Raw genomic sequence first — 72,089 nt, forward strand, 5'->3', positions numbered from 1 at the left:
AGAGCCGTAGTGCTGTCCGAGCATCGTCTTATCAAGTGAGTGCATGCTCCCTTTCATATACACGATTTTAATACAAGTATTGATGAACGTATTAGATATATGATATGAGTAAGTGTGTAGTTGCTTTCTATAATACACATATATGAATTATACTCTATGAAATACGTGCTATGTGATTATATACTATTTGTTATGTGGTATGAGTATTGAATGAATATGTTATACAGGTTTTAAGCTGTATATAAACAAGTATATTTTATCTATAAATACGTTGGGTAAAACATGGGTAGATAGTGATGTGTGATGAAATAAAAATGATGAGAGGCCTCGATGTTGTTGTGGATTTAGGGCAGAGTCACTCAGTCGACTGTCATTTCAATCTTAATTATATATGACTTGTAGACACCAAGCGATTATAGAGAGACTGGATAGGGATCCTAATATCAAGTATCATTCACTAGAAAAATCTTTCAGTTAATACACACGTAAGGCAATACAAAACTATTGTAGTAGTAATATCAGGATCAAAACAGAAAGCACCGAGAATATACACCCAGATGCACCGATGTTCTAACAAAGCACTCTTTCCGAACTAACTTAACACGCAATTCGATGATGTCATTCCGCTTAGTTTGACTGATTCTACGTTATACCAAACCCACGTGTCAACGAGGAGATCCTTTGCCTTAAACCGACCGAATAACAAAACTCTCGTCACTCATAACGACAAACTAGATGCGAACCTCGAAATTTCATCTCGCTTCAAACCCCCGAAAATACTCATGCGAGGAGTATGGTATCCACCGGTAACCTTTCTTAAGCACCCTCAGCAGATCATTTTGGAAACATCACTCGCGCAACAAGTCAAGTTCAAGCACAGAGGCTAGGGACAGATACGGTTAGCCTATCGATGTTAAATGTACACGCAAGGGTGGTATATGATTAAGATTCTACGGACTTAGGATGTGTGTTTCCACCCTATCTCCTGTTCCTTGTCTGGTTGTGGACCTGGGGGCAGAGTCACCCATCCGACCGTCTTATCAATCTTAATTATATACGACTTGTGTACATGAGAAAATGGTAGATGGACCAAGTATGAGTCCTACTATGAACTTCAGGACAAAGGCTGCTCAGAATTACGAAAGGACATTCTACCAGTTGGATGAACGTGGTCAGGCAAGTCAAACCTACGCACCATTCACAGACCAGAACAGCAGATACAACAGTGATGATCCGCTAAAACACCCAGCGAGGATCTGAATTCACTGGAAGACGCGAGGGTTTTATGAAACCCAAGTACCCCACCGATCCTAAAAGAAGTGTCTGTCCGATGAGACACTTGTGATACCCCTCGATGAGATTGAACTAGACGAGAGCTTACACTTCGTAAAAGAACCAGTTGAAATCATGGATCGGGAAGTCAAGAGGACAAAACAAAGTCGCATATCGATAGTGAAGGTCCGCTGAAATGCCAAGCGAAGACCTGAAGTCACTTGGGAGCACGAAGATCACGTGAAGCAGAAATGTCCTCATTTTTTCTGAGCCCATGATTTGTATTCTCTGCTTGAATTTTGGGACGAAATTCCCTCTAACGGGGGGATGATGTGACAACCCGGAAATCTCTGTCTCTAAGTTACCTTGATCATAGAAATTCAGACTCGTTTCTGCTATCTTTTAGCATTGTTTAGGGTCTGTTTGAGTGTTCTAAGCCTAGTACATTCAAGGTTTGGGTCTGGGGATGAGTTCTTTTAAGTTCATCGAGTCGCATTCAAGCCAAACACACCATCAAGAGGTGTGTACGGCCGCACACATGGGTGTACGGCCGTACACTCAAGGTGGCCGTGAACTCACCCCATATGCATCATATTCCTTCCTTTTTTATTCAAGAGCTTTTAACCTTAGTGTTTAACTAAGGTTGGAGAGATTGAATCGGCCCGGAAAATCATTCCCAAGGTGTGTACGACCGTACACAGGGTCTACGGCCGTACACCACCACCCTCTCTCTCTCTCTCTCTCTCTCTCTATATATATATATATATATATATATATATATATATATATATATATATATAGAGCTCATTTCTTCACATTTTCTCCTCCTCCCAACCGTGAACACTCCCATTCTCTCTCAACTATCATCGGTTGTGAACACCCCAAGACTCCAAAAACGTAAGTGTTTCATCCTTAAAACTTGTTATACTTGAAAGACCTCTTGATCCAAGCCCTGATTCTTCATGTTTCAACACGAACTTCATAACCTTGAAGGGTGTACGGCCGTAAACCCTTCATAGGTTGGCCGTACACACCTTAAAAGACCTCTAAAGTGAGAGTTCTTCCCCTAATCAGCTATTTAGACATGTTAAAGCCTTGATTCTAACCTTGAAACACCATAAAACTCATGATCATCAAGAGTGTACGGCCGTACACCCTTGTTAAGGTGATAACTTTGAACCTAGAACACTTCCTAGACACTTGTTACCCATTAGAACTCTAGAACCTTTGAATCCCGAAGAATCAAGACCCAAATGTCACCATTCTTGGAGTGTGTACGGCCGTACACTCTCTGGCCGTACACTCTCTTGAGTGGCCGTAAACCCCTTTTAGTCAATCACATGTGATTGTAACGCTTAGTTTCAAGTGTTTCCTAGTCCCTAAGGGTGTTTCCTTGCATGTTAGTTGTCCAAAACACTAATTACATGCCTATATATATACCATTATATGTCATTTAGCACTCGTTTGTGTCTCGGGAATTCATTCGTGGAACTTCTCATCCTTACGCGAACCTTCAATCGAATCAAACACATAAGGTGAGTTCATAACCCTACGCTTTTACGATTTTTAATGTTTCCAGGGGGAATACAAGCCAAACACAAGTGATTTTAACAAGTTTTAAACTTAACAATACAGTCAAACGATTTCCACTTTTTATAAAATATTTAGATATTTTATCCCTTTTGTACTATGTTGAGCATAAGGGACACTTTTATTTTTGGAAACACAATTTCATAGTTTTCAGAATAATTTACAAACCAAGTACTTATCATTTCAAGTAAACTATAATAGGTATAGTTTGGGGTTTTCAATACACAGCTTTTACGAATTCAGAGTTATACACTGCTAAACATATAAACTATGACAAATTTAGTTTATAATATGCATTACTACAAGAGTATAATATTTAATAATTATTTAAGTATAATTATTACCTTATACAGTATTCAATGGATTTAAATATAAGAGAATAATACAGAATTACACGTAAAGTAGATTATACAAAATTGTGAGACTCTACTTCAAAATTGTACCCTTAGGTGTACTGAATTAAATCCTATCATAGTATAACCAGAGTCTCCTGGAGGGAGAGCGTGAGATTTGTGGATAGATCTATTCGGGACTGACAATACCACACCTTAACTGCTAGCTACAGTTAGGCAGGCATGCCTGAGGTGACAAATGTCATGTAACCGACGCCTGAAGAACATTGTAAAGGTCACTAGGTCATATCAAGCATGGTTATACGACTCACAATAAGTATAAACTAACCTTTGTTTACGAGATTTCATTCTTCATTAGTTTTATTTAAATAATAGAATTAATATACATTACTGGTGGTAGCCATAGATAATTCAATAACTTACTTTTAGGGAAAATATAGGATTTTCCAGGGTAAACATAAGCATTCTATAAATAATCGGTTTATCATTTTATTTATGAATATTCATTGTTAATTCTGTAATTTCTTAGTTTATGCATCCAGGCTATGTATGAAGAATATCCGATAGACCATGGAATGTGTGGTTTCCGCCTCATTTCATGTTCCTTGTTTGGTTGTGGACTTAGGGCAGATCCACACAATCAATCGTCTGTTCGATATTGGTTTATACATAGCTAGTATGAGCTAAGTAGTTATAAAAAGGAATTGGTTAATCATGCATTCAATAAGAAAATAATGGATTTTCTTGAGAAACACTTTCATCAGATGTCAAAGGATCAATACAGTTAACTTTGTAAGTATCTAGTGAATACTTCAGGATTATGTACATGCGGATCCGACAACCAGTGGAATGTGTGGCCTCCGCCCCATTTCCTGTTCCTTGTTTGGTTGTGGGCTTGGGGCAGAACCACACAATCGATTATTTGTTCGATCTGGATTGTATATGATTTGTATACACTAAGTACTCACAGGAGGAACTTGTAAGAATCATTTTTACTTAAGGTTTATACATTTATTAAATTAGAAAATATAAGGTTTTCTGGAGAAACATAACCCACTTTTCGAAAGATCAAACAACTATTTTCCAAAACAAAACGCTTATGAACTCACCAGCTTTATGCTGATACTCTTTCAAAACCTACTTGTATTCTTAGGACTTTAGTAGACAGGTACACACCCGGATTCAAGAAGATGGAGCATAGTAGTTCGAGTCTTTACTTGTTATTTACTTTTGGATTCAATCGTGTATGATTCAAATGTAATGTAATGTAATCATTATACTATTAATACAATGGTTGTTGTTGCTTTGATTACTATTATTCAACTGTTGTGATACTGTACATGACGTCCTCCCCCGAATGTTTCCGCCGTTTCGGTTTGGGGGTGTGACACATACTTGGTTCCAACATAACTCTCAAAGGTCAATAAGTTTGCCCTCGGATTACCAGCGGACTTTGGTCCAATGGTTAAGCAAGCAACCACATTGAAAGCCGCCATCTGGGCTGCTAAGAATGTTGAGACTCAGATCTGGGAGAAGGGTCTGGAGAGGTCAGAGGTTGGGGAGAAGAGGAAGTTCGATGGACCTTCAGGGTCCAGCAAGAAAAATAAATTCTCGAAATCCGGTTCGAGAGGAGGTGGAGGAGGCGAAGCGAAATGGTGCGACAAATGCAAGAAAAAGCATCAGGGGAAATGTGGCGGGGAAGCCACATGCTTCAAATGTGGAAAGCCATGACACTATGCCAACGAATGCACCCTTACCAAGAAAGTCTGCTATGGGTGTGGTGAGGAGGGGCACATCTTAAGGGGTTGTCCGAAAAAGAAGGAGGCAACAAAACCCAACATTCCACCAAAGCCGAAGGCGAGAGCCTTTCAGATGACACTGGAAGCTGCTAAAGAAGAAGCTGATGTCGCTTCAGGTACCTTTCTCGTAAACGAATTTCCTGCCCAAATTTTATTTGATTCTAGAACCAACTACTCCTTTATTTCGCATGAATTTGGTAGAAAACTAGCTTTGCCTGTCGATAGACTAGATAATGCTTTATTAGTCGAAGTTGCTAGTGGCAAGTTTATACCTGTTAGTCATCGTATGAAAAACATTTTAATTGATTTGAATGGGAATAAGTTCCACGAGGAATTATTGCCTATTGAGTTAAATGGTTTCGACATCGTGTTGGGAATGGATTGGCTTAGCGCCAATGATGCTGAAATACTGTGCAAGAAGAATATTGTAAAAGTAAACCCACCAGGGAAGGAGTCATTTATGGTGTATGGGGACAAACGCAGAGTAAATTCTGGAATCATTTCTCTAATGAAAGCCAGAAAGTGTTTGGTCAAAGGATGTACATCCTATTTGGAATTCGTGATTGATGCAAAGAAGGAGAAAAAGGAGATGCAGAGAATTCCTATGGTGTGTGATTATCCGGAAGTATTTCCCGAAGATCTTCCTGGATTACCGCCTGATCGACAAGTAGAATTCCGTATTGACTTGTTACCAGGAACGACGCCAATAGCAAAAGCACCTTACCGATTAGCACCAACGGAGATGAAGGAGCTGATGATGCAACTTCAGGAGTTATTGGACAAAGGTTTCATTAGACCTAGTTCATCACCCTGGGGAGCTCCGGTGTTATTCGTAAAGAAAAAGGACGAGAGTATGAGAATGTGCATTGATTATAGAGAGCTGAATAAGGCAACGATAAAGAATATATATCCATTGTCAAGGATTGATGACCTGTTCGATCAACTACAAGGTTCAAGTTATTTTTCAAAGATCGACCTAAGGTCAGGATATCATCAGCTGAAGGTGAGAGAGCAGGATATCGAGAAGACTGCATTCAGAACACGATATGGACACTACGAGTTTTTGGTTATGTCGTTTGGACTAACCAATGCTCCCGCAGCATTCATGGATTTAATGATCAGGGTTTGTAATCCTTTCCTTGATAAATCTGTGATAGTGTTCATAGATGACATTCTGATTTACTCAAAAAGCCAAGAAGAGCATGGCAGACACTTGCGAGAAGTGTTAGAAGTCTTGAAGAAGGAGAAGTTGTATGCTAAGTTCTCCAAATGTGATTTTTGGATTCGAGAAGTCCAATTCTTGGGTCACGTGGTCAACCAAGAAGGGATAATGGTTGATCCAGCAAAGATTGAAGCTGTGATGAAGTGGGAACAACCGAAAAGAACCACGGAGGTCCGAAGCTTTTTGGGATTAGCCAGATATTACCGAAGGTTTATCCAAGGCTTTTCTTCGATCGCTACTCCATTAACAGCTTTGACTCACAAAGGAGCTACTTATGCTTGGTGTGATAAGCACAAAGAAGCATTCGAGTTGCTAAAGAAGAAGCTATGTGAAGCACCAGTTCTTTCTCTACCCGATGGAGTTGAGGACTTCGCTGTCTATAGCGATGCGTCTGGGGTTGGTTTGGGTTGTGTTTTGAGCCAAAGAGAAAAGGTGATAGCATATGCGTCTCGACAGCTGAAAGAGCATGAAAAGAACTACCCCACTCATGATCTGGAGTTGGCAGTGGTAGTATTTGCTCTAAAGATATGGAGGCATTACCTCTATGGCACGAAGTGCAAACTTTTCACTGATCATAAGAGTCTCCAATATCTCTTTAATCAGAAGGAATTAAATATGAGGCAACGACTCTGGCTAGAGTTACTTAAGGACTATGACTGTGAGATACTTTACCACCCCGGTAAAGCCAATGTTGTTGCTGATACTCTCAGTCGGAAAGTCAATCTTGAAAGAAAAAGGCCAAGAGCGTTGAGAATAGAAGTTGTCTCGACAATTGTGGAGAGTATAAAGAAAGCTCAATGAGAAGCTTCTAAGAAGAATGACCGAAAGGAAGAACGTTTGGGCAAAACGTTAGTGTTCGGTATAAATAATCACAGACTGAAGGTATTCCAAGATCGGATTTGGATACCTAAGTCAGGAGGAATAAGAGATCTTCTGATGGAAGAATCTCACAAAACCATGTACTCGATTCATCCCGGTAGCACTAAAATGTATAGGGACCTAAAACCCTACTACTGGTGGCCGACGATGAAGCTTGATGTAGCAAAGTATGTGGCCGAGTGTGTGACATGTGCGAGAGTTAAGGCATAACATCAGAAACCATATGGGAGTTTAGAACCTTTACCTGTACCTATGGGTAAGTGGGAAGACATTGCCATGGATTTTGTCACTAAACTGTCAAGAACAAAAGAACGGTCACGACATGATTTGGGTGGTCGTGGATCGCTTCACTAAGAGTGCGCACTTCATAGCTACCAATGAGAAATGGTCTATGGATAAGCTTGCGAATTCTTACATGAAGGAAATTGTAAGGCTTCACGGTGTTCCGTTAACGATTGTATCAGATCGTGACAGCCGTTTCACCTCACGATTTTGGAAGAGTCTACAATAGGAATTGGGTACCAAGTTGTGTTTGAGTACAACTTACCATCCACAGACTGATGGGTAGAGCGAATGAACGATACAAACGCTTAAAGATATGCTGAGAGCATGTACCCTGGAATTCCAAGGTAACTGGGATGAACATTTACCTTTGGTAGAATTTTCCTACAATAATGGTTTCCACTCGAGCATAAAGATGACACCTTATCAAGCTTTGTACGAACATAAGTGTCGTACACCGTCTTGTTGGCTTAAGGCTGGGGAAAAGTAGTTTATGGGGCCTGAGATAGTCCATCAAACTGCTGAAAAGTTGAAAATAATTAGGGAGAGAATGTTAGCAGCTCAGGATCGTCAAAAGAGCTATGCTGACAACAAGCGAAGACCGATGACTTTTGAAGTTGGAGATTCGGTTTTGCTTAAAGTCTCACCGTGGAAGGGACTTATAAGGTTTGGAAAAAGAGGAAAGTTAAGTCCAAGGTTTATTGGACCGTTTAAAGTTCTTCAGAGGATTGGGAACCAAGCTTATAAGCTCGAATTAACCGAAGAACTGAATGAAATTCATAACAGTTTCCATGTGTGTTATTTGAGGAAGTTCACGGGAGAAATTCCCGATATAATTCCAATTTATGAATTAAGATTGGATGAAAACAATGATGGGTTTTAGGTGAAACAAATAAACTAGAAAACAATTCCTAAGTTCACATGCAACCTACATTGGATCTATGTTTTAACTATTGAACATATAACTTTGAATTGCAAAACAAGAATCCTAGAGGAGAGAGGCTATTTTCGAAATTAACAAACTAGGGTTTTAGAATTACATACCTTTCAATTGTTATAGCAAACAATTGTTAATCCTCTTGAACTTGATCTTCTTGGAAGCCTAGCACCACAAATGTAATGCCTCTAATGGAGTCACACCCAAAAGCCAGCAAGAAGGAAACTTGAAGGAGAGAGAGTAGGGTATGCAAAAATCGGCCCTAGGGTTTCACAAGGGAAGGAGTGGCCGAATTTAGGAGCTGGGATGCTCCTTATATAGCTGAGGGATCTAGGGTTTAGGGAAAACCCTAATACTCCTTTGCTTGGGGCCTAAGCTAATCCAAAGGCCTTATCCAAGCCCTTTGGACGAAATCCTTAGGGTTTCCCCTATATATTTCGTCCACCTCCTTCCAAGGAGGTTCTGGAGCCTTCCACTCAACTATTTGATAATTGCAAACTAGTCCCTGCACTTTATAATTAATACAATTAACCCCAAAATTAATTCTAATTAATTTCTGGCTAACTATTAATTAAACCTTATGATTTCTAATTAATATATTAATCTTTTAACATATTAATAAATCATTTATATTAATTTATTAATCTTATAATAAATCAATATCTTTCCTTTCATAATTTCCTTGTCCAGTTGCTAGGTTTGAGGGCAACCCAAAAGGACTATGCTCCTATCAATTCAAGTACATACCAATTATATTTATGGGCTTAGACACCTAATCCAACAGTCTCCCACTTGGATAAGTCTGTAACTATAATTGCTAGTATGACTTCTAAATTTGACCAGCAAATTGTAGCTTCCAAAAGCTGCTGCTGAACTCTGACCCAGTCAGTTACGTGTCCTTAGATAAGTGATCATATAATCCTTCGTTCTGCAAGATATCCGCAGACATCAGACATGGAATGTAATCAATCTCTTTGTCCAGAATCTATGTTTCCTGATTTCTGATTTGTGATGATGTAGGACTTCTAATTGAACACATCAATTTAGTCCTGGCTGGGCCCAGCACATAAGTCAACACCAAATCATCGAGGGGCCCACAGATATCGCTTTTCCGGTTAGGGCAAAAGGAACAAATAAACGTTGACTCATATGCTTGTATCTTTTACTCATCAAATTATACATGACAATACGTTTTATAACACCAAGTTACTGATGCGTTTTCGTGTCACCAATGTATAACCGACTTTGTAAATTACAACTCATATATCTTCGTTTCAAGATTATAAGATATTATCGTCTCAGTATTACTCGTGATGAATTCCATGAAGTGATACTCTGAGCGAGGGTTTATCCAATACTCAAATCTCAATTTCTGAGTACTCATGAACATTGCAGGAATTCTATTGCCATGTCTATCCTTAGACAATCTGCAATCCAATTCACGACAGTCTTAATTCACTACTTACTTCCAAAAGTACGAGCGACTGTGGAGTTTGAATAATCATATTATTCGGGAAGTAAAAAAACATGCAAAAATGAAACACAATAATAAACAATTGACAAAAGGCAGTAAGCAAACTCATAAATAATACTTTATTATTTAATCACCAAAAGTCAATTACATTTACTTTGTAACAAGTTTCTGAACTAGACTAATCTAACTACTAAAACTAATATCATCTTTCAGTCCTATGCTCCGAGCATGCTGAATATGCTTATCCCTACTCAGACCCTTTGTGAGGGGGTCTGCTGGGTTATCTTCAGATGATACCCTCTTTACTACAAGATGGCCTTCTTCTACTCTATGCCTGATGAAATGGTACTTTCTGTCGATATGCCTGGTTTTACCATGATCTCTGGGTTCCTTAGTTAAGGCAACCGCTCCCTCATTATCGCAGAACAGTTCCATAGGCTCCTGGATGGTTGGAACAACTCCGAGATCTCCGATGAAGTTCCTCAACCAAGCTGCTTCTTTCGACGCTTCACTCGCTGCTATGTACTCTGATTCACAAGTAGAATCAGCCACCGTATCTTGCTTGGAACTTTTCCAAGTAACAGCTCCTCCATTCAGTAAAAATACCCAGCCAGATTGAGAACAGAAGTTATCTCTATCCGTTTGAAAACTGGCATCACTGTAACCATCTACTCTCAAAGTATCATTGCCACCAAGCACAAGGACCCAGTCCTTTGTCCTTCGCAAATACTTGAGTATATTCTTAACCGCTATCCAATGAGCTCTACCTGGGTTTCCCTGATAGCGACTGACCATGGTCAAAGCAAATGTCACATCAGGGCGAGTACATGTCATAGCGTATATGATCGATCCGACAGCGGAAGCATAAGGTACACGACTCATGTCAGCTATTTCCTCATCTGTACTCGGGCATTGAGTCTTACTCAATTTGGTATTGCTCTGGATAGGTAGCTCTCCCTTCTTGGAATTTTCCATACTGAACCTCTTTAGTACCTTATCCAATTATGTGCTCTGACTAAGTCCAATTAGTCTCTTCTTTCTATCTCTCAATATTCTAATCCCAAGAATATAAGCAGCTTCTCCAAGGTCTTTCATGGCAAAATACTTTCCAAGCCAAGACTTAACATCTTTCAAGGTTGGAACGTCGTTACCAATGAGTAATATGTCATCGACATATAATACCAGAAAAGTTACTATACTCCCACTAGCCTTGATATACACACAAAACTCATCTTCACTTCTAGAGAAACCAAACTCTTTGACTTTCTCATGGAAGCAAAGATTCCAGCTGCGAGATGCTTGTTTCAATCCATAAATGGATTTCTCAAGCTTGCACACTCTATTGGGAAACTTTGCATCAACAAAACCCTCTGGATGATTCATGTAAACATCCTCAGCCAACTTCCCGTTAAGGAAAGCAGTCTTGACATCCATCTGCCAGATTTCATAGTCATGAAAGGCAGCTATGGCGAGCAATATCCTAATAGATTTAATCTTAGCTACTGGCGAGCAGGTCTCATCATAGTCAACCCCTGGGGTTTGAGTGAAACCTTTTGCAACCAGTCGAGCCTTGAATGTGTGCACATTTCCATCCATGTCTGTCTTCTTCTTGAAGATCCATTTGCACCCAACTGTCTTATGACCTGGTGCACTATCAACCAAATTCCAAACTGTTGGATAAGGTGTCTAAGTCCATAACTTATTTGGTATATACTTGACCCGACCCGGCATGGTCCATTTGGGTTGCACTTCACCCGAACTAGCTATGGATAATTTTATGAGAGTTGTATACTTACGATTTATTAATATATTATAAGTTATAATATATTAATATAAAGTCATGTTACTTAATTAGTTTTAATCTTGAATTAATTATGAATTAATTTAGTGATTAAAAGGAAGACTAATTAAATCATGGGCTATTATATTTATATGGTGTGGGCTAACACTCATTTGGAATGGGCTAAGCTTATATGGAAGTCCATGGATGATCCATGGAGCTTTTACCCATGGATCCTTGGAAGAGGAAAAGACATGGGTTATTAGGGTTTCACCCTAACCATGTACACTATATAAACAAGCTTATGTTGCATGAAAAAGACACTAATGTGTGTGTAAGTGTGGTGGCCAAAATCAAGAGTTAGTATACTCTCTCATACATTTTCCAAGTTTGTGGTGATTTGTGATTTCCATTTGAGGCATTCACATTATTGGTGCTTGGCTCTCCAACTCCAAGGAATCAACAATCAACAAAAGGTATGTAATTCATCTAGTTCTTTTATGGTTAAGAGTACCCCATGCCATGCTAGATAGGTTATAAACCTTGGAAAATAATATTTTGCATGTATCTTAGACAAACATAGATCCAAGGTTTAATAGGGTTGCATGTACACTTAGGAAGTGTTAGAATGCTCAAAACCCAACAGTGGTATCAGAGCCTAGGCTTGTTTATTTGATACTTGATGCAAAATAGTGTAAAAAGTCGATTTTTTTTGCTGTCTGACTGATGAAATCGCCGAGTCCATGGGGGGACTCGCCGAGTTCATGTGTAAACTCATCCTACTCGGCGAGTAGGTTCGTGCACTCGGCGAGTAGGAGCCTCAGAATGCAGATTTTCGACTTTTGCTGCTGGAAATGGACTAGAAACATTACCCTAAACTGTTTTGGTGTTTTAAAACTTGTTTTACTTGGTGTAATGGTTGTTCTAATCCATTTACAATAGCTTATATCAAAATTTCATGCTTTGTATGTGTTCATATAATTCTTGAAACTTTGATGATCATGTTCATGTTCTTATGAATTTAGAAGATGATAGGAATTATTTGCTGAATTGTTTAGGATTAATTCTTGATCATTTATGTGTTTTAATGGAGTCCATAATTTGTCCTCAAGTTATGGGTATCCAAAGGTCACTTCTTTTAAACACACACTTTAATAGACTTTAAAGTTATGAAATGAAAAGTTTTGAATAGTTTCAAAACTTGTCCTCAAGTTTTGGAATTTGTAAAGTTACACACACTTTAATAGACTTTAATTCCAAACCCTTAGAGTTTTAAAAGTTAAAATTCAACCCTTATACTATTTATAACATTAATGGTTAATTATTATATATATGTATAAGATTAAAGTCGTCTTACCGCTAGTACGCCTCATTCACGAAGCCAGTCTATAAGGTGGGTATAAGGTTGTTGCCTATAAAATGGCAACTTAATGGGTGTCCACTCTCACCCACCGCTTGCTTGACTGGTGGAGGGTCGTTAGTCGAACGGGTAAGACAAGGACTTATAAATTCTCATTAAAAGTATGATGAATATTATAAAGTAACTAAACCTTTTATAAATTCCCAATCTTAGTTACTTTAGGAAAATGTGAATATGGTGCTAACCCATGAAATTCACACTTTGTACCTTACCAAGTCGTTGGTGGAGCGTGTGTGGTTAACCGGCACACTAACTTGGACTAGTAAGGATCACGAAGGGTGACTTAATGTTTATCATAGATCGGTGGAGCGTGTGTGGTTAACCGGCACATTGATTAGGTGATAATATTAAGGGTACCAAGTGAATTTGCATGGTTATTCACACCTTGTTTTGTGATCCTCGGCATCCCAGTCACAAAACTTGAAGGGCACAATCGAGATTGAAACATGCCATTGAAAAGTTCAATGAATCTCAAAAGAATCTAGGAATTTCAAAAACCAATAAAACCTAATAATTCATTTCGTTTTCATGGTGGAAATTGGTGAATCGCCATTCACCTACCTTCAAATATATTATAGCTTAGATTACGACATCCCTCTTCTAAGTTATAATATATTGTGTTGGATCCTAGCCTTAATATTACATTTGGGTGTATTATTAAGGATTCGATATATCTAATCTAAACTTGTTTTCTTCTTTTCAGATGTCTTCCAACAACAAAGCTTCGGGCTCTAACCCTACTGGCTCCTTTTCCCTCATGAACCTTTGTGGGAGGGTCATCTTTGATGGTTCCAACTTCATGGATTGGATCCGGAACATCAGGATGGTTACTCGTTACGAGGACAAGGAATATGTCCTCGATAAGGAGCTAAAGGAGCTTGATGAGTCCACTGCTACTCCTGAGGAGGTCGCTGAGTATCAGGCACATGAAAGAGATGCCACCAAGGTGGCATGCATCATGATGGCCACCATGACAGCTGAACTCCAAAAGTCCTATGAGGACTATTACCCTTTTGAGATGCATCAGGATCTGATGGAAAGGTACCATCAGAGTGCTCGTCAAGAGCGGTATGAAATAATCTCCTCCATGATCACTACCCGTATGAAGGATAGCGAACCAATCACGAGCCACATGCAGAAAATGCAAAGGTATGTGGACCGTCTAATGAAACTGAATGTGAACTTCCCTGAGGAGTTGGCAATTGATATCATTTTGCACTCCTTGCCCTCGTGTTATGATCAATTTCGTATGACATACCACATGAACAAGGAGGAAGTTACACTCAGTAAGCTTCAAGGACTTCTGAAGACTGCCGAAAGTGGTCTTAAAAGTAAGTCGGTTGCTACTCCTACTCCTACTACTACCCCTGTTTTGGCTATCGGGCAAGGCAAAGGGAAGAAGAGGAAGCACCCTTCGAAGGGTACCAAGGGAAAGTCCCTTGAAGGCTCCTCATCTGGAACCAAAGGTGGTTCTATCACTCCTTCTGCCATCCCTAAGGATGCTGAATGCTTCTATTGTCAAAATAAGGGGCACTGGAAGCGAAACTGCCCAAAGTACTTGCAGGATGTCAAGGATGGGAAAGTGAAACCATCCCATGCAGGTATTTACACTATATTGTCTAATAACTCACCATATTCTAATTCTTGGGTTCTTGATACAGGTTGTGGTATTCACATCTGTTGTGACTAGCAGGGCCTAAGAAGAAGTGAGGATGTGGAGCACGGAAAGATAAACTTAATCATGGGGAACAAGAAGGTTGCACCTGTTAGAAGATTGGAGTTTATACTTTGTTGCTAGATAGTGGGTTAAAGTTAGATTTGAATAAATGTGTGTACTCGTCTGAAATGGCGAGGAATATTATTTCCTTTCATGCTTTGTACAAACAAGGTTTTACCTTTTCTTTTGATAATGAAGTTGGTAGTATTAATGCTTTCTTTAATAATATTCTTTATTTTAAAGCATTACCTTGTGATGGTGTGTATGAAGCTGTATCGGTTGTAGATAATTTAGGGAATAATGTATTGTGTATTGATTCTTCTACTAGCTTGGATAAAGCATCTTTGTGGCATTGTCGTCTTGGACATGTAAGCAAGAAACGCATAGGCCAGCTCCAAAAGGATGGAGTCTTGGAGTCGTTCGACCTCAAGTCGGATGATAGTTGTGAGTCTTGTCTACTTGGAAAAATGACAAATCACCCTTCACTGGTACTTGTGCAAGGGGTGAGGGTTTGTTGGACCTTATACATACTGATGTATGTGGACCATTCAAAACCGCCACAAGGGATGCTAATCGCTATTATGTGACTTTTATTGATGATTTTAGTAGATATGGTTATGTCTACTTAATCAAACATAAGTCAGAAACCTTTGAAAGGTTTAAAGAATTTAAACAGGAAGTAGAAAATCAATTGGGCAGGAACATTAAGATGCTTCGATCCGATCGAGGTGGGGAGTATCTTAGTATTGAGTTCCTCGACTATCTTAAGGAGTGTGGGATTGTCTCACAATTGACACTTCCCAGGACACCACAGCTGAATGGTGTGGCTGAGAGGCGTAATCGAACCTTGTTGGACATGGTTCGCTCTATGATGAGTCGAGCTTCGCTACCAATCTCTTTTGGGGGGTATGCCTTAGAGACTGCCGCCCACATCCTTAATCTAGTCCCTACAAAGAAGGTTGCCAAAACACCTCATGAGATGTGGACTGGGAAAGTTCCCAATTTGGACCACATCAAGATTTGGGGTTGCGAGGCTTTCGTGAGGCGCGAAACTCATGACAAGCTCGAACCTCGCAGTGAAAGGTGTATTTTCATCGGCTACCCACAAAAATACTTTGGTTACCTCTTCTACAGACCCAGTGAGAATGTGGTCTTTGTGGCTAGGAGAGGGGTCTTTCGAGAGAGAGAATTTATAAGCCAATGAGACAGTGGGAGGCAAATTGACCTTGAAGAAATTCAAGACTCAATTGGTGAAGGAACCTCAGACACTAGCAATCAACTTGAGGAGGAAATTCCTGTTGATCCAGCTGACGAATCTATACTTCCGAGGCGTTCCACAAGGGTTAGGAACACACCTGAGTTTTATTATGGATTTCATATTACTACGGAAGGTGATACATTTATCAGTGACAGTACACTGGTAAATCTGGATGAACCTAACAGTGTTAAGGAAGCCATGGCAGGCACAGAGTCTGCTAAATGGAAGGAGGCTATGGACAGCGAGATACAGTCCATGTATGACAATCAAGTTTGGAACTTGGTTGACAATGTACCAGGCCGTAAGACAGTCGGGTGCAAATGGATCTTCAAGAAGAAGACCGACATGGATGGGAAGGTGCACACTTATAAGGCTCGACTGGTTGCGAAGGAGTTTACTCAGACTCAGGGAATTGATTATGATGAAACCTTTTCACCAGTATCAAAGATTAAGTCTATTAGGGTTATGCTAGCCATTGCTGCATTTCATGATTATGAAATATGGCAAATGGATGTCAAAACCGCTTTCCTTAACGGAAAGTTGGCTGAGGATGTTTACATGAATCAGCCAGAAGGTTTTGTCAGTGCAGAGTACCCCAATAGAGTGTACAAGCTTGAGAAATCCATTTATGGATTGAAACAAGCATCTCGAAGTTGGAATCTTTGTTTCGATGAGAAGGTCAAAGAGTTTGGTTTCTCACGAAGTGAAGATGAGTCCTGCGTGTATGTCAGAGCTAGTGGGAGTATAGTTAGTTTTTTGGTACTGTATGTGGATGACATACTACTCATAGGAAATGACATCCCAACCTTGCAGGAGGTTAAGTCCTGGCTTGGGAAGTGCTTTGCTATGAAGGACCTTGGAGAAGCTACCTATATCCTAGGGATAAGGATATTAAGAGAAAGGAGTAAAAGACTAATTGGACTTAGTCAGAGTATCTACTTGGATAAGGTGTTGAAAAGGTTCAACATGTAGAATTCCAAGAAAGGAGAATTACCGATCCAAAGCAATGCCAAACTGAGCAAGGCTCAGAGCCCGAGTACAGAAGATGAGATAGCTAAGATGAGTCGATTACCTTATGCTTCCGTTGTTGGTTCGATCATGTATGCTATGACTTGTACTCGTCCTGATGTGGCCTTCGCTTTGAGCATGGTCAGCAGATATCAGGGGAACCCTGGCAAGGCTCATTGGACTGCGGTAAAGAATATTCTCAAGTACCTGCGGAGGACTAAGGATTGGATCCTTACCCTTGGTGGGAGTGATGACTTGAGAGTAGTAGGGTATAGTGACGCTAGCTTTCAGACTGATAGGGATAACTTCCGCTCTCAGTCGGGCTGGGTCTTTACCTTAAATGGAGGGGCAATCACTTGGAAGAGTTCCAAACAGGAGACTGTAGCTGATTCGACTTGTGAATCAGAGTACATAGCAGCGAGTGAAGCGGCAAAGGAGGCGATATGGCTGAGGAACTTCATCGGAGACCTTGGAGTTGTACCAACTATTAAGGAGCCTATGGAGATTTTCTGTGACAGCAATAGTGCGGTTGCCTTAGCCAAGGAACCAAGAGATCATGGCAGATCCCGACACATTGACAGAAAATATCACTTCATAAGACACAAAATAGAAGAGGGACTCCTCGTGGCAAAGAGGGTATCGTCAGATGAGAACCCTGCGGATCCCCTTACGAAGGGACTGCCGAGGGTGAAGCATTTGCAGCATGCGAGGCGCATCGGGCTGAGGGACGATATTAGTTTTACAGATTAGATAGCCTTTTCTGAAACTTGTAAAATGTAATCGACGTTTGATGATGAATAAAATTTGTGATTTATTTATGAGCAAAGTGTTGCTATCATTGTCAATTATTTACTATTGTTTCAGTTTTGCATGTTTTGACTTCCAGAATAATTAATTTATTCAAACCTCCACAATCGGTCATACGTCGGAAGTAGGTATGAATCAAGATTGTCATGAATTGGGATTGTAGATGACTAAAGGTGTTTAGCCATAACAATGGTTGCTACAACATTCATGAGTACTCATAAGTTATGAGTATTGGAATAAACCCACGCTCACTTGTATCACTTCATGGAATTTATCTCGAGTGATCGTGAGACGGTAATATCATATAAGTCTTCAAACCTAGAGATATGAGTTGTTACCTATGAGTTGGTTGTGCATTGATTGCACGTAAACGCATCAGTAACTTGATGTTATAAAACGTGCCTTTGTGTACAATTCAATAAGTAGTAGAACAAGCATATGAGTCGAAGTTTATCTGTTCCTTCTAGAAATATAAGCGATATCTGGGCCCCTCGATGATTTTGTGTTGACCTATGTACCGGGCCCGGTCAGAACTAAATTGATGTGTTTAGTTAAGTTCTTTGTCAAACAAATCGGAAATCGAGAAACAACTGCTAGACAATAAGTAAGACATTGTTCCATGTATTTGTCCGGCTGATATCATGAGAGCAGAGGATTATATGATCACTTATCTAAAATGGCGCTTCATAGTTCACAAGAGTTTTCGAGAGCTACGATTGTCGGTTGGTTCCTGAAGTAATATAGGCAAATACAGTTATTAGACTTATCCAAGTGGGAGTCTGTTGGATAAGGTGTCTAAGTCCATAACTTATTTGGTATATACTTGACCCGACCCGGCATGGTCCATTTGGGTTGCACTTCACCCGAACTAGTTATGGATAATTTTATGAGAGTTGTATACTTACGATTTATTAATATATTATAAGTTATAATATATTAATATAAAGTCATGTTACTTAATTAGTTTTAATCTTGAATTAATTATGAATTAATTTAGTGATTTAAAGGAAGACTAATTAAATCATGGGCTATTATATTTATATGGTGTGGGCTAACACTCATTTGGAATGGGCTAAGCTTATATGGAAGTCCATGGATGATCCATGGAGCTTTTACCCATGGATCCTTGGAAGAGGAAAAGACATGGGTTATTAGGGTTTCACCCTAACCATGTACACTATATAAACAAGCTTATGTTGCATGAAAAAGACACTAATGTGTGTGTAAGTGTGGTGGCCAAAATCAAGAGTTAGTATACTCTCTCATACATTTTCCAAGTTTGTGGTGATTTGTGATTTCCATTTGAGGCATTCACATTATTGGTGCTTGGCTCTCAAACTCCAAGGAATCAACAATCAACAAAAGGTATGTAATTCATCTAGTTCTTTTATGGTTAAAAGTACCCCATGCCATGCTAGATAGGTTATAAACCTTGGAAAATAATATTTTGCATGTATCTTAGACAAACATAGATCCAAGGTTTAATAGGGTTGCATGTACACTTAGGAAGTGTTAGAATGCTCAAAACCCAACACAAACTTGGTTGTCATACATGGACTTAATATCGCTGTCCATTGCCTCTTTCCACTTGGAAGCCTCTGGGCCTGCCATTGCTTCCTTGTAAGTAATTGGTTCATCTAAATTTACCAGTGTCCTATCACTGATGAATGTGTCACCATCTGAAGTAATATGAAAACCATACAACTCAGGTGGCACACTCACCATAGTGGATCTTCGAAGAGGTAATGAGTTATCAACTGGTTCAACAGGAACTGTTTCCTCTGGTTGAGTGCTAGTGTCTGTTGGATTAGTGTCTAAGTCCATACCTATATTTGGTATGTACTTGACCCAATTGGCATGGTCCATTTGGGTTGCATGGCATCATGCATTTGGATAGACTAAAATAAGAGAAATAACACTTAAGGTTTATTAATATATTATAAGTTCTAATATATTAATAAGATTATTTAATTAGTATTGATCAAGAATTAATTAAGTGATCAAAAGGAGACTAATTAAATATATGGGTTGATTGTGTAAATCATCCATACTTGTATAGTGGGCTAATTCTCCATGGATTATCAAGTTGGGCTAAAACCCATACGATGCTCCATGGTATTTTTGTACCCATGGATCATGGAAATGAAAGGCCATGACAATTAGGGTTTACATGGTGTAACCCTAATTGTGACAAACTATATAAGCATCTTATTCTTGACAAAATCGGCCACTAGGTGTGTATGGTGAGGGCTAGCCGACTTCATGAAGTGTATCATTTCTCTCTAAGTTATTCCAAGTGCATTTGATGTTGTGTGAACCATTTGAGGTGTCATACTTAGGGCACTAAGCTCTTAAGCATCAAGGAATCAAGCTACATAAAAAGGTATGTCTTCAAACCTGTTTTTATTACCCAAGTATCAAAGATTGTATGCTAGATAGGGTAATACCTTGGAATATTCATATTTGCATGTATAATAGAGAAAACATAGATCCAATGTATTTAGGGTTGCATGTACACTTAGGAGTGTTAGAATGCTCAAAACCCAACAGTGGTATCAGAGCCTAGGTTTGTTTTCAATTATACTTGATGCAAAGTGCTAAAAAATGCTGAAAAAATCGATTTTCGGGCTGTCTGGGCACTGGACTCGTCGAGTCCACTGATGGACTCGCCGAGTCCATGAGGAAACTCATCCTACTCGTCGAGTAGGTTCATACACTCGATGAGTAGGACCCCCTGACAGCATATTTTCGACTTTTAAGGCTGGAATTGGACTAGAATCATTACCCTAAGCTGTTTTTGAACCTATAAACCGGTTTTTGATGTGGTAATGTTCATTCTAATCCAATTTCAAAGATAATTGTCAATAGATTCATGTTTTGTATTAGTTTAATGGTTAGTCTAATTACATGAAAAAGTTTGATTGAATTATCTTGTTCTTATGAGTTGCTTAGAGTAATAGAAAAGTTATGTGAAATTGTTGTTTTCAATCCATTTTAATCTAAGAGTTGATTCTAAAATGTGTTTTTTTAACTTGTCCTCAAGTTACATGAAAAGTCACATTTAAGAATCATAAAACTCATAATTATTTCATAAGTTATGAATAAAGGAAAAGTTACATTCTTTTAATAGTTTAAAGTCTTCCATAACTTGTCCTCAAGTTATGGAACTTGAAGAGTTTTTTGTATTAGAACTACTTTAAACACATAAGTTATGAAATTGAATAGTTTTGAATAGTTTCAAAACTTGCCCTCAAGTTTTGGAATTTGAAAATTTTTTCCCTTATGAATACTTTACTTCCAAGTTAAGCCCTTAGAATTTTAAAAGTTAAAATTCAACCCTTATACTTTATAGTATTATAAGTTAATAATATATATATATATATATATATATATATATATATATATGTATGTATAAGAGCAAGTCAGTCTTACCGTTAGTAGGCCTCATTCACGAAGCCGGTCTATAAGGGGGGTATAAGGTTACTGCCTATAAAATGACAGTTTAATGGGTGTCCACTCTCACCCACCGCTTCCTTGAGTGGTGGAGGGTCGTTAGCCGAACGGGTAGGACAAGGACTATAACTCTCCCTTCATTAAAAGTATTAATGATAAATACTAAGTAACTAAACCTTTTATAAATTCCCAATCTTAGTTACTTAGGAAAATGTGAATTTGGTGCTAACCCATGAAATTACACTTTGCACTTTGCTTAAGTCGTTAGTGGAGCGTATGTGGTTAACCGGCACACTAACTTGGATTTAACAAGGTAGGCAAAGGGTAACTTAATGTTTATCATAGTATCGGTGGAGCGTGTGTGGTTAACCGGCACATCGATTAAGGAGTAAATATTAAGGGTACCAAGTATATTTGCATGAGAGGGCACAATCGAGATTGAAACATGTCATTGAAAAGTTCAATGAATCTCAAAAGATCTAGGAGTTTCAAATCCAATTAAAACCTAATATTTCTATTTCGTTTTTCATGGTGGAAATTGGCGAATCGTCATTCGCCTACCTTCAAATATTTTATAGCTTGGATTACGGCATCCCTCTTCCAAGTTATAAAATATTGTGTGGGGTCCTAGCCTTAATATTTCATATTGGGTGTTATATTAAGGACTTTAAATCAACTATCTTGAATATCTCCCAAAAGATGTCTAGTTCAGACATCTATGATCTTCCCAAATCTCTTGGAACTTCACTTCCTCCACCTCCTCCAATTATTCTCCTTAACCCACAAGTTCAAGGTCACTCAAGCCCTATTGGCAAGCAAGGACCATGTGTGATCGCATCTTGGAGATGAAGTCACATATTGACAAGCCGGGAGAGTTGGGTGTCAAAGTCTTAAGAAAGTTGGATGTTCAATCACTTTCTAAGTCACATAGTGAGTTCCTTTGGAACTACTATGAAACAGACTATGACATGACCCTTAAATGATCTTTTCTATTTGCTTGGTGTTGCTGAATCAGCAATGATTTGGAGGACTAGTAAAGCAAGTTTGATTAAGAAGATCAACTTCCCAAACCTTAAATGGACATTGACAATGGTAACATTGGATATCTAGAAAAAGCTTTCTCTTCCCAATGGAAAGGGATCGGCCATAGTCAACTCGGTTGACCAAATGGTAAAGAGAAAGACTAAGTTTGTGATAGTCCCGTGTACCATTTCCATAGAGTCCATATGTTTATATTGCCAAAGGAAGGGGCATTGGTTACAAAACTGTCTATTTACCTGAAGGATCATAGGGTTGATCAAGTCAAGATGTTTTATTCTACTTCAGGTGAAGTCCACTATCTAACTCTGTTAAGTTTCTATTCTGAGATTCTCATTACAAGATGTGACTGGGTCACATGTTGTTGTTTTAAGAATCAAAGAAAAGTGAAGAAACTTAAAGGAAGTATATGCTAATTCTGATCGCGAAGATGGATTTCGATCGCATGGTTCGGTGATCAGAACTTTTGAGTTGTTGCTTAGGAGTTATGATATATTGCTTAGGAATAGATAACAACAAGTTTTGCATATGCATTTGCACTGTAAGGATAAGTTTTTTCCGCAAAGTTTTAAAATAAAATAAAAAGGTTTTAATTTTATATTTATTTTAAATATCCTTATAGTGGCATTTGTGAAAAATGGTTGTTTATATGATTCCATTGATAGCAATATTGGAAAAATGGACTTGATTCTTTCGTTTGTGGTAGTGTCATAATTTACCAAATAAGGAAAGATTCTCATCACCCAAGGTTTCAGTTGGATAAAAACTTGGAAATCATGCAAGTTGTATTGTATGGTGAATGAGAATTTTCATCTTTGGAAAATTAAGATTAATTCCTTGTTCACATGTATATGTGAGTCAAGTGAAGGACTAAGGGATCGAGCACACATTCTGGTGCACTGATCACGTCCACTACAAAAGATCGATAAGACTATTCGTCATGATTTACTAAAGTTTAGTAAATATGGTTATACTTACTAGTTTAAGTATAATTCTGAAACGTTGGAAAAGTTTCGATGTATGGCAGAACGAATGAGAAGAATCAAATCAGGCAGGAGGATAAAAGTCTCTTAAATCTGAAAAGATGGGAGAGTACTTTAGTATCATGTTTTGTGATCATCTTAATGATTTAGAAATCATGTCACAATTAGTCCTCTAAGGACATCTTAGTGCATTCCTATGGCTAATAAGAGGAATCAAGAATTGTTGAAATGGTTAAATCAAGAAGATGATTCATACTTCGTTCCAAAACAAGTCTTAGAGTCATACTCTAAGACTGTAAGTTGAGTGACATATCTTAAAGAAATGTTTATAACACTTGTCAAATGTAAGAGTAAAAGTGTCTTACTCTTGTACATTTGAAATTGGTAAGTTGTGATGTTTTGGATAAAACAAAGACCAACTTAGGCCAATTGTGTGAAGTGTTTGTCTTGATAAAGAATCTGCACTATCTCTTGAATATTTGACAAGTGAGTCTTATATGTCAAGAGGACAGTGGGAGTCTTAGAGATCTTGGAAAAGCTTCAAGATCTAATCAAGAATAAAACCTGTAGTTCATCACTAGCACACGACTTGAGGTTTATAACCTATCGTGTTGACATATTCCTACTTTTGTGCCCATTCCAGTGAAAGTTGGCTTTGCATATGAGTTCCGAGAATTATCAATTGGTTGCATAACAACTTGGAAGCAATGGCAGGCCCTTGTGCTGCCAGGTGGCAAGAAAGTAAGATTGAGTTAAGTCCATATGAGTTTGGATAAGAACACTTACAATCTAAGTGTCATAAGGTTTCTATCCGATTCTTGAAAATGATGGTGAGGAAACACTTTCACTAAGTAGATTTTAAGTAGATAACAATTGTGATATTTGCATTTTCAAAGTCGTTAGTGGAGCGTGTGTGGTTAACTGGCACACTAACATGGACTTGTGAGGAATGGCAAAGGTCTGAACAATTGAGACTATGATTACGGCATCCTTTTTCATAGTTCTGAAATTGTTTAGACACACATGTGTGCTATCTAAGGAAATGTGTATGATCTTGATAAATTTTTATCAAAGCATTTCGTATCAGAAGTCTAAACTTTGGTAAGAAAGTCAATAAAGTATTGATTTCTAGAAGTCTAGCTGATTTTTGAGTACATGTCAAAGCTAGTGGGAGCATAAGTGTTATGCTAATAATTTTCATGTTAGTGGGAGCATGATAATTATAATAAGTGTTGAAAGTTAGCAATGTTAATTATAGAAAACAAAAAGTTTCAATTGGAAAAAAGTTGTTTTGGTATAATTAAGGGAGAGGAAATTATACTTCATTTCAATTCTAAAAGCTTAGATTGAGGTTTTAATCATCTTTAGTCAAGGGTATATATGAATTTTGTGTTGGAATGGCTCAACATAAGGAAATTCTATATATAGGTCCATTATTTGCGTTATAAAATTCGATTATGATTACGACATCCCTTTTCATAATCTGAATTATGAGAACTTGGCAAATAGAAATAGAGATATTATAGCAAAAAGACTGGCCTAGAATCATGTCTTTATGTGAGACATCATGAATCGTGTCCCATTTGCTTTGGGTACAGGATCGATTGCATGTGCTATAATATTTATCCTTTCTAAATTTTCCAAATGCCTGAGGCATTAAGAAGGGGAAAAGGTCTAGAATTGGATACGACTAAAATGAGTAAGCAATTGTCGAGGACAATCTAAGGTTTATCAAAGATTGGTTGCTCATGGACAGTTGGAAGTATAGTGTTTCTGGAAGGACCATATTGACATGTTCTGAAAAGAGGCAACTCTTGTTCAGAAATGATAGTCAAAATGGGAATATGGAGTTGTCTCCATAGGTGGAAGCAATCTGTGTAATATTAGAGAAAAACTTAATGCAAGGAAGATATTCAAAGCAATGTACTTTGAATATGAGACTTTATTTCCATGGAACTGATCTCCATTGGAATACTCTGTAATGTATGTTGACAAGTCTTTGTGACTTTGTGCATAATCATTACAAGAGGATCAATGCATATAAGTTTAGAATCTAACATATTTAGGTAAATGGCAGGATTTGGAATTCTTGCATTTGCGGTAAGGAATTGGGATCGTGAAATGAGAATCATTGGAATTATGTTCAAACGATCTATTTCACAAAGTAAAGATCATAGACAAACTTAGTGTGCATACTTGGTGTATGGCATAACTAATGTTTAGACAAACATAGTGTGCATACTTGGTGTATGGCATGACTAGTGTTTAGGAAACATAGTGTACATGCTTGGAGCATGGGACAACTATTGTTTTAATTCAAGTATAAAATTGATAGTTTGAAACAGTATGCAATGAATGATGGGTAATCAACATGGTGATAAATAAAAGGTGTGTTTATTTATATTCATAAGTTCTGAGACCATATTGGATTCGATTATTCTTGTGTTTCACTTTGCATGTTTTGACTTCCAGAATAACTAGGTCGTTCTTCCTGAATGACTAAGTTATTCAAACTATCCACAGTCGGTCATATGTCGGAAGTAGATATGAATCAAGACTGTCATGGGTTGGCTTGTAGAGGTCTAAGATGTTGGACAAAGCGGTGCTACAACACTCATGAGTGCTAATAAGTTCTGAGTATTGGATTCAACCCACGCTCATTTGACTCACTTCATGGATTTTATCACGAGTGATCATGAGACGATAATATCTTATATTCTTCAAACCTAGAGATATGAGTTGTTACTATGAGTTGGTTATAAATTGATTGCACGAAAACGCATTGGTAACTCGATGTTATAAAACGTGCCTTTGTGTATGATTCAACAAGTAGTAGAACAAGCCATATGAGTCAAAGTTTATCCATTCCTTTTACCTTCGGGATAAAAGCGATATCTGTGGGCCCCTCGATGATATAATGATGACACATGTGAGTGCTTGGCCAAGCCAGGACTGATTTGATCTGTTCAATCAGTCAGTCGTAATGAATCGGAAATCGGGAAACAACAAATGGACTGAGAGAATGATTGATAGTCCATGTCTCAGTCCATATGATATCTACAATGGAGGAATATATGATCCCTTATCTAATGGACAAGTCATTGACGAGATCAGAGTTCAGTTACAACGTCAGAGTTTGACAGCAGCTTAAAGAGCTACGATTGCCAGTCGGTTCTTGAAGTCATACTCAATAATAGTTTTAGAATTATCCAAGTGGGAGACTGTTGGATTAGTGTATAAGTCCATAACTATATTTGGTATGTACTTGACCCAATTGGCATGGTCCATTTGGGTTGCATGGTATCATGCATTTGGATAGACTAAAATAAGAGAAATAACACTTAAGGTTTATTAATATATTATAAGTTCTAATATATTAATAAGATTATTTAATTAGTATTGATCAAGAATTAATTAAGTGATCAAAATGAGACTAATTAAATATATGGGTTGATTGTGTAAATCATCCATACTTGTATAGTGGGCTAATGCTCCATGGATTATCAAGTTGGGCTAAAACCCATAGGATGCTCCATGGTGTTTTTGTACCCATGGATCATGGAAATGAAAGGCCATGACAATTAGGGTTTACATGGTGTAACCCTAATTGTGACAAACTATATAAGCATCTTATTCTTGACAAAATCGGCCACTAGGTGTGTATGGTGAGGGCTAGCCGACTTCATGAAGTGTATCATTTCTCTCTAAGTTATTCCAAGTGCATTTGATGTTGTGTGAACCATCTGAGGTGTCACACATGGGGCACTCAACTCTTAAGCATCAAGGAATCAAGCTACATAAAACGGTATGTCTTCAAACCTGTTTTTATTACCCAAGTATCAAAGATTGTATGCTAGATAGGGTAATACCTTGGAATATTCATATTTGCATGTATAATAGAGAAAACATAGATCCAAGGTATTTAGGGTTGCATGTACACTTAGGAGTGTTAGAATGCTCAAAACCCAACAGTGTCATCTAAGGTTCCTTCATTGGCCAACTCTTGAATTTCTTCAAGGTCTATGGTGCTCCCACTATCCTCTTTGAATATGAGCTCTCTTTCTAGAAAGACTCCACTTCGTGCTACAAAGACCACGTTTTCACTAGGTCTGTAGAACAAATATCCAAATGACTGCTTTGGGTAACCAATGAAAACACATTTCTCACTTCTAGCTGCTAGCTTGTCGTGAGTCTCTCATCTTACGAAAGCTTCACAACCCCAGACTTTAATATGTGCTAACGAGGGAACTTTCCTCGTCCACATTTCATGAAGTGTTTTGGCAACCTTCTTTGTAGGGACAAGATTGAGGATGTGGGCGGATGTCTCTAAGGCATACCCCCAGAAGTGAATAGGAAGCGAAGGACGACTCATCATAGAACGAACCATGTATAACAAGGTTCGATTATGCCTCTCAGCTACACCATTTAACTGTGGTGTCCTAGGATGAGTTAATTGTGAGACTATCCCACATTCTTTTAGATAGTCGTTGAACTCGATACTAAGATACTCCCCGCCTCTATCGGATCTAAGTACCTTTATCTTCCTGCCCAATTGATTTTCGACCTCATGCTTAAACTCTTTGAACTTTTCAAAGGTTTCTGACTTATGTTTGATTAAGTAGATATAGCCATATTTGCTATAATCATCAGTGAAAGTCACATAGAATTGATTAGCATCCCTTGTAGTTGATCTGAAGGGCCCACTGTTGGATTAATGTCTAAGTCCATAACTATAATTGGTAAGACTTGACCCGACCCGGCATGGTCCATTTGGGTTGCATGGCATCATGCATTTGGATAGACTATAATGAGAGAAATAACACTTAAGGTTGGTTAATATATTATAAGTTCTAATATATTAATAAGGTTATTTAATTAGTATTGATCAAAAATTAATTTGGAATTAATTAAGTGATCAAAAGGAGACTAATTAAATATATGGGTTGATTGTGTAAATCATTCGTTCTTATATATATGGGCTTGTGATCCAAGATTCCTTATGTTGGACTAAGTCCATGGGGTGACCCATGGATACTCCATGGAGGTTAAAATCCATGGAGCATAAGGAATGGGTAAAGTTATGAGTTACATGGTGTAACCCTAATAGCCACCATATAAAAGAATCCCATGGCTCAAGAAATCATGCACTAATGTGTGAGTGTGAGGGCTAGACGATTTCAAGGAGTGTTCAAGTTTCTCTCAAGTTATTCCAAGTGTATTTGGTGTTGTGTGAACCATTTGAGGTGTCACACTTGGGGCACTAGGCACTCAAGCTTCATGAAGACATTCTACATCAAAGAGGTATGTATTCTATCTTGTTATATTTATTATTTTGTATGCTAGATTAGGATAATACCTTGGATGTTCATAATTGTATGTATAATAGAGAAAACATAGATCCAAGGTATTTAGGGTTGCATGTACACTTAGGAGTGTTAGAATGCTCATAACCCAACACCCACACACATCTGTATGTATGAGATACAACAGACCTTCACCTCTTTCACAAGACCCTGTGAATGGTGATTTCGTTATCTTTCCCAAAAGGCAAGATTCACACATATCATCTGATTTTAGGTCAAATGATTCCAACACTCCATCCTTTTGGAGTTGGGCTATGTGTTTCTTGTTAATGTGTCCAAGACGACAATGCCACAAGCATGCCTTGTCAACACTATTAGACAAGTCAATATTAAATACACTATTTCCTAAGCTATCAACACAAGTCACTGTTTCATACACACCATCACAAGGTAAAGCTTCAAACACGAAAACACCATTCTTATAAACAGAAATTGAACCATTCAAATCATTAAAAGAATATTTAAAACCTTGTCTGAACAATGCATGAAATGAAATAATGTTTCTCGTCATCTCAGACGAATAGCAACAATTCAATAAATCTAATCTAACATCATTACTAAGAAAAAGTTGATAAACTCTGATCTTGGTCACTGGTGAAGACTTCTTGTTTCCCATGATCAAGTTTATCCTTCCTCGCTCTATCTCCTCACTTTCTTTTAGCCCCTGCAAATCAGAACAGATGTGAAAACCACATCCTGTATCAAGGACCCATGAACGAGAAGATAATGAGTTATTAGAAGAAATAATGTAAATACCTGCTGAAGATGGCTTCACTTTGCCATCTTTGATATCTTGCAGATATTTTGGGCAGCTTCTCTTCCAGTGCCCTTTGTCATTGTAATAAAAGCAATCAGCATCCTTTGGATCAGAAACATGGGGAATGGTAGCATTGCACTTAGCCTTTTGGCCATTTGTAGATGACCCAGCTTGAGCCTTGCTTTTCCAATTTTGCTTAGGAGGACCTTTCCTCTTTTTCCCCTTTCCCTGTCCAATAGCCAAGACAGGGTCACTTGCAGGAGTGGAGGCTATACTTTTACCCTTCATCTCTGCTTCAGCTGTCTGCAACAAGTTGTGCAATTGGGCCAGTGTCTGCTCAGTGTTGTTCAAATGGTAAGTTAGGATAAACTGACCATAACAATCAGGTAATGAGTTCAATACCATGTCAATGGCCAATTCCTCATCAAAGTGAATGTTGAGCTTGACCAAACGCTCTATGTAGCGTTGCATTCTTTGCACATGAGATACAACCGACTCCCCTTCTTTCATCTTGCAAGCCATGAGTGACTTGACTACTTCAAACTTTTCTTGACGAGCTCGCTTATGGTACTTTTCCATAAGGTCCTTGTTCATCTCAAAGGGCCAGTAGTCCTCATAGTACCTTTGCAGTTCTGGGGACATGGTTGCGACCATGATGCATGCCACTTTGGTAGCATCATCATAGTGTTTCTTGTAGGCAACATATTCTTCAGGAGTAGCTTTAGACTCATCAAGTTCTTTGAGCTCCTTTTCAAGGACATATTCTTTGTCCTCAAATCGAAGCGCCGTCTTGATGTTACACATCCAATCGTTATAGTTAGAGTCATCCATAACGACTTTGGAGCAAATGTTGAGCAAAGAGAAGTTGTGGTTGGAGGATGATGAAGCAGAAGTGTTTCTAGGAGTAGACATCTGAAAAGAAAGATAGTTTTAGTTAGATTTCAAGATACCTCAATATAATAACCCAAAGATATAATATCAAGGTTAGGATCCAACTATGAAGATTCACAACTTAGAAATGGGATGCCGAGATCCAAGTATAAATTTCATAAAGGTAGGTGAATGACGATTCACCAATTCCACCATTAGACGAAATAAACGAAGTGAAATTCCTAATTCCTTTTGAGATACATTGAAACTATTCAATGACATGTTTTAATCTCGGATTATGCTCTTCTATTTGTGACTGGGATACCGAGGATCACAAACAAGATGTGAATAACCATGCAAATGTGCTTGGTAACCTCATTGTCTTTATCATTAACTATTGATGTGCCGGTAAACCACACACGCTCCACCAAAATGATAATTATGAGATACCCATTACTACTCTTTATTAGTGCCTATTAGTGTGCTGGTAATCCACACACGCTTCACTAACGACCAATAAAGCATAATGTGCAATTTCATGGATTAGCATACTTTTCACATTTTTCCTAAAGTAACTAGAGTTGGGATTTTGTAAAATAATGTTCTAGTACTTTATTTAATAACATTATACTTTTAATGAGATGTAGTTGTCCTATCAAACCCGTTCTGCTAACGACCCTCCACTAATCAAGGAAGCGGTGGGTGAGAGTGGACACCCATTCAACTACCATTTTATAGGCAGTTTCCTTATACCCCCCTTATAGACTAGCTTCGTGAATGAGGCATACTAGCGATTTGACTGACCATATTCTTATACATATATAATATTTAACTTTTAATTATAATATATATAAGGTGTGTTTTAAACTTTTTAAAACTTTAGGGTTTATATATAAATTTCGAAAATTAAGCCATTAATTTTAAATTTAAAAATAAACCAAATAACTAGATTTAATATTTATCTATTAATTAACTTTTAACTAATTTATTAAATCTTGTAAGGATTATCTAATTAAATTAAACAATTAATTTAATCCTAATCCATATCCCTTCTAGATTTCGAAAATATGGGGATAGGATAATTTCCTTATTTTTCTCAATTATCCAATAAGGCAACAATTATCCCAAAACAAGAAACCATAAAATTACCATGTAAATTTCTAAAATCAAGGGAGGAGGCTAGGGTTTCCAAAACCCTAACCCTAATTTCGATTAGGGTTCATGGAGGCTAGGGTTTTTCGAAAACCCTTTGAACCAAAACCCTAAAAAAACGAAAATTTTGGCCTTTAGGGTTTAATAACTATAAACCCTAATTTGCAATTCAACTATTATAGCAATTCAATTTAAAACAAACAATGGCTCTGATACCACTGATGGGTTTTAGGTGAAACAAATAAACTAGAAAAGAATTCCTAAGTTCACATGCAACCTACATTGGATCTATGTTTTAACTATTGAACATATAACTTTGAATTGCAAAACAAGAACCCTAGAGGAGAGAGGCTATTTTTGAAATTAACAAACTAGGGTTTTAGAATTACATACCTTTCAATTGTTATAGCAAACAATTGTTAATCCTCTTGAACTTGATCTTCTTAGAAGCCTAGCACCACAAATGTAATGCCTCTAATGGAGTCACACCCAAAAGCTAGCAAGAAGGAAACTTGAAGGATAGAGAGTAGGGTATGCAAAAATCGGCCCTAGGGTTTCACAAGGGAAGGAGTGGCCGAATTTAGGAGTTGGGAGGCTCCTTATATAGCTGAGGGATCTAGGGTTTAGGGAAAACCCTTATACTCCTTTGCTTGGGGCCTAAGCTAATCCAAAGGCCTTATCCAAGCCCCTTTGGACGAAATCCTTAGGGTTTCCCCTATAGATTTCGTCCACCTCCTTCCAAGGAGGTTCTGGAGCCTTGCACTCAACTATTTGATAATTGCAAACTAGTCCCTGCACTTTATAATTAATACAATTAACCCCAAAATTAATTCTGATTAATTTCTGGCTAACTATTAATTAAACCTTATGATTTCTAATTAATATATTAATCTTTTAACATATTAATAAATCATTTATATTAATTTATTAATCTTATAATAAATCAATATCTCTCCTTTCATAATTTCCTTGTCCAGTTGCTAGGTTTGAGGGCAACCCAAAAGAACTGTGCTGTTATCAATTCAAGTACATACCAATTATAGTTATGGGCTTAGACACCTAATCCAACAAACAAGAGGTTAATTGAAGAACCAGAGGCAATCGTTGACCGAAAGACAAAGAAGTTACGACGCAAGATGGTCGAATTAGTGCTTGTCCGATGGAAACATACGAATGAGCCAAATCTCACCTGGGAAACGGAGAGTGACATGATGAGTCGCTATCCGCATTTGTTTGTTGATGTGTGATTCTGGGGATAGAATCATCCTAAGGAGGAGAGAATTGTAACGCCCGTGTTTCTAGGCTAGGCATTAATGATGGTGTAACAGTCTAGGTTAACCTTTGTAACTCGTTTTGAAATAATAAGAATGTATTATTTGAGTATTATGTGTTTATTGCTTAATTGTGTGATTTAAATGAATTAAGGATAAAAATAAGCGATAAAGTAAAATATTAGATAAGCCCGATATCTCTGAAGGAAGTTGTAGTGGTCTTGGCAAGGTTTCCGAATATATAAAGAATGCCGAAATCCGAGTTATAACGAAGAAGTTATGACATGTCGAAGTTTCGCGACAGAACCGATACGACACTCCATGACGTAAATAGTGAATTTACGATAGAGCGATATTTAGCCTTAGTGATCTAAACGAAAGTCGTAGAATAAGTTAAACCGAGAGCGTGCATAAGAAGAACGTCTAAATCTGACTTCGTATGAGGAAGTTATGATTTTTCGAAGTTTCGACTTAGCGGTATGCAGCCCAAAGTTCGAATATGAGATCGAGTGGTTTCTAGCCGAAACAATCTAAACGAGAATCGAAGATCTCGTCGATAATAGTCCAACGGTAAAAAGACAGATGAAAACGGACGTCAGATAAAGGAGTTATGAATTTCTAACGGAGTTTTCCTGTCCCAGCCTACTAAAAATAATATAATAAAAGTTAAAATCAAAATTAGCCGACGGAGTCTAAACGAGAGTTGTAGAGCATAATCTCACCTACGTGTGGATATAAAGAACGTTGAAAACGGAGCTTGTATGCGAAAGATATGAATTTCTGAAGTTCGGGGCACAAACTTCAACCCCCCGTGTCAGAGCTCACGACGTGAGCACAGTGGCTCACGACGTGAGCAGATGATGGACATCTTCCAGGGCAAGTGGCCTGATGACGAATGCCATGACATCGAGCTCACGACGTGAGCATTAGTGGCTCACGACGTGAGCATAGATTTTCAGCCTCCTATAAATAGAAAGCAAGGCCAACCGAGTTTTGTTGCTCAATTTCTTTCCTCTCACCCGTATTACCTCGATTTACGTGCAAGTTATACCTCGAAGCCCCGGTATCATCCCGAGACCCGAAGCGAGTCCCGAAGCTCCGAAGATTTCAAGAAGAAAAGAGTTTCCGAGCCGAAGCTCTGCCCGCGAGAAGCCCGGTGTGTGAAGAGATCACAGTTTCACCGAAGAATACTGCTTTAAGAGCCGTAGTGCTGTCCGAGCATCGTCTTATCAAGTGAGTGCATAGTCCCTTTCATATACACAATTTTAATACAAGTATTGATGAACGTATTCGATATATGATATGAGTAAGTGTGTAGTTGCTTTCTATAGTACACATATATGAATTATACTCTATGAAATACGTGCTATGTGATTATATACTATTTGTTATGTGGTATGAGTATTGAATGAATATGTTATACAGGTTTTAAGCTGTATATAAACAAGTATATTTTATCTACAAATATGCTGGGTAGAACATGGGTAGATAGTGATGTGTGATGAAATAAAAATGATGAGAGGCCTTGATGTTGTTGTTGATCTAGTCATCTAGCGGAGTATGGATGACGACCACAAACTCTTTCTAGACTGTCCAGTGGAACGCTGGCAGGTTCATAACTTGTAGGTGTTGTGAACGATGTGTTCACCGGTGTACTCTATCCCCCTCATGGTTGCCTTTAGGACATCTATTGTTGAGGAAACTCCTCTGCAGTAATGTCCATCCCGATGAAAAATCCTAGACTAGGTCCCTTGTGATAGTTGTTGTTTTAGGGACGTAAAGTGAGGATAACGGGAATGGGTAATCGGGTTATTGTTGGTTGGTGAAATTAATTATAATTATTTATTGTGGGTTGAAAACCCTGTATGCTCACCAGGCTCCCAAGCCTGACCCACTCAGTTTTATTTGTATTACAGGTAGTGGCGCGAGAGCATAAGATGGATGAATCATCGAAATATTTTGTTTATAGGCTTATAATGTGCCGTTTATGCTTTTGGTCTGTATCGGAACATGACATCCCGAGTTTTGTTATATATGAAAATACATTTCTTTAAGAAATGCTTTGATAAATTTTATCTTATCATATTTTGTTTTGGGAACAAATTCCGCAACCCTTTTTAATCAAATGATTACTCTGAAACTATTTTAAAAAACATAAATTAAATAGGTCTTTTTTTGCCGCGATTTTGGGGATGTCACATGACATCCAACACATATAGTCTCCATAGTGCCTTCATTGTCTGGTGAGATACAAAAGCTCTAATTCCTGTAGCGATCCAAGCGACGATGGAATCTCACCGGAAAATTGATTACCTGAGAGACCAATTCCGAAAGTGATCTATAAGATCGAAAATATCCGATGGGATCCCCCGCTGAAACGGTTATCACTAAGGTGGAGCTTTTTTACCATTCCACACCATCATCAGCCACTGCCTGTCATAACCTTCACTATCTTCCGTATATGATAATCTCTACTCCCTAGTCTTCATCTCACCATCACAGACCTGCAACTTGAGAACCAGAAGGAACAATAGGGAAATCAATACCCATTACAAAATCGAATCTCAAGGAAATCAGCCCCTGTCACTATCACATAACTGCAACTTGAGACCTATTCATCAATTTTAAAGAAGAAAGAGAAATCAGATCTCCATCATGTCCCCGATATGTATTTAACTTCATAATCGATTTCTCTAATTTTAATGAAACAGAAACACAAGGATGGCTTGTTGTAGCAATCACTTACTCTGATAGTGAAGTAGAAATGAAATACCGAAAAGTTAGGGTTTCGATTCAAACTAGAAGCGATAATGATGTCGACACTAATGGAGTAGGTTTTGTTAGAACAAACAAGATTAAAGTTCAGATTTAAAAATATAGTGGTCTTTTTTTGAAAAAAAATCATACATGAGTTTTCTTTTCCAACTGCACACAGTATGTTAATGATGGATGGGTGTAGAGAGAGAGAGAGAGAGAGAGAGAGAGAGAGAGAGAGAGAGAGAGAGAGAGAGAGAGAGAGAGAGAGAGAGAGAGAGAGAGAGAGAGAGAGAGAGAGAGAGAGAGATTTTATTAGTTTTTTTAAATAGATTTAAATAAACAAACTTAAAAATATATTAAAAATGTATATAAGTCTTGAGTGATGAATTATTTGTTAAATTTTTTGAAACTATAAGGACTATCTACGAAGTTTCTTAAACTTAAAGGCTATATCTCATATTTCTAAAAACTACATGGACTATTTATGAAGTTTTGTCTTGAATATATTTCATTTTTCTTCCAAAGAAACACATTTAATAATTTGAAATTGGAATTGATTTGACAAATAATAGTCAAATATCATTAAAGAGGGAAAGGTTTCGTAGGTAAATGAAGGTTTCATATTTATATATTTGGATGGTGAAAGGTGTTTAATAGCGAAATACGCATATGCAGTTTGAGTGATTGACTCGTGTAGAGAGAGACAAGGAACACGAACAGCCCAATTCAACAGATCTTCCCCACCTTGAAAACAAGTCATCAATCAGTAAGTAAGTTACAGAGTTCCTCTTTTAGATCTTCAATCACACTTGTTTCAAAAGAACAAATTAAAGCTTCTTGTTTTATTCTCCACTGTTTCCTTCAACCCTTTTGTTTTTGTTCATGTTTGACCGATATAAGTTTGAGGGCTTTATTGGTTATGATTGCTGCCCCTGCTTTGTTGGGCAAAAAAGGGAAAAAGCTAGGGTTCTTCTAATCAACCACTGCATCTTTACCAAAACCCCAATTATTTTTCTTCATTTATTGCTGCTGGAAGCCTGAAATCCAGTCTGTCTTTCACCAAATCATTGGATTTTCACCAAATCATTGGATTTGATTCGTTTTGTTTTTCAGGGTGTGTTTGAAAGGAAACTAGCTCGGAATGTCATGAGAAATGAGGGTTAGGGTTTTTAAAGTTTGGGATAGATGGGGTGTGTGCTTGGAAGAGAGATTGCGTCTTCTGGACCACCAAGTTCTGAAATCGTAGTAGAGAAGAGGCGAGAGAAAGATAGGGATTCAAATGGTCAGTCCGGAAGGAGAGAGAGAGCTTCTGCTGCAAATCCCGACACCAGCAACAATGGCGGAGGTGGTGGTGGTGGAGAGCCACAAAATGGGGTTTCTCAAAAGGTGGAAAAAGAGGCGAATGTGAGGCCGAGAGGAGAGAGAAGACGCTCAAAGCCTAATCCTAGACTGAGTAATCCACCCAAGAACATCCATGGCGAACAGGTGGCTGCTGGGTGGCCTGCTTGGTTGTCTGCTGTTGCCGGAGAAGCCATTAATGGTTGGATTCCTAGAAGGGCTGATACTTTTGAGAAAATTGACAAGGTAAGTAGCTATTAATTTTCAATTTCGTTTATCACAATTTCTTGATATTACAAATTCTCTAAAACTTGATATGAAAATCTGATAGATTGGGCAAGGCACATACAGCAACGTGTACAAAGCTAAAGATACAATGACAGGAAAAATAGTTGCATTAAAGAAAGTTCGATTTGACAATTTGGAGCCTGAAAGTGTGAAGTTTATGGCTAGAGAGATTTTGATATTAAGGCGTTTAGATCATCCAAATGTTGTGAAATTGGAAGGATTGGTGACATCAAGAATGTCTTGTAGTTTGTATCTTGTTTTTGAGTACATGGAGCATGATTTAGCTGGACTTGCTGCTAGCCCTACAATCAAATTCACAGAACCCCAGGTTTAGATTTTTATGAAACTTGGTTACTACAAATTATCATATCATTGGGTTTGGGGTATTTAATTTTGTTTGTGAATGTTTTTTTTAGGTGAAATGCTACATGCATCAACTGTTATCTGGGCTTGAACATTGTCATAATCGACATGTGTTACATCGTGATATTAAGGGGTCGAATCTTCTTCTTGATAATGGAGGAAGTTTAAAGATTGCTGATTTTGGTCTTGCATCCTTTTTTGATCCTAATCACAAACAACCAATGACTAGTAGAGTTGTTACATTATGGTATAGGCCACCTGAGCTTCTTTTAGGGGCAACTGATTATGGTGTAGGAGTGGACTTATGGAGTGCAGGGTGCATTTTAGCAGAGTTATTGGCCGGAAAGCCTATCATGCCTGGTCGTACAGAGGTAACTAAATTTATATTCCATCATCATGTTTCAAGAAAATTGCATTTATGGTCCCTGAGTATAGCTGGTTTTTGCAATTTTGGTCCCAAAAAAAAGTTTATTTTTGTCCTTATCTTGTAATGTTTTTGGTCTATATTCCAAGTAAAATGACTATTTTTATTTTGTGAGTATATTTGTTTTTTGCAATTTTGGTTCCAAAAAAGTGTTTTCTTGCCTTTTTGGTTCTTATTTGTGGTTCTTGTAATGTTTTTGCATTTTTTGTCTTTATTTGAGGTTCTCGTGATGTTTTTGCTGTTTTTGTCTCTATTTAAGGTTCTTGAAGTGTTTTTGCAGTTTTTGTCTATTTAAGATTCTTGTAGTGTTTTTGCAGTTTTGGTCTTTTTCTGAAGTTCCTGATATGTTTTTGGTCTCTGTTCTAAGTAAAAAGATTATTTTTGGTCCTTGAGTATTGCTGATTTTTGCAATTTTGGTCCCAAATGTGGAGTCATTTTACTTTGAACAGGGAACAAAAATGTTACAAAAACCTCAAATAAGGGACCAAAATTGCAACTGCACTTTTTGGGACTAATATTGAAAAAATTAGTTATACCCATGGACCAAAAATGAAATATACTCTTCTTATATTGGCTTTATATATAGAAGCATGTTCACTAAAGAACTAGTTTTCATGAGAGAACTACATAATTCAATCTTGACCCTTCGATGAAAACAATAAAAGGAATGGTTATATATATATATATATATATATATATATATATATATATATGTTATATGTGTGTATTTAACTTTATTGTATACATTATGTATATATATAAGTAGTGAAGTTTTTGGTTAACAAAATTATAAAATTAGACATAGTTAAAGCTTATTAAGATCAAAATAAGATTATAATATAAGTATACCTTCTAGTTAATTTTTGAAAATAATATAATAATTTTTTTTGTCATATTACTTGTTGCAGGTAGAGCAGCTTCACAAGATTTTCAAGTTATGTGGGTCCCCTTCTGATGAATATTGGAAAAGGTCAAAGTTGCCACATGCAACTATTTTTAAGCCCCAACAGTCATATAAAAGATGCATTGCTGAAACTTTTAAAAATTTCCCACCTTCATCACTCCCTTTGATTGATACCCTTATTGCAATTGATCCTGCTGAACGTCAAAATGCAACAGCTGCTTTGAGAAGTGAAGTCAGTATACATATTTACATTTTTTTTTTCCTCCTTTCTATTTAGTATAAATGATATTTTAAAAAAAAATATTTGATATAATGATGTCCCACTTGGGAAAATGGAAGAGAGTAATTGAGGACCATTTAAACTGTTTGACAATTGAGATATTTATATCTATCAGTTTTACCCTTATAAATTGTTCAAATATTTTTAGATTTTTTACATATCATCATCTAAATAAAAGAATGGAATTTTTGAAAAGCTAATGTTCTTGTATTTTTTTTACCCGTAATGGCAACATATTTACATTTTGCTACCAATATTATTTTCATACATTATATTGCTTTGCAGTTTTTTACAACAAAACCGTATGCCTGTGATCCTTCAAGCCTTCCAAAATATCCACCTAGCAAGGAGATGGATGCCAAATTACGTGATGAAGAAGCTAGAAGGTCAGTTTGCTTTTCCATTACGAATGCAAAATTAAAAAAAAATCTATTTACTTCGAAAAATACACCCAACTATATATATGAAATGAAAGTATGTGTTGTTATTCTTTATTTATTAAGTTAAATGTGAATTTATTGGTAGGTTGAGAGCTGTTGGTAAAACAAATGCGGATGGAGTGAAGAAGAGTCGCACTCGTGAAAGACCTGCAAGGGCTATGGCTGCTCCAGAAGCCAATGCTGAGCTCCAAGTAAACATTGATGTATGCCATTGCCAGATAACCTTCTTTTTTTAGATTAATTTTTAATATTAAAATATTAAACAATATTAATAATTTTCTATTGTTTAGAAGATAAACCCAATGAGAAAACAAAAGATACGAACGTAACATTTTAATCTTTGCATAAAAATATTGGTTAAAAAATTAAATGCTAGAATTAGCAATCTACTTTTGATGATTTGTTTATTGTAGCATCCTACTTTCATTTGTTGTATTAAACATTTTACTTTGAAAAATCCACTCAATTTACTTGTGGATTTTCCAAAGTATAATTCATAAATAAGAAATAATAAAGTATAAGTACAATGTTGTAACATAAAGAAATGAAAAATTTTCCGATCGAAATCCAACTTTTGATTTTATTTATTTATTATATTATATTTTTGCAGAGACGCCGATTGATCACACATGCAAATGCAAAGAGCAAAAGTGAAAAATTTCCGCCACCTCATCAAGACGGGACCCTCGGATATCCATTGGGTTCCTCACATCATATGGATCCAAGTTTTGACCCGCCCGATGTCCCATTTAGCTCAAATTTTTCATACGGAAAACCGCCAGTTCAGACGTGGTCTGGACCATTGGCTGAAGCGGGACCCACAGGAGGTCGTATTGGTACTGGTACAAGAAGAAAGAAACATAATCATAATCAAAATCAAAATCAAAATGATTCTTCATCAAAGAATAATAACTAAAACTAAGACTTGACTGGCCGGGAAACCCTTTTACATTTAGAATGAAGAGGTAAAGCTATTTTGTTTATTTCCTTTTCCTTTTCGTTTCTTGTTTTTATTTTTATTTTTTAATTTTTGTCTTATGGGATATGGTGAGAAAGGGTATTTTGGGTACTGTAAATGTTCTTGGTTTTTTTGTTCTTTTGGTGAAGGAGTTTTATAGGTTAGTGAATTTGAAATAAATATATTACTATTGAACAATACTTGATTATTCGACTATATATTAATTGCAATCTATTTTCATGTTTTTAATGTTTAAAGGGTGTGTTACAGTATTAATGATTTTTATTGCGTTAGCAGTTCTTATAATGTGGGTGTGCACATGTCAACATCACCTTGGTATGATTGTGAGATGTTGTAACATTCAGACTTTTTAAAGTAGGTGTAAAAGTATTTGGGAGATTTCGTTAGTCGTTTAAAACTATTTGTTAAGTTAAAATTTTAGGTTAGTTTGTTAAGTTAGCAGGATAAATTTATAGATTTGGACATTAGGAACTGACTTTGTGAAGTCTGAAAGTGTAAGGACTAGATTGCACTTGAAGAAAACTTAAGAGATCTAATTAGAAACTTTAAAAAGAGTATTTTGTAGGAACGTAATAGGTTTCTCTTGTATGTTTCTTTGTTTGTGTGTGTGCGCGCGCAACAGTACACAATGTTTTAAAAATGGGTTTGAACCTGCTCACCGAACCGGCTGGACAGGAAACCGGGGACAAGAGAGGTGCAATCATAATCGATTTCTAGACTGGATCGAAACGAACGGTTTCTTTAAAAACTGGGTTGAACTGGTTGTATCACACCGGTAAAAAATATGTTTTAAAACGGTTTATTGAATTTGTATAGTTGGATTTTATTTAGTCCGTTAAAAAACAACTCATTTTCAAACAAGATTGAACATTTTCGGAGTGTACATAAAGTCACAAATCGAAAGCCAACGTTTACCACACTACCACTGCCAGATGTAGAAAAATTCTTGGTTCAATCGGCGGTCAAATCAGTTGAGACGGAAACCGGATACCAAACCAATTCAACTAAAAAAACCAGTTTTAAAACATTGGTTATACATTTCTTTCTTGTTAGCGGGGTCCAATATGTCGAACAATGCCTATTGGCAACTCCGTGTTGACCTAAGGTCGAAGGGAATGTTATGATGAATTAAAATGACATTTTCTAAAAATTAGGTCAAAATCTCTCTCTCTCTCTCTCTCTCTAGAGAGAGAGAGAGAGAGATCCAGACAATAGGGATAGTTTTTAGGTTGTCGTTCGAGAAATCTAGGCAACGTGTTGGGGGTGACCTCTTTCATGGGCCGTGGGGCATGGCATGGCATGACGGACTTTGTTGGTGCTCGATGAAGATTGAAGCCTCATGAAGTTTTATACAAAACAACTCTTCTAGCAATGGGCTACACCCTTATTTATACACAAAGAAGACTCTTTGAGAGTCTTACAACATGACAATTATAGCTATATGACACATATGATTTTACTAGACACTATTGCTAGTTTACATAATAATTACACACTTGTTATATAAGACTTTTTATTATTACAAATGACAAAACTCCATGATTACAACCAATAATATGTATTTTATAATTGTCTTCAAACATCATTGCTTACGACTGTTTGTTTGTTGTTACTCTCTCTCTCTCTCTCTCTCTCTCTCTCTCTCTCTCTCTCTCTCATAAAAGCAATACCCTAAAACCACTCTCTAGTCACCCGGTGAAGGTTTACAAAGTTTCTTTTTCTTCTTGTCACCCTTACACCACTGAAGTGCCAAAAATAAAGTTAACCGAACACGACACCTTCCCGATGTACTTATTATTGGGGTTACCTTTCTCCCTATAAATAAGTGTGTTCGTAAGGATTGTAATCACCATATTTTCAAATCAATATATTTGGTGAGTTTTATTCCTTTTCATTTGTTAGTTCTCTTGAATGAACGACATTTGTTATGCGTAATTGTACTTTCATGTCTTACTTATCAACTACGTCTTCTTTTGCTTAGTTAACGTCGATTACCTACTACTTGTGAGTGGAAAGATGCTGTATTTTTCCAATATTCATCAGTGTTAGGTTAAAAGGAAGTAAGATGATGGATTGTAAGAGGAAATTCTAGATCATCAATATTCATCAGTGTTAGGTTAAAAGTAATACTTAGGAGTAAATTCTAGATCAACACGAGTCCAAATCCGTTCTTTTTAATTTTTTTTATTGAAATACCAAAATATAATACTTATATTTATTGAAACAAATGAAATAGGTTAATTATAATCATAAATTTAAGAATTATTTCAATTTTTATTATTGACATTTCCTTTCAACTATAAATGGGGGTAAGAGATTATAATTCTTTCATACTTAATTTCTTTTCACAAATTGTATCACTTCCAGAAAACAATGTATAATAAGTGTGCAAGAGTGATGCTGTTCTAAAAAAAAAAGTGTGCAAGAGTGAGTTTGAAAAGTCAAATACGTGACATGTAGACAAGAATACTAACTAACGATTGCATGCGAATGTACAACTTTTCAAAGATAACTAATTCTATACACTTTCCAGGAATAATAGATCTAAAATCATCACAACTCTATGCAGCTTGCATCTTTAGGTTCTTACCGGGTACAAATACAACACTGTCTCTCCCATTTCCACCCAAATCATCGGAATCCAATTCCAATTCCAATTCCTTAATCCTCCTAACAAATGCTGAAAACGAAGGAAAGTTTTCTGGCGAAAAGAACTGAGCCCCCATTCTCTGATAAACAAACACCTCAATTCCATTCCCACCCACCAAATTCTTCCTAATCTGTTCAAAACTCTCACTGCTTCCTGCAATCTCCAAATTCTGACCACAAACCTCAACTCCATTCCTTCTGCAACCATCTCTTATCTCTTCAAGAAGCATCTCAGGACTCGAACACAACTCATTTGGCTCTTGTTCATCCAAAAGATCCATTCCTGGCAATATCATTCTACATGAGTTCTTATGAAATACTTTTATAATTTCTTCGTATCTGTTCACAGTGTTACAAAACCCTGCTGCCACCTCAGCTGGATGGGACCGGGTTCTGTACCATGAGTAGATAAGAGGAAGCTTTCCCGACAGTATGACTGGAGTGTCGCTAAAAGATGAGGCAGCCATTGATAGGATCTTGTCAGCGTGAGATACAAGTTGGGTTGAATACCATGACAGAAAGAAATCCCCATAAGGAGTCTGCCATGATCCTTCTTCTTTGAAGAAGGTGTTGATAATTGGGTGTTGGTTGTAACTTGGGGCGTCGTGTGGACCAGAAAGTCCCCAATTGGGGTTTCCATGATTTTCGGAATGTTTCTTGAGATTGTTCATCATGTTTTGATCGTAACATTGAAACTCCCCTGCTCCTAAACCAATTTTATTCTTGTTTTGATCTTGTTGAGATGGGTATCGAAGCTCACCATCTGGGCCCATGCCAATTGTTATACCCTGTAAAAATTCATCGATCAGTAACAATGGCATTGACAGAAAGAATATACTCATTCATCGATCTTGATTTTGAGGTTAAGAAACGGGAGCTTGTTGAACTACTTACTGTGATTGTGAAACCCATGAATGGAGAGAAGGACGTCTTGAAGCTCTCCACGAATCCTTGATAGACATTCATGGCGGTTTTGCCATGAAAAACAGGAAGATCGTCAACACCAAAAGACAAACAGTCTTTATAACGCTTCCCTGAGCGATCAGCAAAGAAGATATCCGGTTCAGATTCCCCAATTTCAGAAACCCATTTAGGGAGGTGGATGTTTTCTTGTTTACAGCCATGGAAGCAGAGGGTAACATGAAGCTTAAGACCCGCTTTTTGAATCATGTCTACAAGAGTAAGGTAGCCTGACCATTGGTATTTTCCCATTGCTTCTTTCTCTGCAACTCCCCACCAAATTGGGAGCTCTACACCTTCGACTCCTAATAACTTTAAAGCCCTAAGTCCTGCTGATATTGCTCTTGAATGGTTTATTGAGTGGCAATCGGAAACTGAATTCATCGGTAATCCAACGTATAACTTCACGCCATCTTTCTGCTTATTCAACAAGTATCCATGGATCAAAAATGGCTCATAAAACAAATCTAATTATAAGTTTTGATTAACTGAGTGAAGCAAGAACTAGAAGGATTTCATTTCGAAATACCTAAGTAAAAGGTAACAAACAATCTCCGATCAATCAAAACTAATTTGAAAACAATTAAAAATTAAGAACTTACAGGTTTCGATATGGCGTTATCCTCGGAAGCATTGATGGATGCTGCATGTTGAGAATGAGAAATAGAAATAGATCGAGTTGCAACCCTAAGAGACACATTAGGGCATTTGGTTATTTGACAAAAACCAATCCGCGACTTCGTAGAAGATGAACAAATGATCATCGGAATGCTGTTATTGTTGTTATTATTGCCTAATTGAGAAAACTTGACCGGAGAAGCTCCGATCAACGACATTTCCATGTTGGTTTTGAAAGTATTTGGCGTAGTGGATAAAATTTGAAAGAGATAGAAAGTTTTGGATAAAGGAAATTGAGGGTTTAAGATGATTTAAATTGGGGGAGAAGGAAGATGGATGATATATAGGCCAAACAGAGGAGGAAAGTACAGTCAGTGTGCCACGTGTCGTGCTCTTATAGAAGAAAAAGTTTAGGCCGCATACTCGTTCACGTTGTTTAACACTTGTTTCGAAAATATGCATGCATAGTTGTGTAATTTGTGGATAATATTAATGTAGGGTCGATATAATTTTTTAAAATTCTTTTATCGTATGTTATCTATACTTGTGATTAAGATGTTTACTTCTTTAACTTTTAATAATTTAATATTATGAAAGTCTTTTTTCTTTTTTAAAAATCCATTATTTTGTTTAACTATTTGTATTTTTACTAAATGCTATTCAAATATACTAAACTTAAGTACCTTTTTAACATTAAAAGTTTTGGTTGTATGCAGAAATTTATGTGTTCTTTTATTTTGATGCAGTTGCTTTTGTAAATTACGATTTATAATGTTATAGTGGTTATTATATAGGGAAATTGAGAAATCTAACTTTTTTTTTTGTTAATTTTTAAAAATATATATATATTTTTTTTCAAAATGACCACTTGGTCCGGAATGGAACATTCCAAACCCGATTTAATATTCGTTAACGGGTCAATAATTCCAACCCGGTAATTTGGTTATCCTATAAATACTCTTTAACCTATTTCGGACTAGATTTCGCCATTCTTTTGTTTTGGATTACTATACATCATATTCTGGACACCACTAAAATTGAAATGTTTTCTGATAGCAGTAAAAAAATGCAATTTTTATATGTAAGTTCATATTTGTTTCTAATTATATGCATTTATTTGAGATTATACGTCAAAACATGTTTAGTTTATGCAATTATATAGATATTATAGGATTATCTGTGAATTTTATTCGTGTGTTAAGGCAATTATAGGATTACATGTACTTATACATTTATACTACATCATAAATTGTTATAAAAAATCCTAATTTTCGCTAGTCCGGAACATGTACGGAATACTTAGAACGCTCCGGAATAAGGAACCGGTTCCAGAATTTTTGTACGGAATTTATGGTCCGGACTAGCGTTCCAGTTTTTTGTTCGGAACATACATACAAAAATCCATAATTAATTATTCTTTTGATTGTAGCACGATAGAACATACGAAGCGGTTGTTACTACAACATGCATGCCTAAACTTGGGCGCAAAATCATGGTGCGTTTACAAAACCGACCAGTTTGTGGGGTCATGTTTAGGCAATCATGTTTTGGTGATTACGTGAACATGCCGATGGGTGTCGAATGTCACCCTTTACTATGTTACTATCTTATGTGCAATGAATTTACTACTTTTGATCAAGTTGACCTACAAGAACTTTTATTTCCGGTTGGCGACTATCGGGTTTGCTTTGACAGGAAAGCATTATGTTTGGTCACCGACTAACGTTTCGAGGATTATTTCCATCTCAGTTCTGGTTTTGCAGAATTCAGAGAACATGTGTTTCCATTTGTGCCGCTTTCATGTTCGGTGAGTGTGGCTGACCTTACACACGTGTTCAATAACTTACTTCATCAATTAAGTAATGAAGATGTGGTGAGAGTCTCCCTGCTGTATATGTTAGAGCAAGGATTTTTGGGGGAATACCCTCGACATCCAGTTACTAATGAGCGTATGACACTCTTCTCTAATTTAGACGAGTTTAACAGGTATACAATTTTTTACTCACATTATATCAAAATGATACATATACTTATTAAGTGTAATTTTTTTTTGACATAGGTACACATGGGGCAGATTGATATGGGATCCCACTTACAAACATCTGTGTATTGTGTTTGATAAGATTGAGGACCATTTGAACCCCAAATCCCCAAGAGTCGGCAGTAGACACACATATACGCTGCAAGGATTTGTCTATGCATTTAAGGACACACATATACGCTGCAAGGATTTGTCTATGCATTTAAGGACACACATAGACGCTGCAAGGATTTGTCTATGCATTTAAGGTATGTACATGTGACAACCCGAAACTTTTATCTTGTACACTTAGCCAATTCTATCAATGCTAAACTCGTTCAGCTATCTTTTAGCATTGTTTTGAGCCTGTTTGGATGATCTAAAGCCTTGTTCAACCAAAGTTTAAATTAGGGATGGGTTGGTTTAAGATTTAGGGTTGCAAATAGGCCAAACACTCCATCAAAAGGAGTGTGTGGCCACACACATGAGTGTGTGGCCGCACACCCGAGTGTATGGCCGCACACATGAGTGTGTGGCCGCACACCCGAGTGTATGGCCGCACACATGAGTGTGTGGCCGCACACCTGAGTGTATGGCCGCACACACGAGTGTGTGGCCGCACACCCATCCTCCAGCTGCACACTCATCCCTATTTATATAGGGTGACCCCTTCACTCATTCCTTTCATTTGGCTGCACTCTACTTTCTCTCTCTAACTTTCTCTCTCTAAGAACTTCATCCAAGAACGCTCTCAAGGCCTAAAAAATGTGAGTTTTCCATCACCTAGCTTATCATACATGAATGACCCATTGATCTAAGCCCTTAACCATCAAAATTCATCATGTTCTTCATCACATGAAGGTGTACGGCCGCACACCTTCATAAGGTGGCCGTACACACCTTAAAGCTCTCCAAAGTGAAGAGTTTGGCCTTCATTCACTAGTAGGACTTGGTATTAGCACAAGAACACCTCAAAATCAACATTTCGGGCACAAATGAGGAGTGTACGGCCGCACACACCCTCTGTACGGCCGCACACTCCTGTGTGCGACCGCACACACATGCTGACCGCACACCCTGGCCGCACACACACCCTTTTGGCCGTACACCTCCCTTGTTTGATCATATAGGGTCCCGACAAGCATTTCCAAGTCTTTACGGTGGTTTCCCGTCATGTTTGGCCATGAAACACCCTAATTCTAACACACATATGTGTTATCACATGTTAATAGGATCCACTTGGGTACGAAACATCGGTTGACACTTAGCATTCGTAACCGATCATACACCCAGATCCTACGTCAAACGGTGAGTTCATACCCCTACATTTTCTGTGTTTTTAATGTTTTCAGGGGGGGAATACAAGCCAAACTCAAAGTATTTTATTATGTTTTAAACTTATTAATGCAGTCCAACGATTTCCACGTTTAATAACATATTCGAATATTTTATCTCTTTTTGTAAATTGTTGAGCATAAGGGGAACTTCTATTTTGGAAATCTAACTTCATAACTTTCAGAAAGGTTTTTACAAAGCATTTTTCATATCAACTCTAATAAACTATAATGGGTATAGTTTGGGATAACCCTCTAGGCAGTCTCTACCTAATCAGATTTCATAAATAAATATATATAAACTATGGCAGATTTAGTTTATGTTATATGTTTTCTCAGAAGTATAAAGTACATTTATTCAAGGATAATTACTGTTTTATACTGATTTCTCGCTAGTAAACTAGATTATACAGAATTGTGAGGCGCTACTTCAATACTGTACCCTTAGGTGTATAGTGATAAATCCTTTTAGTATAACCAGAGTCTCCTGGAGGGAGAGCGTGAGATTTGTGAATAGATTTATTCGGGACTGACAATCCCACACCAGAACTGCTAGCTACAGTTAGGCGGGCACGCCTGTGGTGAACAAATGTCATTTAGCTTAACGCCTGAAGAACGTTATAAAGGTCTCTCGGTCATATCAAGTATGGTTATACGACTCGCAAATAAGTATAAACTAACCTCGTTTACGGACTCTACTCTTCACTTGCTTTATTTTGATTAATAAAACTACTTTCATGTATATACCGATAATAATCATGGGTTTTCAAAACTTACATCTCTACCTCTAGTACGGACAACCTGTTTTTAGGGAAAATATAGGATTTTCCCAAGATAACACCGGCATTTCTAAAACTGATGGTTTATTTTCTACTAATGGACACTCTTTCAAAACCGCTTTTCATAAGAAAATATAGGATTTTCTTGAGGAACACTTTTCAAAAGGATTCAAATAACATTTTCCACAAAAACCAAAATGCTTATGAACTCACCAGCTTTATGCTGATACTCTTTCAAAACTGCTTGTATTCTTAGGGAATTAGTAAACAGGTACTTCCAGGAGCTCGGAGAAGTCGAAGTGTTAGAGTCTCCATGAAAAGCTTCAATGTCCTAATCGGCATAGGACGAATGAGTCTCCCATCGTGCCGATGACCTTTGCTTCGAGAAAGCGATTCGTCTCAATCTTCCTTCTGACAGGAGTCCTCACTGGTTTCAGTGATAAGTCTGTTCGAACCCTAGTATTATTTCATGCGTCGAAGCCTAAGAGCATCTACGGAAAGAATGCTACGCATTTCTGGCTCATGTTGCCAATGAGACGCAAGAAGTTAAAGACCTCGAGAGCATCTTCGAAGTCTGCAACTTTCCCACTATCTTCCCCAAAGGCATTCCAGGGATTTCTTCCGAGTGCCAAGTTGAATCCCGTATTGACTTGATCCTCGGAACTACCTTTATAGCCAAATCCCAAGAGCCGACGAAAATATGAGAGTTACTCAGCCAGCCCAAGGAGCTGAGCAACCAGGAGTTCGTAAACTTATTTTATGTGAACTTTGTGTGCTCAAATCTGTTCTATCCTTGCTAAGACCATATCATGGGGATGTGGGCCGAGTCAATGAGAGTCAGATAACAAAACGGGAAATCTCAATGCATAGATAAACATTTAGGATACATCCAGGGGCAACCATTGTTGCTCACAAATTTCTTTTCTTGACATGTAGCAGATCATGCCTCCGAAGGAACGTACCCAACCCACCAATGACACCAGTCCTTCAGGTGGACTCAGCTACGTTCCAAGCTACTGTCACGGCAGCCGTAGCAGCCGCCCTAGCTGTTCTTAACGCTAACAACCCAAGTGGGAATGGGAACAGTTTCCACATCTCGAACTGTAGCAACACCTCAGGAAACCAACAAGGGCTTTTCCAAGAGGACACTCCGACTCCCAAACCTAAGAGCGCCAAACGAAAATTCTGGAACAAGAGGGAGCGCAAGTTGTGTCAGAAACTTGCCAAGAGACAACAACTCGTGATAGCTCCTACAGCCACAACATCCGCCAAACCAGTGCCAACGCCAGTGCGGCGATATGCTGGAAAACTTCCAAATTGCGAGGAATGCAACTTCCACCACGTAGGAGAATGCCACAAACTTCGATGTAAGAACTGTAACAGGAAAGGACACGCCGCTCGTTACTACAGAGCACTAGCACCGTCAAACGCCTCGATTTCTGGTGAAAAGATGGGTCAGGTTTGCTACAAGTGTGGCGAACCCGGACATTTCAAAAGAGATTGTCCAGGGGCCGAGGATGGCCAGGAAGCTCGCTTCGTAAAGACCCCGACTGAGCACATCACTTCCATTACCGACGCGAGCATAATTCAAGTGTGCGGTACATGTGGCGAAATGGGACACTTCACAACAGACTGCCCAACAGAAAGGAACAATGAGGAAACCGGAGGAGTCTGACCTCAGTGAAGGAGGAAGCATCGAAGGAACTTGCCTTGTTTTGGTACGTTTTCAAAAACCTCAATGACTAACTCATAATCGTGATTTCTTTCTCGTCCAAATTTAATCACGACGTATTCTTAAAAGTTGATGCCCTAAGGGGTAAAAAAAAATTTATGGTAGCCTAGTGTATACATTAGAGTCAGTTGTGTTTATACATGACTTGTATGCGCCAAGCAATCATAGGAAAGTCTAGTGAGAATCATTCCATCGAGAGTTCATGGTTTCAAAACATCGGGACCCTCGCACTAGTAGTAGTACCTACCGAGTCCAATATCAAACGCAGAAAACACCAGAGACGTTCATCTAGGGATACCAATGTGCTAGCAAAACGATCCTCCCGGACTAACTTAACGCGCGATTCTACGACACCATCCTGTCTAGTTTCGACCGAGTCTATGTTATACCAAACCCTTTTGTCTTAAATCGTTCGAATCGCGAAACTTCCGTCCCTCGTGATGACAAACTAGATGCGAACTTCGAAAAATTCATGTCTCTTTGAAACCCGAAAGTATTCATACGAAGAGTATCATCCACAAAGAGAAGGACAAAGTAAGGGAACCATCCGGACCAATGAAGATGCGTCGTGGGACACACATCTACTCTTAAATGAACTTTCTTGTAACAACGGCGACCTTTCCAGTAGCAAGGCTGCGCTGCTCGAAGCCCTCTACAGCCATAAGTACAGACCCCATCTGTGCTGGGCTGAGGCGGGTGACACGCAAATAGTCAAAGAGTCAAGTCCCCGACAGCACTCGCGCGAGTCCTAAAACCATCCGTAGGACGACCGAAAAGATCGTACGAAAAGGGCTATGCCGATGAGAGACAAAAACCATTGGGGTTCCAGATTGGTGGATGTGTCTTTTGCAGGTCTCACCCCGGAAAAGGCTTGATACGCTTCGGAAGGCGTGAAAGCTAAAATCAGGATACGTTGGACTGTCCAGGATCCTTGCTAGGATCAGTCCCATAATGTACAAACTCCAGTTACCTCGAGCGCTTAGCAGCGTCCATCCCGTCTTTCTTGTGTCGAACCAAATAAGTGTCCGTCCGATGAGACACCTACGATTTCCCCTCGACAACCTCGAGTTAGACGAGAGTTCCATGAACCTTAAGTACCTCCATCTTTTCCAAGTCTATGAGTCATACCTCTATTCTTGAATTTCGGGACGAAATCCCCTCTAACGGGGGGATGATATGACAACCCGAAACTTTTATCTTGTACACTTAGCCAATTCTATCAATGCTAAACTCGTTCAGCTATCTTTTAGCATTGTTTTGAGCCAGTTTGGATGATCTAAAGCCTTGTTCAACCAAAGTTTAAATTAGGGATGGGTTGGTTTAAGATTTAGGGTTGTAAATAGGCCAAACACTCCATCAAAAGGAGTGTGTGGCCACACACATGAGTGTGTGGCCGCACACCCGAGTGTATGGCCGCACACATGAGTGTGTGGCCGCACACCCGAGTGTATGGCCGCACACATGAGTGTGTGGCCGCACACCCGAGTGTATGGCCGCACACACGAGTGTGTGGTCGCACACCCATCCTCCAGCTGCACACTCATCCCTATTTATATAGGGTGACCCCTTCACTCATTCCTTTCATTTGGCTGCACTCTACTTTCTCTCTCTAAGAACTTCATCCAAGAACGCTCTCAAGGCCTAAAAAACGTGAGTTTTCCATCACCTAGCTTATCATACATGAAGGACCCATTGATCTAAGCCCTTAACCATCAAAGTTCATCATGTTCTTCATCACATGAAGGGGTACGGCCGCACACCTTCATAAGGTTGCCGTGCATACCTTAAAGCTCTCCAAAGTGAAGAGTTTGGCCTTCATTCACTAGTAGGACTTGGTATTAGCACAAGAACACCTCAAAATCAACATTTCGGGCACAAATGAGGAGTGTACGGCCGCACACTCTTGTGTACGGCCGCACACACCCTCTGTACGGCCGCACACTCCTGTGTGCGACCGCACACACATGCTGACCGCACACCCTGGCCGCACACACACCCTTTTGGCCGTACACCTCCCTTGTTTGATCATATAGGGTCCCGACAAGCATTTCCAAGTCTTTACGGTGGTTTCCCGTCATGTTTGGCCATGAAACACCCTAATTCTAACACACATATGTGTTATCACATGTTAATAGGATCCACTTGCGTACGAAACATCGGTTGACACTCAGCATTCGTAACCGATCATACACCCAGATCCTACGTCAAACGGTGAGTTCATACCCTTACATTTTCCGTGTTTTTAATGTTTTCAGGGGGGGGGATACAAGCCAAACTCAAAGTATTTTATTAAGTTTTAAACTTATTAATGCAGTCCAACGATTTCCACGTTTAATAACATATTCGAATATTTTATCTCTTTTTGTAAATTGTTGAGCATAAGGGGAACTTCTATTTTGGAAATCTAACTTCATAACTTTCAGAAAGGTTTTTACAAAGCATTTTTCATATCAACTCTAATAAACTATAATGGGTATAGTTTGGGATAACCCTCTAGGCAGTCTCTACCTAATCAGATTTCATAAATAAATATATATAAACTATGGCAGATTTAGTTTATGTTATATGTTTTCTCAGAAGTATAAAGTACATTTATTCAAGGATAATTATTGTTTTATACTGATTTCTCGCTAGTAAACTAGATTATACAGAATTGTGAGGCGCTACTTCAATACTGTACCCTTAGGTGTATAGTGATAAATCCTTTTAGTATAACCAGAGTCTCCTGGAGGGAGAGCATGAGATTTGTGAATAGATCTATTCGGGACTGACAATCCCACACCAGAACTGCTAGCTACAGTTAGGCGGGCACGCCTGTGGTGAACAAATGTCATTTAGCTTAACGCCTGAAGAACGTTATAAAGGTCTCTCGGTCATATCAAGTTTTAATGAAAAACTCTTCAAGTTCCATAACTTGAGGACAAGTTATGGAAGACTTTAAAGCATTAAACAAATGAGACTCTTCATTTTTATAACTTATGGAAATCTTATGAGTTTTAAAAAATCATAAATGTGACTTTTCATATAACTTGAGGACAAGTTACAAAAACACATATTATGAACAACATTTAGATCAATTTGGATCGAAAACAGATTATCACATAATTTTCTATTAATCTAAACTAACTCATAAGAACAAGATAATTCAAATAAAACAATTTTCATGAAATTAGCCTAACCATTAAACTAATACAAAACATGAATCTATTGACAATTATCTTTGAAATTGGATTAGCATGAACATTACCACATCAAAAATAGGTTTACAAGTTTAAACACAACTTAGGGTAATGTTCCTAGTCCAATTCCAGCCAAAAACCTCGAATATATGCTGTCAGGGGGTCCAACTCGTCGAGTGCATGAACCAACTCGACGAGTTGGATGAATTTGCACATGGACTCGTCGAGTCCCCTGTCCAGACAGCAAAAAAAATCAATTTTTCCAGCTTTTTTCAGCAAATTGCATCAAGTATAATTGAAAACAAGCATAGGCTCTGATACCACTGAAGGGTTTTGAGCATTCTAACACTCCTATGGTGTACAAGCAACCCTATAAACCTTGGATCTATGTTTTCTCTATTATACATGAAAATATTCAATATTCCAAGATTTCACCCTAACTAGCATAATAAGAAGTATATACATTACAAGAATCTAGTAGAATGACATACCTTTTGATGAAGCTTGAAGTATTGAACCTTTAAGAGCTTAGTGCCCCAAGTGTTGCACCTCAAATGGTTCACACAACACCAAGAACCCTTGGAATAACTTGAGAATAAGGATACTAGCACCAAAATCGGTTTTGCCGTCTTGTGTACACATACTACTGCCCATTTCATGAACTAGGGACCTCTTTATACAGTGTGGAGGATTAGGGTTACATTCATGTAAACCCTAATACCCATGACCTTTCGTTTCCATAGGATTCATGGGTTAAACACTCCATCGACTATCCATGAAAGCTTAGCCCAACCTAAATGAACTTGGCCCATCCTATATATGTATATGTATATATATATATATATATATATATATATATATATATATATATCAGTGTTGTAAAAATCCCGACTAGGTCCCGATTAATCTCCGATTAATCCTTAGGCGGTACCTGACCGATTAGAGGGCGCCTAGCGATTAATCCCTGCATGCACAATGAGTGAAACAGTAGAACCCGATGAAATTTCAACACTTTGAAGAAGTTATATCTCAATATAAACTATTTAAGGTATTATTAGTCTTTTATTAATCATATTAACCTATTTTGTTATGATATTAGTGGCATTTATGAACTTTTATATGGTATTAATCATATTTAATTTTTAAAAATTCAACAAATTAGCAATTAATGGTCTCCGATTAATCCCCCGATTAATCTCTACCTAACCGATTAATCCGTTAACCCCAGTCCACCGACTAGCTAACGTCAAGCGATTTTTACAACCTTGATATATATATATATATATATATATATATATATATATATATATATATATATATATATATATATATATATATATATATATATAAGAGTCCATACTTAATTACTAAATTAATTCTTGATCAATACTAATTAAATAATGTGATTTCATATTAATATATTAGAACTTATAATATATTAATATAAATCATAAGTTTCCTTTTTCTCATTTTGTCTATCCAATTGTTTCGATGCCATGCAACCCAAATGGACTATGCCAAACCGGGTCAAGTACATACCAATTATAGTTGTGGACTTAGACACTAATCCAACAATTGTTGTATAGCCATCATTGATTGTGACAACCCGAAACTTTAATCTTGTACAATTAATCAATTCAATCAATATTCAACTTGTTCTGTCGATTTCTAGTACTATTCAAGGGTTCGTTTAAGTGATTCTAAGCTTGAGCATGACCAAGGTTGAGTCTAGGAATGAGTCAGCAAGTCGTATACTGTCAAAACAAGGCCTTACACACCTTTGGAGGGAGTGTACGGCCGTACACATGGGTGTGCGGCCGCACACACACCTCCTGGCAGCACACTCACTTTTGACAGCGCTCACACTCCTATATAAAGGGTAGACCCCTTTCCTTTCATTCCTTTAACACCTTGGCAGCACACAACACCATTTCTCTCAAGCTTCTTCAACCACAAACCCTCCTAAGGCTTCAAAAACGTGAGTAATACATCCCTTAACTTGTTGTGCATGAAGAACCTCTTGATCTAGGCCTTGAATCATGAAAGTCCCGTCATGTTCTTCATCTCTTTGAAGGAGTGCGACCACACACTCATGTGTGCGGCAGCACACTCATGTGTGCGGCAGCACACTCCTGTGTGCGGCCACACACTCATGTGTGCGGCAGCACACTCCTGTGTGTGGTAGCACACTCCTGTGTACGGCCACACACTCCTGTGTGCGGCAGCACACTCCTGTGTGAGGTAGTACACTCCCTTGTGCAGCAGCACACACATTTGTGCGACCATACACACACACCATAGGACCACAAACCCATTTCTAAGACCCTAAACATGTACTACAACCAAGTATGGGCCTAGGACACTTCACGGATGCAAGTATGGACCTTGAAAACACCTCAAAGGCACCTTCCATCATGAGTGTATGGCCGCACACCCATTGGGCCGTACACACCTTTAAGGTGGCCATACACCTCCCTCATGCAATCCTTTGAGGTCCTAACACTTAGTGCAAGTAGTCCCAAGTTCCTAGAGTGGTTCTTCATCACATCTAGTGGTGAAATACCATCATTTGACTCCTTTCTGTGTCATTACTTGTTGATTAGGATCAAATCGTGTTCAAGGCTTCACTTGAACATCCCGCATTCCGTATCGATCCTTCATTCAAATCACCCGAGGTGAGTTCATACTCCTATATTTTCCGTGTTTTTAATGTTTTCAGGGGGGAATACAAGCCAAACTCAAACTATTATGTTAAGTTATAAACTTATTAATGTAGTCCAACGATTTCCACGTTTAATAACATATTCGGATATTTTATCTCTTTTTGTAATATGTTGAGCATAAGGGAAACTTCTATTTTGGCAATCCAACTTCACAGCTTTCAGAAAGGTTTTTACAAAGCATTTTCCATATCAACTCTAATAAACTATAATGGGTATAGTTTGGGATAACCCTCTAGGCAGTCTCTACTTAATCAGATTTCATAAATGAACATATATAAACTATGGCAGATTTAGTTTATGTTATTTATTTTCTCGAGAGTATAAAGTACTATTATTCAAGGATAATTATTGTTTTATACTGTTTCTCGCTAGTAAACTAGATTATACAGAATTGTGAGGCTCTACTTCAATACTGTGCACTTAGGTGTATAGTGATAAATCCTTTTAGTATAACCATAGTCTCCTGGAGGGAGAGCGTGAGATTTGTGAATAGATCTATTCGGGACTGACAATCCCACACCTGAACTGCTAGCTAGAGTTAGGCGGGCACGCCTGGGGTGAACAAATGTCATTTAGCTTAACGCCTGAAGAACGTTATAAAGGTCTCTCGGTCATATCAAGTATGGTTATACGACTCGTAAATAAGTATAAACTAACTTTGTTTACGGACTCTACCCTTCATTAGTTTTATTTTGAGTAATAAAACTACTTTTATATATATACTGATAGTATTCAGGGATTTCTAAACTGGCATCTCTACCTCTAGGACAGATAACATGTTTTCTAAAACTGATGGTTTATCATCTACTAATAGATACTCTTTCTAAACTACCTTTCATAAGAAAATATAGGATTTTCTTGAGGAACACTCTTCAAAGGAATCAAAGAACAATTTTTCTCTAAAACTAAATGCTTATGAACTCACCAGCTTTATGCTGATATTTTTCAAACTGCTTGTATTCTCAGGGCAACGATAGACAGGTACCTTCGCTCACTTTTGGAAAAGTCGGAGCAATAAGAGCCATGTTTTTTATATTATACACACTTTTGATGTATTTAAAACAAGTTTCAAACTGATGTAAACACTTTTCATATTTGTATTCAATGTTTGGTTGTGTTTACTATGCTTGCTATACAAATGTTGTGATACTACGCATGACGTCCTCCACCCCGGAACAATTCCGCCATTACGGTTTCGGGGTGTGACAGATTGGTATCAGAGCCCTTGTTTATAGCGAACTAAGTATACCGAACCTTACATGGTATACAACTATAAATATTAAGGGGCCTAAGCACTCTAAACTAAAAGTATACTTTCAGAAATACAAGTATTTTTATAAAAGTATATAAGTATACCCGAGTATCAGAATTCGTGTCATTAGTGGATCAACACAAAAAGTATTTGGATGTTGGGACACTACGGTCAAACCTGGGCAGTTATGTAATCATGTTTCGGGTGAATATAGCCTGATCAACTATATTCAGTCAAAACATGACCAACATGTGCTTGAGAGTGACGGTGGTGTTATAGCAGGCCTAAAACTTACCAAAAACTTTCATCATAAAATACTATAGGAGTATTTTGCTAGAGCCAAATTCAATGAATGGATTCATTCTTAGTGTTGCTACCTATCTATTTCGTAGCGATAAGCTTCTTGTATTAATAACCTTCATGTCCTTATCGCTTGGTAGAATGCTTTCATTATCAGGATGAGATATATCATGTTTCATATATCTTGAGGACTTACCATCCTCTTCTTCCTGATTGTTTCTAGAAGAAGATGCCTCCTCGACCAAGACCCAACAGAAGGGACGACACCCCGCCACCACCACCACCCCAGTTCGACCCCGTCATGTTCCAGGCAGCAGTTACCGCTGCCGTAACCGCAGCAATGGCACAAGTGAACTCCGGTGGGGCTGGAGGTGGAACCGACCCCCAATGGCAAGACGGAAGTCAGGGACATCAAAAGGAGTGTTCCTACAAGGACTTCATGACTTCAAAACCTAACTCCTTCGACAGAAACGGAGGAGTCATCACTCTAACTCGATGGTTCGAGAAGATTGAATCCATCTTCGAGATTTGCGCCTGTTCCGAAGCCAACAAGGTGAAGTTCGCCGCCTGCACCTTCACCGACAGAGTTTTGACCTGGTGGAATGGTCGAGTCAAAACCCTAACCCTGCCAGTGGCTAATGTCATGGGTTGGGAAAGACTGAAGGAGCTCGTGCTTGCGGAATACTGCCCGAGGGGCGAAGTGCAAAAGTTGGAGCACGAACTCTGGAACTTGAAGATGAAGGGTTCCGACATCACTGCCTACACCGCTAGATTCTGTGATCTGGCTCTCCTCTGTTCGGGAATGGTCACCCCGAAAAGCAAGAAAATCGAGAGGCACATCTGGGGACTGACACAGCCAACCAAAGGAAATGTCCTGGCTGCTAGACCGGCCACATTTGAGAGCGCCAAGGATCTGGCACAGACTCTGATCGATCATGGAATCGATCTGGATGAGGCCTTAGCGGTCGCCGAGTCACAAAAAGAGAGTGGTGAGAAGAAGAAGAAGTTTTGGAATAAACGCAAGGGCCAGTCTCCTCAGGAGCCCTCCAAGAAGCAACAAACAGTGGCAGTCCATGCTGCTACTACTCCTACTGCTACCCCCACTGTTGTTCCAACCACCCAAGCTCCTACCGGTGGTTATTCAGGGAAACTACCTCTGTGCAACAAATGTACCTTTCATCATCACGGACCCTGCCGTGATTTGAATTGCAACAACTGTGGAAGGAAGGGACACACGACCCGATACTGCAGAGCACCAGCCCAACCAACCAATCCGACTCCTGGAGCGGGTGCCAGCCAAGCCTACTATGGATGTGGAGAAGTTGGGCATTTCAAAAGAAACTGCCCCAAGGCGACAACAGATGGCAATGCAGGAAGGGTGCTGGCAATGGGTCAGGAGGAAGCGGTCGCTGATCCTACCGTTGTTACGGGTACGTTCCTCGTTGACAACTCTCATGCATGCATTCTTTTTGATTCTGGTGCGGAAAGGAGTTTTGTTAGTCATGCATTCAAACATCTAATCAAACATAAATCCCAACCTTTAACCGAAACGTTCATCGTCGAGATGGCTAACGGAGAGAAAGAAAGCGCGAGCGACATATTCATAGGCTGTACTCTTACCTTAGGCAATCATTCCTTTTCTATCAATCTGATGTCTGTATCTATTAAGAGTTTCGATGTCATTATCGGTATGGATTGGTTGAGCCCCAATCGTGCTGATATCCTTTGCTTCGAAAAATCCATTCGCCTCAACCTTCCCTCTGGTGAAACCCTCATGATTTATGGTGATAAACTTAGCTCGAACCTTCGTATCATCTCGTGCATCAAAGCTCAGAAGTACCTGCGGAAGGAATGCCATGTGTTTCTAGCTCACGTCGTTGATGAAACGCAAAAAGTTAAAGACCTCGAGAGCCTTCCCGAAGTCTGCAACTTCCCTGATGTCTTCCCTGAAGACCTCCTAGGAATTCCTCCCGAGCGTCAAGTCGAGTTTCGTATCGACTTAATCCCTGGAGCTACTCCTGTAGCTAAATCTCCTTATCGTTTAGCTCCGACAGAAATGCAAGAGCTATCCAGCCAGCTCAATGAACTGATCAGAAAAGGGTTCATAAGGCCGAGTTCCTCACCTTGGGGAGCTCCTATCTTATTCGTGAAAAAGAAAGATGGATCCTTTCGAATGTGTATCGATTATCGGGAGCTGAACAAGCTCACTGTCAAAAACCGTTACCCTCTTCCTCGAATCGATGATCTCTTCGACCAACTTCAAGGAGCCAACTACTTCTCGAAAATAGATCTAAGATCAGGGTACCATCAGTTGCCAATGTGGTAGCAGATGCCCTCAGCCGAAAGGAATATTCCGGGCGAAAGGTGAAGGCATTGACAATGACCGTTCATTCCCATCTATCCGCACAAATCAGGGAGGCTCAGCTGGAAGCCTTGAAACCAGAGAAAGCGACGGATGAAGCATTGCGGGGAATGGACAAGAACTTAGAGGTCAAGGGAGACGGAGTGTACTATTTCATGAACCGGATCTGAACCCCAAAGTTTGGCGGGTACAGAGAGGTTGTCATGAATGAGGCTCACAAGACGAAATACTCCGTCCACCCAGGTTCCGATAAGATGTATCTGGACCTCAAGCAGCTCTATTGGTGGCCAAACATGAAAGCAGAAATTGCAACCTTCGTGGGTAAGTGCTTGACTTGCGCCAAGGTGAAGGTGGAGTATCAGAAGCCCTCAGGTTTACTTCAGCAGCCAGAAATACTGGAGTGGAAGTGGGAAATGATAACAATGGATTTTATCACTAAGTTACCTAGATCCCCAAGTGGGCACGACGCCATCTGGGTAATCGTCGATCGGTTGACTAAATCCGCCCACTTCCTGCCAATCAAGGAAAACTTCAAAATGGAGAGACTCACACGGATCTACATTCAAGAGATAGTTCGCCTTCATGGGGTACCTGTATCCATTATCTCTGACCGAGATAGCAGGTTCACCTCAAGGTTCTGGCAATCGCTTCAGAAGGCACTTGGAACTAAGTTGGATATGAGCACAGCTTATCATCCTTAAACAGATGGTCAGAGTGAGAGGACAATCCAGACATTGGAAGATATGTTGAGAGCATGTGTCATCGACTTCGGTATGTCATGGGACACTCATCTTCCTTTGGTCGAATTTTCCTACAACAACAGCTACCATACCAGCATCAAGGCTGCGCCGTTTGAAGCCCTATATGGCCGCAAGTGCAGATCCCCTCTGTGCTGGGCTGAAGTGGGTGACACGCAGCTAGCCAGGGGTCAAGTCCTCGATAGTACTCTCACTGGACCTGAAATCATCTGAGAGATAACAGAAAAGATCGTACAAATCCAAGAGTGACTGAAAGCCTCTCGGGATAGACAAAAGAGCTACGCCGATAAGAGACGAAAACCCTTAGAATTCCAGGTCGGTGACCGCGTCCTTCTGAAGGTCTCGCCCTGGAAAGGCATGATACGTTTCAGAAAACATGGAAAGCTAAACCCAAGGTACGTTGGACCATTCGAGATCCTTGCTAGGATCGGTCCCGTAGCATACAAACTCCAGTTACCTCGAGAGCTCAGCAACATCCATCCTGTCTTCCACGTGTCGAACCTAAAGAAGTGTCTGTCCGATGAGACACTTGTGCTTCCTCTCGATGAGATCGAATTAGACGGGGGGTCTACACTTCATGGAAGAACCTGTCGAAATCATGGATCGCGAAGTCAAACGTACAAAACAGAGTCGCATCCCGATAGTGAAGGTCCGCTGGAATGCCAAGCGGGGTCCTAAATTCACTTGGGAGCATGAGGATTCAATGAAGCAGAATGACCCCCATCTCTTTCCAAGTTCATGATTGTACTTTATCCTTGAATTTTGGGACAAAATTCCCTCTAACGGGGGGATGATGTGACAACCCGGAACTTCAATCTTGTACAATTAATCAATTCAATCAATATTCAACTTGTTCTGTCGATTTCTAGTACTATTCAAGGGTTCGTTTAAGTGATTCTAAGCTTGAGCATGACCAAGGTTGAGTCTAGGAATGACTCAGCAAGTCGTATACTGTCAAAACAAGGCCATACACACCTTTGGAGGGAGTGTACGGCCGTACACATGGGTGTGCGGCCGCACACACACCTCCTGGCAGCACACTCACTTTTGACAGCGCTCACACTCCTATATAAAGGGTAGACCCCTTTCCTTTCATTCCTTTAACACCTTGGCAGCACACAACACCATTTCTCTCAAGCTTCTTCAACCACAAACCCTCCCAAGGCTTCAAAAACATGAGTAATACACCCCTTAACTTGTTGTGCATGAAGAACCTCTTGATCTAGGCCTTGAATCATTAAAGTCCCGTCATGTTCTTCATCTATTTGAAGGAGTGCGACCACACACTCATGTGTGCGGCAGCACACTCCTGTGTGAGGTAGCACACTCCCTTGTGCAGCAGCACACACATTTGTGCGACCATACACACACACCATAGGACCACAAACCCATTTCTAAGACACTAAACTTGTACTACAACCAAGTATGGGCCTAGGACACTTCACGGATGCAAGTATGGACCTTGAAAACACCTCAAAGGCACCTTCCATCATGAGTGTACGGCCGCACACCCATTGGGCCGCACACCCATGGCCGTACACACCTTTAAGGTGGCCATACACCTCCCTCATGCAATCCTTTGAGGTCCTAACACTTAGTGCAAGTAGTCCCAAGTTCTTAGAGTGGTTCTTCATCACATCTAGTGGTGAAATACCATCATTTGACTCCTTTATATGTCATTACTTGTTGATTAGGATCAAATCGTGTTTAAGGCTTCACTTGAACATCTCACATTTCGTATCGATCCTTCATTCAAATCACCCGAGGTGAGTTCATACCCCTACATTTTCCGTGTTTTTAATGTTTTCAGGGGGGAATACAAGCCAAACTCAAACTATTATGTTAAGTTATAAACTTATTAATGCAGTCCAACGATTTCCACGTTTAATAACATATTCGGATATTTTATCTCTTTTTTTAATATGTTGAGCATAAGGGAAACTTCTATTTTGGCAATCCAACTTCACAGCTTTCAGAAAGGTTTTTACAAAGCATTTTCCATATCAACTCTAATAAACTATAATGGGTATAGTTTGGGATAACCCTCTAGGCAGTCTCTACTTAATCAGATTTCATAAATGAACATATATAAACTATGGCAGATTTAGTTTATGTTATTTATTTTCTCGAGAGTATAAAGTACTATTATTCAAGGATAATTATTGTTTTATACTGTTTCTCGCTAGTAAACTAGATTATACAGAATTGTGAGGCTCTACTTCAATACTGTGCACTTAGGTGTATAGTGATAAATCCTTTTAGTATAACCAGAGTCTCCTGGAGGGAGAGCGTGAGATTTGTGAATAGATCTATTCGGGACTGACAATCCCACACCTGAACTGCTAGCTAGAGTTAGGCGGGCATGCCTGGGGTGAACAAATGTCATTTAGCTTAACGCCTGAAGAACGTTATAAAGGTCTGTCGGTCATATCAAGTATGGTTATACGACTCGCAAATAAGTATAAACTAACTTTGTTTACGGACTCTACCCTTCATTAGTTTTATTTTGAGTAATAAAACTACTTTTATATATATACTGATAGTATTCAGGGATTTCTAAACTGGCATCTCTACCTCTAGGACAGATAACATGTTTTCTAAAACTGATGGTTTATCATCTACTAATAGATACTCTTTCTAAACTACCTTTCATAAGAAAATATAGGATTTTCTTGAGGAACACTCTTCAAAGGAATCAAAGAACAATTTTTCTCTAAAACTAAATGCTTATGAACTCACCAGCTTTATGCTGATATTTTTCAAACTGCTTGTATTCTCAGGGCAACGATAGACAGGTACCTTCGCTCACTTTTGGAAAAGACGGAGCAATAAGAGCCATGTTTTTTATATTATACACACTTTTGATGTATTTAAAACAAGTTTCAAACTGCTGTAAACACTTTTCATATTTGTATTCAATGTTTGGTATTGTTTACTATGCTTGCTATACAAATGTTGTGATACTACGCATGACGTCCTCCACCCCGGAACAATTCCGCCATTACGGTCTCGGGGTGTGACATTGATGGACAAACAACAAGTCGGACGACCTAAAAAACATAATTGTATCCCATCCCATGGTGAAGGTTTGATTCATAAAAAATACAATCGTTACAAAAGGATCGGTCACACAAGCAGAAACTGTGACATTCCGTTTCCCGCAGAATCAACAAAAAGTGAATCTTCAAGTAGGACAAAGTCAAGTGCCAAAAGTAACGTTAAGTCTAAGAGTACACCAAAGTTAATACTAGTAAATAAGGTAGCTAACAGTATGATACGGTTGATCTAAAAACCCCGTAGTGATGTTTGTACGCTATCATAATATTCTACAACAATGTTGTTCGGAATTATAAATTTGTTTTTGCTATATCTTCAAAAGGAAATTGTTTTAAAACATTGACAAAGAAAACCATAACTCAAACATTAGCGTAATATGCAGCATCTATCAAATGGACGCTCTCAATCCACCACAAAGCAACACGTTCCTGCGCAGTAGGCTGCAATAACTCGTTGGGGGGGCACTACATAAAAACAATATATGAAGGTTAATCTGAAGTTATTTATACAATATTAATTTATAAATTATAAGGTGGACTAAACTACATACATTAGTAACATCGAGAATAAGTTGACAATCAGGTGCCCACAAACGCCTCATCCTAGGGTATGCAACTGCCCGAGGGATAACACCCGGTATAGGGGAACCACTATACTACTGTTGGGAAATGTCTCCATGATCCAAATCTACAAAATTAAGATGTCAAACAACTTACCAACTTAACAAAGTTACAATACTTGTTGTTTAAAAACTCTTATTAAACATGGTGTACTGTCACACCCCGAATCCGTGATGGCGGAATCGTTCCGGGGTGGAGGACGTCATGCGTAGTAAACACAACCAGACATTTAATATATATATGAAAGAGGTTTACATTGTTTTAATACATAGTTTTGTTCATATCAAAAGCAAAATAGAAAGACGCGACTCTAACACTTCGACTTCTCCGAGCTCCTGGAAGTACCTGTTTACTAATTCCCTGAGAATACAAGCAGTTTTGAAAGAGTATTGTTCAAAACTTGCCCTCAAGTTTTGGAATTTGTAAAGTTTCCCCTCATGCATACTTTAATTCCAAGTTAAACCCTTAGAATTTTAAAAGTTAAAATTCAATCCTTATACTATTATAATATTAATAGTTAATAGTTATATATATGTATAAGAACAAAGTCAGTCTTACCGTTAGTAGGTCTCATTCACGAAGCCGGTCTATAAAGGGGGGTATAAGGTTACTGCCTATAAAATGACAGTTTAATGGGTGTCCACTCTCACCCACCGCTTGCTTGACTGGTGGAGGGTCGTTAGCCGAACGGGTAGGACAAGACTATAATTCTCCCTTCATTAAAAGTATAATGATAAATACTAAGTACCTAAACACTTATAAATTCCCAGTCTTAGTTACTTAGGAAAATGTGAATTTGGTGCTAACCCATGAAATTACACTTTGCACCTTGCTTAAGTCGTTAGTGGAGCGTGTGTGGTTAACCGACACACTAACTTGGATTTAACAAGGTTGGAAAAGGGTGGCTTAAGGTTTATCATAGATCAGTGGAGCGCGTGTGGTTAACCGACACATCGATTAGGTGATAAAAATTAAGAGTACCAAGTATATTTGCATGGTTATTCACACCTTGTTTTGTGATTCTCGGCATCCCAGTCACAAAACTTGAGAGGGCACAATCGAGATTGAAACATGCCATTGAAAAGTTCAATGAATCTCAAAAGATCTAGGAGTTTCAAAGCCAATTAAAACTTAATTCCCATTTCGTTTTTCATGGTGGAAATTGGTGAATCGTCATTCACCTACCTTCAAATATTTTGTAGCTTGGATTACGACATCCCTCTTCTAAGTTATAAAATATTGTGTTGGGTCGTAGCCTTAATATTTCATATTGGGTGTTCTATTAAGGATTTAAGTCAACTAACTTGAATTTCTCCCATTGTAGATGTCTGGTTCAGACAATTATGATCTTCCCAAATCTCTTGGAACAAGCTTTCCTAATGAAGATGATGTCCTGTGATTGGATCATGGAAATCATATTTCTCTTCCTCTACCTCCTCCAATTATTCTCCCTGACCCACAAGCTCGAAGACTTGAAAAGTTCAAGATCACTCAAGCCCTGCTTGCAATGAAACATAAAGATGGAAGGCCTGTGTGTTCTCACATCTTAGAGATGAAGTCACATATCGAAAGGTTGAGAGTGTTGGGTGTCGATGTCCCAAGGAAGTTGGCTATTGACTGGGTTCTTCAGTCACTTCCTGAGTCATATAGTGAGTTCATTAAAGACTACTATGTGACAGATTACGACATTACCCTAATAGACCTTTCTTATTTGCTTGTTGCTGCTGAATCAACAATGATTTGGCGCAGTGGTCAAGAAAATTTGATTGGAAGGTCTGCCTCTCAAGGTAACATTGGAAGTCCAGAAAGGTTTTCTCTTCCCAATGGAAAGGGATTGGCCATGGTCAACCCGGTTGACCAAAAGGTAAAGAGAAAGGCTAAGTCTGTGACAGTCCCATGTACCATTCCCAAAGAGTCTGTATGTCTTTACTGTCAAGAGAAGGGACATTGGAAGCGAAGCTGCCCTAACTACCTGAAGGATTTGAGAGAAGGAAGAATCAAAAAGTTTGACTCTGTTTCAGGTACGTCCACTATCTAACTCTGTTAAGTTTATAATTGTTGATTCTTAATACATGATGTGACTAGATTACATTTTGATGTATGGCAGGATCAAGCAAAAGGAAGGAAACTTAAAGGAAGAGTATGCTGAATCTGATTGCGAATATGGATTTCAATCGCATGATTCGAAGATCGGATTCTTGAGCTGCTACTTAGGAGTTATGATAGATTGGTAGGAAATATGTAATAGCATAGTTTTCATTTAAAGTTGCATTGTAAGGAAAAAGTTTTTTTTTCCGCATTTTGATAAATAAATAAAATTTTGTTTTGTTTTATTTATATCTCCTTGCAATGGAATTTATGGAAAATTGATGTTTGTATGTTTCTAGCAATATTGGAAATATGAATTTGATTCTTTCATTTGTGGTAGTGTCTAAATTTACCAAATAAGGAAAGATTATCATCACCCAAGTTTCAATTGGACCGAAACTTGGAATCATGCAAGTTGTATTGTATGATGAATAAGAACTTTCATCTTTGGAAAATTAAGACTAATTCCTTGTTCATATGTATATGTGAGTCAAGTGAAGGACAAAGGGATCGGGTACACTTCGTGTGTACTGGTCAAGTCCACCACAAAGATCGACGAGACTATTCGTCGTGATTTACTAGAGTTTAGTAAATATGGTTATACTTACAAGCCTGAGTATAATTCTGAAACATTGGAAAAGTTTCAATGTATGGCAGAACGAATAAGGAGAATCAAATTAGGCAGAAAGATAAAAGTTTCTCAAATCTGAAAAGATGGGAGAGTACTTTAGTAACATGTTTTATGATCATCTTAATGATAATGAGACCATATCACAATTCATCCTCTAAGGACATCTTAGTGCATTCTTATGGCTAAGAAGAGGAGTCATGAATTGTTGAAGTGGTTAAATCAAGAAGATGAGTTATACTTCGTTCCAAAACAAGTCTTAGAGTCATACTCCAAGATTGTAACTTGAGTGACACATCTTAAAGAAGGTTTATAACACTTGTCAAATGTAAGAGTAAAATGTGTTCTAATCTTGTACATTTGAAATTGGTAAGCTGTGATGTTTTGGATAAAACAAAGACCAACTAAAGGCCAAATGTGTGAAGTGTTTGTCTTGATAAGAATCCGCACTATCTCTTGAATATTTGTTTGTCAAGGAATGGTTCTTGGCAAGAGAGTCTTATATGTCAAGAGGACAGCGGGAGTCTAAAAGATCCTGAAAGAGTTTCAAGAACTAATCAAGAATAAAACCTGTAGTTTATCACTAGCGCATGACTTGAGGTTTGTAACCTATCGTGTTGACATATTCTTATTTCTGTGCCTATTCCAGTTAAAGTTGACTATGCATCTGAGTTCTACAAGTTCTCAATTGTTTGCATAACTACTTGGAAGCAATGACAGGACCTTGTGCTGCCAGGTGGCAAGAATTTAAGATTTCACAAGTTCAGTCCATATGAGTTTGGATTTGTCACTAACCTTGTCTTGTGGTTATGGTTTTGACAAATTCACATGGATAGGAACACATACACCATAAAATCTAAGTGTCATAAGGTTTCTCTCCGATTCATGAAAATGATGGTGAGGAAATGCTTTCACTAAGTATATTTTAAGTAGATAGCAATTGTGATATTTGCATTCTCAAAGTCGTTTGTGGAGCACGTGTGGGTAACCGACACACTAAAATGGACTTGTGAGAAATGGAAAAGGTCTAAACAATTGAGACTAAGATTACGGCATCCCTTTTCATTGTTCTAAAATTGTTTAGACACACATGTGAGCTATCTAAGGAAAGGTGTATGATTTTGATAAAGTTTTATCAAAGCATCTCGTATCAGAAATATGAACTTTTGTAAGAAAGTCAATAAAGTATTGATTTCTAGAAGTCCAACTAATTTATTGATACATGTCAAAGCTAGTGGAGCATAAGTGTTATGCTAATAATCATCATGTTAGTGGGAGCATGATAATTATGATAAGTGTTGCAAGTTAGCAATGTTATGTGACAACCGTCAATTTTTGGCCAAGTCAAAGTCAACCAAAGTCAACAAGTCAAACCGGTCAACTCATCTAACCCTTGTATATTAGGGTTTCCATTATGATTCTTATTGTACTACTCGCAATCTTAATACAAAGTATCACTTAGAGTTTTCACGTGTTCGGAAATTCTAAACCCTAATCAGGGTAAGTGATCAATCTACTCGATAAAACATTATTCCATACCCCTCGGGAGCATATAACATTCATAACAAAGCTTAACAGAGTGTAAGAACCTTGCATTATGAAGCCAAACACTTAAAAAGGTCGCAAACGAAGTCTCTCTCAATCTCTTTCACTCTATCTCTCTCTATTTAAAATCTCTCCCAAATCTCTCCAAATATGTGAAATCTCTCCCAAATCTCTCTCTGTATGAGAAATCTCTCCAAGTGTGTGAAATCTCTCCTAAATCTCTCTCTGTATGAGAAATCCCTCAAAGTGCGTGAAATCTCTCCCAAATCTCTCTCTGTATGAGAAATCTCTCCAAGTATGTGAAATCTCACCCAAACCTCTCTCTGTATGAGAAATCTCTCCAAGTATGTCAAATCTCTCCCAAATCTCTCTCAAAATCTCTCTCAACTTCTTATAATCACTCGGGGCATCCCGACCTGTAATTTAGTCGAAAACCACTCGAAAACGGAAGTTTACGCGAAAAACAGCTTTAAGGAGCCGAACCCTCTTAAGGAGCCGAACCTCCCTTAAGGAACCGAAACCTCCTGAGAACCGAAACCACCTCCTGAACCGAACCTGCTAAGGAACCGAACTTAACCTTCGGTCCGAGAAGACTACCTTCGGTCCGAGATGCGAAGCTGCTCAGCCGAACCCTACTCTCGGTTCCCATCCACTTTCGGTTCCCATGGCTAGGACCGAACCTCCGGCCCTGAATTTCGGATTTTAGCAATTTCTACCCGGTTTTCAATATTTTTAGCGTTTTGAGCCCGTTTTTCGTGATTTTAATGCGAGATCTTCACCCAAACGAAGCCAAACACTTAAAAAGGTCGCAAACAAAGTCTCTCTCAATCTCTTTCACTCTATCTCTCTCTATTTAAAATCTCTCCCAAATCTCTCCAAATATGTGAAATCTCTCCCAAATCTCTCTCTGTATGAGAAATCTCTCCAAGTGTGTGAAATCTCTCCCAAATCTCTCTCTATATGAGAAATCTCTCCAAGTGCGTGAAATCTCTCCCAAATCTCTCTCTGTATGAGAAATCTCTCCAAGTATGTGAAATCTCTCCCAAACCTCTCTTTGTATGAGAAATCTCTCCAAGTATGTCAAATCTCTCCCAAATCTCTCCAAGTATGTCAAATCTCTCCAAGTATGTCAAATCTCTCCCAAATCTCTCTCAAAATCTCTCTCAACTTCTTTTAATCACTCGGCGCATCCCGACCTGTAATTTAGTTGAAAACCGCTCGAAAACGGAAGTTTACGCGAAAAACAGCTTTAAGGAGCCGAACCCTCTTAAGGAGCCGAACCTCCCTTAAGGAACCGAAACCTCCTGAGAACCGAAACCACCTCCTGAACCGAACCTGCTAAGGAACCGAACTTAACCTTCGGTCCGAGAAGACTACCTTCGGTCCGAGATGCGAAGCTGCTCAGCCGGACCCTACTCTCGGTTCCCATCCACTTTCGGGTCCCATGGCTAGGACCGAACCTCCGGCCCTGAATTTCGGATTTTAGCAATTTCTACCCGGTTTTCAATATTTTTAGTGTTTTGAGCCCGTTTTTCGTGATTTTAACGCGGGATCTTCACCCAAACTCGTATTTTAACATAATAAACCCTAAATATTCATATTTTAATTATATTTTGGGGAAAATCCTTGCCTAAGAATAAAATCTAGTAGGTAAGATTTATGGGTGGAGTGTTGACTTTATCCTTAGATTATGACACAAGCAATCCCACACACCCACTCCAGGGCCATACTCAGTCACTATTCCTCCATGCTTAGTCAATTAGTTGTCCTTTCACACTATTTCACCAGCCCATAATCAGATCAAAGGGCTGGAAATCTTCACTTCACTCCACTCATTATTCACTCTTTCTTAAGGAAGAACAAAGATACTTCTCTCACTTTCCCTCTCTCTCTCAAACTCAAGATTCAAGGGTTGTTCTTGAGTTCTTCCTTCACTTTTGGTAAGTACCTTCATCCTACACTTTATTTCCTTACATTTCTTCACTCAAGTCATGAGTTCCTTACACAAATATCGTCATATTTGTTGTTAGATCTTCGAATCTTCAAGCATCTTCTAAAGTGTTCTTGAGTTGAACACTTCTTTTCTTCATCATCCATCTACTGAAATCACTCAAGGTGAGTTCTTACCCCTACATTTTTATGTTTTCATCAAGTTTTAGGGGGGGGGGGGGAATACAAGTTAAAACACCAAGAACACAACTAAACTCAAACAACAGCCTTCATCAGAAAAGTTGAGTCTTATTCACGGACTGTTTTGACTATCTTAAACTTAATATCTTTCAAAACTGTTTAATATGCAAATAGTTCAGGTTCATACCTTTAAAATGACTACTTGCACATCTCCATACGATTTTTCTACGATTTATGGTGATTTTTTCAAACCTGCCTATCATTTCAGAAACGAATTCGGACCAGACTGTGAATACGAACATTTTAACACAAGTTAAAGACTTCTAAAAATCATAATAAAAATTATTATTAAACTAAACAAATTTTGTGAACTTTCAAAATTTACAGATTTAGTTTTCGACTTCGTATGAGTTTTCTATGAATTTTCTAAAACAGTGTAGAAAGGTCAAAAACTAGTTCACAGCTTACAACTTTCATAACACTTTGTAGTATGTTGAGCAAAGTGCATAACAATAAGTTCTAAATATCAAATGTATTTTCTTGTTAGTTTATCATCATAAACTGAAATTTAGTCATTCATGATAAGGTTTACTCATTCATTTCGAACACATATAATAAACTACATCAAGCATAGTTTATGGATTTTACTACATGAAAAATGTTTTACTCTCAAGACAAATGGGTTTTTCATATACCACATGATAAACTATAATAATAATAGTTTAAGGATTTAATATCACCGATTTATTCATAAAAGGTGATTTTACTTCCTCCATGGAAGAGGTTTTAATATCAAACTATGTGTAAACTAGTTAACTTAAGTTGTAAGACAATTCTCTCCCCGTACGTTCGAGTGCGGGATTCTAATTCCTGTAAGTTATAACCAGAGTCTCATGT

At 38.4% G+C, this 72,089-nt stretch overlaps 2 protein-coding genes and 1 long non-coding RNA gene across 4 annotated transcripts; 2 read left to right on the forward strand and 1 right to left on the reverse strand.

Moving 5' to 3' along the window:
* The first annotated feature begins 36,061 nt into the window (after positions 1-36,061).
* Positions 36,062-40,694, forward strand: LOC145114426 (putative serine/threonine-protein kinase At1g54610). 2 transcript variants are annotated; one of them, XM_079050434.1, is made up of 8 exons: positions 36,062-36,208; positions 36,556-37,026; positions 37,112-37,396; positions 37,485-37,802; positions 38,764-38,991; positions 39,325-39,425; positions 39,565-39,682; positions 40,090-40,694. In XM_079050434.1, exons 2-8 carry the CDS (start codon positions 36,628-36,630, stop codon positions 40,393-40,395), a joined length of 1,755 nt encoding a protein of 584 aa, XP_078906560.1. In that variant the 5' UTR covers positions 36,062-36,208; positions 36,556-36,627; the 3' UTR covers positions 40,396-40,694. The 2 variants fall into 2 exon arrangements, with proteins under 2 accessions (XP_078906560.1, XP_078906559.1); XM_079050433.1 differs by having other exon boundaries at positions 36,071-36,212.
* Positions 40,695-42,915: 2,221 nt separating this feature from the next.
* Positions 42,916-45,010, reverse strand: LOC145115823 (inactive beta-amylase 9-like). The gene is made up of 3 exons (XM_079052177.1): positions 44,670-45,010; positions 44,002-44,484; positions 42,916-43,895 (listed from the first exon to the last, which is right to left on the reverse strand). The coding sequence occupies exons 1-3, from the start codon at positions 44,907-44,909 to the stop codon at positions 43,020-43,022; spliced, it is 1,599 nt and encodes a 532-aa protein (XP_078908303.1). The 5' UTR covers positions 44,910-45,010; the 3' UTR covers positions 42,916-43,019.
* A 1,355-nt stretch (positions 45,011-46,365) lies between these two features.
* Positions 46,366-57,493, forward strand: LOC145111436 (uncharacterized). The gene is made up of 3 exons (XR_013710263.1): positions 46,366-46,671; positions 46,745-46,974; positions 57,419-57,493. It is a non-coding gene; the product is annotated as an uncharacterized LOC145111436 (long non-coding RNA).
* Positions 57,494-72,089: the final 14,596 nt, after the last annotated feature.

This window comes from Lactuca virosa, chromosome 5 (genome assembly GCF_052849685.1).
Source record: "Lactuca virosa cultivar CGN04683 chromosome 5, Lactuca_virosa_CGN04683_v6, whole genome shotgun sequence".
Classification (NCBI taxonomy): domain Eukaryota; kingdom Viridiplantae; phylum Streptophyta; class Magnoliopsida; order Asterales; family Asteraceae; genus Lactuca; species Lactuca virosa.

Coding starts and splice junctions, on each gene's coding strand:
- LOC145114426 (XM_079050434.1), top strand. CDS start 36,628: ATGGGGTGTGTGCTTGGAAGAGAGATTGCGTCTTCTGGACCACCAAGT. Junction 37,397..37,484: donor TCAAATTCACAGAACCCCAG/GTTTAGATTTTT, acceptor TGTTTTTTTTAG/GTGAAATGCTACATGCATCA. Junction 39,683..40,089: donor AGCTCCAAGTAAACATTGAT/GTATGCCATTGC, acceptor ATATTTTTGCAG/AGACGCCGATTGATCACACA.
- LOC145115823 (XM_079052177.1), bottom strand. CDS start 44,909: ATGGAAATGTCGTTGATCGGAGCTTCTCCGGTCAAGTTTTCTCAATTA. Junction 44,485..44,669: donor ATAACGCCATATCGAAACCT/GTAAGTTCTTAA, acceptor TTGAATAAGCAG/AAAGATGGCGTGAAGTTATA. Junction 43,896..44,001: donor TCATGGGTTTCACAATCACA/GTAAGTAGTTCA, acceptor GAATTTTTACAG/GGTATAACAATTGGCATGGG.